The sequence below is a fragment of the Pinus tabuliformis genome, chromosome J (genome assembly GCF_031772625.1).
Source record: "Pinus tabuliformis cultivar Carrire ecotype Pingquan chromosome J, CPIR1, whole genome shotgun sequence".
In the NCBI taxonomy this organism is placed as follows: Eukaryota; Viridiplantae; Streptophyta; class Pinopsida; order Pinales; family Pinaceae; genus Pinus; species Pinus tabuliformis.
The window spans coordinates 616,955,208-617,027,296 of NC_142295.1; the positions used below are offsets into that span (position 1 = coordinate 616,955,208).

Sequence of the window (72,089 nt, forward strand, 5' to 3'; positions counted from 1 at the left end):
TGGGGTATTATTAACCTGACATCCCCTATCACCTAGTTCTAGCCCAAAATTTACCGGTGATTACCCAGGGGTACACATGCCTTACCCGGTCTTACAGTAGTATGCCCATTTACATGCAATAATTTTGATTTCATTAAATTTTATTTTGGTTTATTTCTGCTACTATTCTGACTCATCCTCTCTCAGTCGTCGACGCCTCAGGCATGGATTTCCTTACATGGTACATAAAAAATTAAAACAATTCATTGACTCACTTTCACAGGTTGGAAACAACATCTGGTCTTATATGCCCTTCACCACGTGGTCGTTTCTGTGCTTACGCGGAAGGTTAGACAGGGTTGTTTCCCAAAAGTGAGTGGATCTCCGACATCATATTTGTCTGCCTTTGGGCTTCAGTCAGATCTGACTGGAACAATCCACGTGGCTGAACCTGCGCAGGCTGGACGTTCGGCAGCTCCTGGTGGATATCGGCGGCTGTGCCCGCCATGACAAAGACGCGTCCGAACGCTAGCAGGCTCCCCATCACGCTCCCTGCCACTATGGCACCAGATTGCACGTCTGTCAGACTGACCGTGATTCCTGTAGCTTCCTGGTTCTCGCTGGCGCGGGGAAAAGCTCCGGTGATCGATACAATATGAAACGGTCCTCCATACGTCACCACTCCCGTTGGAGCCGCCGGATTGCGCAGGGTGACATTCCTTACCATTCCGTTGCCGCTGAGAATGAAGAGTCCCAGCTGCCGTCTGCGTGCGAATGTCTCCAAAGTCGTCCTCATGTCTTCCCCACTTGGGATCTTGAATCTATGCAGCTCAGGCCTGCCACATGATGGATCTGCTCTCCAGCCACTTGCACCTATATTTGAACTATACCTAGATCAACATCAATCTCTCATACTTGAGCATTGCGTCGCAACTCAACCACTAGTAATATAGCAATCTCATAACCATGCTACCTCAAATGAGTGCAGCGAATCAAATTTATTTCATTCACTAGGTCAATAAAACCCTTGGAATTTGGCAACAAAAGCGTCCCTTTGAATCCAACATTTGGCTCTGATACCAATTGTTAAGAAATTTACCAGAGAACATAAATTAATATCGAGATTTACCAAGATGAAAAATATAAAAATAACCAGCAACAACCATAAACACACATGTTTATCCGGGAAAAACCCAACCTAATGATATCTCATTAGCATTGGCCAAAAAGACCTTGGACAATTTGACCAAGTGAGCCTTCACCGCTCGCCTCCAGGCCTACATTACAATGAAATCCTTCCAGCCTTTTATAAGCTCCATTACATATAATACCACGAGTAGAATACTATGGGTGCACAATACCATGTGACCAAAAACCATCACTATTTAACTTGGTCAACTTTGACTCTATCCTAAGTCAAGTTTACCTAACATATAGGACATCAGTAAGAAATGCGACCTGATTCACACCCTTTCAGTTGGTGTATGGCCTAGAAGATGTCTTACCGATTCAATGTGAAATTTCATCTCTCAAACTTTCAATTGATCTACTTCCTAAAAATTCGGAAGAAGAGGCTCGTTTCTTGGAACTAATCCACTTGGATGAAACCCATCATGATGCCACACTGGCTAATGAAGCACATAATAAATGTGTCAAAGCATAATTTGACAAGAATATCAAGCCTTAAGTCTTCTCAGAAGGTGACCTGGTCTTGCTTTACGATTAGGACTTCGACAAATTGCAAGCAGGTAAGTTCAAACCCTTATGGATGGGCCTCTACATTGTTAAATGAGTATTAGCAAAAGGAGCCTATGAGCTAGTAGATTACGATGGAATTCCATTGTCGCAACCCTGAAATAGGTTGTATCTTAGGCAGTACTATGATTGATCAAGTGTAGTAATCTCTTTATAGATATGTTTTTGTTACATTTTTGTTTTCATCAAGAGTTGTCATTTTGGTTAGGTAAACCAATTTGCATTTGCTGCAGATGTCGGACTTTTTGGAAACATTCGTTGGGTACGCCGATAGAGCTAGTCGTAGAATTCAGAAGCTATCTTCTGCATCCCAGGCCATTTTTGCTCAAAGCGGCAAGTTAGTGAGTTTTAGGGGGATATGTATTGGTCAATCAACAAACAACATCGCTGAGTATAGTGCGTTGATGGAGCTTCTCTCTGATGCCATTTCACATGGCATACATCAACTTGTTATCAGGCTAGATTCGCAACTCGTCATTCTACAACTTACTGGCATCTATTCAGTTCAGAACCCAGCTATCTATCGTATGTTCCTAAGAGTCAGGATTTTGGAAAGGCAGTTTGATTCCATTCAATATCAACACATTTCCAGAAACTTAAACACATTAACTGATTCATTAGCAAATTATGTGTTATATAGACATTTGCAGCATTCGTAAAGAAAAGTATTTCATCTCAACACTTGCATCTGGATCACATAACTTAACCGAAATAAACTCTAAAAATAAAAAATATATAACTGCTTATAGTTTCACATAATGTTTTGTGTACAAGGAAAAATTGGTCATGCAACCAAGAAACTCAAAAATGAATGCAGAAAATCATCCTAGACTAATGGTGTTGGTAATAACAGGTCACAACGTGTGCAATCATACGCAAGAACCTAGTCCATCGAATCGGCACACCAGTAGTGTGGCACTGTAGCCTCAGAGGTCACTCGTCGGTCCTCACATCCTGAATACCAAGAGTGAGACCCTTGATCTGATCCTGCAGCACTACCAAGGTCTTCGCTATGTCCAGATCATGAAGGATAGCCCTCCCTACAACCTCTCCTGCTGGAACGTTAGCTGCCGCCCCTGGGCGTGCCACTAGTCGCATTGGCCTAATATCTGCACACACATATGGGTTCAATTAGTCTTGATAACATTTAAAAAACACAAAAACATTATAAACTAGATAAACAAAGATATGGTCAAATCATTTTACCGATAACACTCCACTGCTCGCCAGTCGGTAACACTAAATCTGGGTCACCTCGAAAATCCATCCCGACGTATGGATAATATGTGAAGACCATCTCCTGACAGTCGAACCACTCAAAGAAGGCATCAAATAAAGAAATCTGTGACTGACCAGCATGTCTGGCCATGAGATCAACCCATCTCTGCATCCGAGGTTCCCTCGGTGCTGGCAATCCTAGTGAAATGTATTGTGGTTGCATAAATGGAATCCTCTCCAAGGTGAAAGAAGTTAAAATGGAATTGTAGCCAAAGTTCTTGGATCTTCAATTCTTTATCTTGGAAAGTTTTTCTTTTATCACCGGAAGTACCGCCTCACACCAGTTGAATACCTTTGGTTCCAGGCATTCCAAAGCATACTACACATAAGATCTGTTTGCCAAATGAAGAACCGAATTACTAGCCAATCTAGCAAAGGTGAATAAAATGGTCCTCAGAGACCGATCAATGACATCCCAGATATTGATATTTCCATCTCTACAGAACTGATGGATATAATCTCTCACTGATTCACCCCCACGGGTGGATCCTGATAGTGAAAGAGGGGCACCACACCTCGATAACCCCATTAAAAAGTAGATATCCTCGACTGTCAGTGGAATAGATTTACCTCTAATCTAGAATACCTGGTTGATCGGATCCCAAGCATCAAGAAAATACTACAACAAATTGATTTGTTGCCTCATACTAGATATAAGGAAGAATTTGAGCAAATCACAGTTTCGCAATGCAGTAACAATACCCTAATCATTTAAGGAAATCATGTCCTCTTCTTCATGTTCGTTTTCACACCATTTAATGACCATATTGATCCAATAAATATCTAAGTCACAGAAAAAAGATGAATTAGGATCCTGATTTGAGCAAAAACAGGAAAAAAATTTCATGAAAAAACATTGTGCAAACTTTCCTTTCTGCGCCCATCACACCCTGCCTATTAGCAAGTTGAGATGCATACTGACTGGCCAGTGTCTAGCTCAGTATGCATCACACTTTTCGATGCAAGCCATGTGCGATGGATGGAGAATGAGTTCTTCAAACCCCAAGGGCCCAGAAGCAAATAAAAAATTGTTCAAAATCAGAAAAGAATGGGATGAAGATGAAGAGCTTAAGGTTAGCTCCTACCTGGTCTTGACGGTGCGAAGAATAGTCCACCAGATCTCCTGAAATAAACAGATGAAATTTGAGGGAGAAAACCACTACAGAGCTCTAGAATCCCAAATTTGAAATGAAATGGTAAAAATGAGAGGTAAAACTACTTTTTATGTTACTATTCACGTACTTCAAGTAAAATGTTAATTTTTAATTCATTTTTTAGGCATATATATGTGTGTATTTCTAATCAATTTGATGAAGCAATTGAGCAGGTTGAACGACTGATGAAAGAATCTAACGTGTTAAATGGTGAACTGAATGTCTTTGAACAATATCATGAGTAATGTTTCCGCAAGGTTCAAGCTCATTAAAAAATAAACCCGCCATTGAGTATAGTTTCTTCCAATTCAAGCTCATTAAAAAATGAGTCCACCCTCAGTAAATAACCTTTGTGATTGTCTTGCTATTAGCCTTTTGAGCCTTGGTTGTGTTCTTACCATCACCTCCATTATTTTGGCCGATCACACGCTTCCACTTGATTGTTTACTCTTTTGAGGAATAGCTACAACGAGTAGTTCTGTCGGCCACCCTCTTTACACTGCCATGCTTTGAGAAGTTCCAAACTTACCTGGAACCAGTTGCTACCCAAAAACACCACTCATTCCTAAAAACGAGTCTCTTTTAAACTCTTTTTAGACTCGTTAAATATAAAAAGATTGTCTAGCTATTGGCCTTTCCAGCGCGTTAAAGTAAGGAGAAGCGCCATCCCTCCTATATATTTTAATCTTTTTAGACCTAAGGGATCATCAGACAAAAAGATCAAGTGCTTGTCTTTTTCGGCTCGCTAAAGAAATCAAAAAGTCATCCCTTTCATATTATTTTATACTTTTTCAGACTTAAGGGATTATGCTACGAAAAAGGACTCTGGGAGTTTCCTTTTCGTCCCTTTTCAAACTCTCTAAACATGAAAAGGACTGAGTTATCTTTGTCGTTAAACTCGTTAAAACAATAGTGACAAATTTGTCCGCCCAGACAAGAATGAGTTTCACCATCGCTAGGCTCGTTGAAACATAGCGACAGGTTTTCCCAAAGGGAAAGTTATAGAACAAGCATATGTTATCCTCCTCAAGCTTAACAAAAATAAAGAGGTACTAGTCAGCAATGACTGGGGAAAAGGGAATAAAACTTGAAGAATTTTATTGGTAGTAGGTTGCTCTTGAACATGACACTTTCACTCCATGATTGAGTCGGGTTGGGTTATTCCGTTCACCGGTCATATCGCCATTGGTCCTCCGTACCATCCATCTTTTGGGGTTAACGCTACCAATCCATATCAGTGTCACGGACATGTTGAAGAGAAGTCATTCAAAGAATTCACCATCTAGCAAACGCCTCATCCACTGCAATACCTTCACCCTTCATTTTTCATGACTGCCATTCCTGAACCTTATATCACCAGATCATTTTCACCTCCAGAAGATATTTTTGTTCCATTTCATGTCGTAGATGTGGGATACATTAAGGCCCTCCTACGGTGAGTCACTTCTTATCGACATCAACTCATTATCTGAGAAGTTGACTTAGAAACAACCCCTTTAGTACTTTGAAGCTTGCATGCCTCAATGACAAGTTTCTCACTTCCGGCAATAGGTTTACATCAATGGCCTTCAACCAAAAGATTTTGCGTGGTGTTTGACATCAGATTATATATTCAAACCACGTGAATTGTACTGTAGTACCTTGAGGGTGATTATCATTATTGGTGATTCCTCTCGCGCCTGTTAACAACTTACATTATCGGTTGATAATCAAGCGATGTCTTTCCATGATCGACTTCAAAACATCTTTTCACATGGATCGACTTGTACATTGGGTGAAGATTGAATGAGCTTGAAGACCCCGGATCTAGTTTCATCCATTTGGATTGCGATATATTCAGGAAAATAAAAACATCAATTGTACACCAAAGCTACACAGATAGTCATCTAAGCCAGGGAAGATGACTCTTCATGCGAAGAATCACCAATCTGCAATAGCAAACAATTGTCTATCCTATGTACATGAAAATGAATTTATAAAGCTGAGCATGGAAATGCCAGCCTCAGCTAGATCATGAAAATAATATGATGATGATGTATTATATTATATCTTATATAGGTCACCTTCTAGTTCGAATACCTTAGATCCTCATGATAAAGAATTTCACCCGAAATCAAAAGATTTACGACCTCATGCTTTAGGGGGCAACTGTTATAGACATATTTGGGCATTGCAACCCCAAACTCATATGTCCATAAACCAAGGGCTCTTTAACCCCTAAAAGTTTTGTTTCATACCCTAAAGGATCATGGTCAACTGATTACATCATTTCCCAGAAGTTCCACCTGAAAAACCACTCAGAACTGGCCAAAATTGGACCATACTGATTGCTCCATGGTTAAGGTGCAGTGCATACTGAAAGAGCTTTTTGTGGGGTACGATGAGTGAGAATAGACAAATGGCAGAGACAGCTTGCTAAGTGGATGATCATGGAATATTCTAGAAACTTCTCATATGACACTTGCCTCTCTGAATTCGCCCAGAGATGAGTAAGAGATCAATGAAATCTCCAGGTGGAACCAAGAACTATCAGTGGAATGACACTAATAAGAAACCCAGAGCTGACTCACACCCTTGCAAGACATCTATAAATAGATCCCTCATATGAGAGATCTAGAGGCTGGAATTTTGTAATTTGTAAGGAAGTGCTGTTGGTTTATCTGTGAGAAGAGACATTTTATTGTTGGGTGATCTTGCTTTTCATGAGGTGAAGAGGGCTTTGATGCTGGGAGGATGATGCTGGATCAGAAATCTGGGTTGTAATCCTCTCTTCTATTATTAATAAAGTTCTTTTAGTTTTCCTCCATATAGTCGTGTATTTGTGTGTTATTTGTGAATGTAATTGTATGGTCAATGTATTTCTGATTCTGCATTGTTTATGATATTATAGATCGAGATGCTTTGATGGTGTTTTATTACTTTGACTCTATAGGTATTCTCTGAAGCGGGACAAGTAGGAGAGGAGTTGCAAATTCTATCAAGGGAGAGAGAAATCAAGCAAGGAGCCAAGTGGAAGATCTAGGTTGGTCCCCTTTTCTTCTCTCTTATCTATCATACATAAAGGAAATCAAAAATTTCTTTGATTGTTTGTTTCTAAGATAGCTACCCATCTTAGTGGGACTAGCAGATCGAATAGACACTAGTTTTCCAAGAAACATTAGGTAGAGAATAAAAATGAGCTCATCAGTTTAATCTAAACCATTGGAAGTTCTAAGGTTAGAATTAGATAGTTTTCTTATCAAAATAAAAGGAAATAAAGGTTCAACAAGCTCAAATGCACCCATTGAAATGAAGAAAAAATGTTAGGATAAATAAAGGGCAGTTAGAAGAAGTTTTGCAAATGCACAAGGTTGCTAAGTCAAAAGCAAATTTATCATGCTTAATCCTATGTTTCATGTGTAGGAGGAATTGTGAAAAAGAAAGGATATTCACCAAGTTTGTTTACTAATTTTCCCTCATTTCACTAAACCCCCACATACTTATTTGCTAATTTCCCCCTTCCCCCTCATTTTGACCTTTTACCCCTTGGTTTCACACATTTCCATAGAAATTACTCTTCAAACATCATCCTCTCTTCCCAAAACCCCTTTTCCTAGTGTGAAAACCATTCCCCATTACAAATATCACTTTCCCCCTTGTTAATTTCCCTTTCTCCCTCTTAAAAACCCAAAAAAACCCCTTATCCTAAGCTTTTATTTACTATGCCCTCCCATTATGTAATTAATGCCCCTACTTTATATTTCCCAACAAAACCTTTTAACCCACCAACCCTTGGTGCAGTTAAAGAAAACCCCGCCATATAACCCATGGTCCCACCTTAATTAACCATTTGTTTATATTGAAAATCTCGACATTATTGGTTAATTAATTACAATTATCTGTAATTAAATCTCGGGCCCTACCAAATCACTGTCCCAATTCCATCTGTGCAACTTAACTGTGTGATATCCCTCTGATTTTCTACCCCCATATCTGATGGTGTACAACCATATCATGCGGATTCATTTTCTGACTGTTAATAGCCTGAGAGCATGCGAGATTCGCAATTTTGGCCAAGCGCTCTTTAGCTACATGGCAGCACTAGGTTACATCGCGTGCTCGCGAAAAATATCACTCGTCATCCAAAAGTGGTACGATGGTGCACAAAACCACCTCCCTGCCCAAACCAAAAATTTCCCACTATTCATTTAAGAATTTCCACGCCAAAATGTGACCATTATCGGTTAAAAGGCTAAAAAAGCCCCAATTCACTCTTTTCTTGCATTTTCACTGTAAACCTCTGCTAAGCTATTTGCGACACCCTGAACCTCTGTGCGACCAAATTGACCACCTTTTGCCACCTGAAGATGCTGTGAATACCCAATTGAAGTAGCCAATTGATAGTTGAAGCCTCAGTACCTTCTGCAGTTACCACAAAACCCCTCTGCACGCCAAATCGCCAATTTCCAGGTATTCTTGGAAAAAACCAGAACGACCCTTGAATTTGAAAACGCACAGTTGTAATTAAGTGGTTAATTAATTGAATTAATTAAGAAACCTTCCAGAAATTGAAGAGAAACTTATTTTTACATCCCAAACCCTTTTACAGACTGTAATTACCCTCCCACTATCCCAAAGCCTCTAAAACTCACTGCTGAAACCATTGAAATCCTAATTCAATTAAGTAATCCCAATTATGCCTTCCTAAACTTATCTGGATGTAATACCTCTGCAAACCCCTCACCTGGATATTGACCACCTTGCCTTAGCAGACCAAGACTTTCAAATTAATGACACTTCTTCCTCTGCCTACCTACTAAAGCTCCACTGCTAGAGTAAAGACAAATTTTTGAACCAGAATGATTACATTCACCTTTGGGAGTCTAATTTTTCCAAGTATTTGTTCCCATAAGTACACCCATTCCCAGAAATCATTCACTTCTACCAAGCTTGCTACATTCCCAGCCAAAGAGCCATTGTGACCCCTGACTAGCAAGTTTTGTTCACCACCACAGCAAAATCCATTAATCAAATGCTGCAAATCCAGCTAAGCCAAAATGAGACCCCACTTTCAATTGAGGGCTTACTTGACCTCTATACCAAGTTATACATACCTAAGAAGGCTCATATTATCCAAACTTTCATCATTAAAGAGTCTCACACTCCAACAGATAGTCCCCCTTATGCTGCCACCATTTTTTCTGAGAGAGGCAGACAAATTATTACCATGCTCTCTTGCATTTTAGGATACACCACAGATGAGAATGTGGATGAGGTTGTCCTAGCTTTCTTTTCTATCTTTTTCCCAGGAAAACCTCCTGCTATAATGTATAACTATGCTCAATTCATAGCAGACAAAATGCATGAACAATTCATTAGACTACCAAATGAGAGAGTTTTCAAGTACTCTTTTGTTTTGTTTCATATGTTCCTCTACTATTAGTCAAACAAGTTTCCAATTAACATTCAGAAGTTGGACACCAAAGCCAATCCAAGATCAGTCATCTATTGGACATCGGTGATCCAAGAATACTCCATTGTGTTTTCCTACAAATACTTCATTGATTCATTTGTCCATCCAGTTATGAATATGCTAACAAGCTGCTACAGCATCTACATCAACAATAGGTTTGACAACAGAAGCAGCTTAGCCAGGTGATGAAGCAAGTAAATTGGTTAAGGAAATGGAAGACATGTCCATCTAGACCATGGAAATAAACAAGATTAAGGAAAAGATAACAAGTCTAGAGAATGATAATAAGATTGCCCAGATTATGCACAAGAAAGAAGTTCAGAATTCAACCAGGATGAATGAGAGAATGAAGATCTTGGAGAAGAAATTACATTAAAGGAGCCCCTTGGCCAAGCTAAGTAACAGTTATGGGCCAATATCATTAAGTCTGTCAATGATATTTGCTCATCCATTCAAGTAATTTTTGAACAAAGTGACTGAGTGAAAGTGGCTGCAGAAGCCATTCAGAGAGTTAAGGCTGAACTGGGAGACATGCTAGAGGAAGCCACTAGAATAATTCATTTCCTCAACTCCAAAAACAAATATGAATTGTAGGAGCTAGATATAATTGACATGACAGGCAGAATACTAGAAGTGAAAAAGTTCCTCACCAAGAGGAATTTGATGTTAAACCTTGAGGACAAATGCCAAACCATGCCTCTGGCTATAGATAGGTTCATGGTAAAGTTTGATATTTTTAGGCAGAAAGGTCTGCCAAATCCCTTGGTGATAAATGATAAATTAATTCCACAAGAGGACTACAACAGGAGAATAAGAGAGGTGGCAAGGGAATGCCTATTGGAAAGGTTCTATATCAGACATTTGAGAACATGTTTTACCTCCAGCATGAGGTAAAACAAGTTTTTGTGAACCAACTCAGTTTTGCCAAGTACACAAAAGTAGATGAAATCTACAGGAAGATGGTAAATATTCCATTACCAAATGTAGAGACATGGGAGAAGTTGAATGAATTACTGTGAAAATGCACCATCAAAGTAAAAAAGCATAGTAAAAGAAAATGACATATCAAGCCAGGTGAAAGAGTATCACGTAAAGTGTATTAGTTGAGAAAGGGCAAAGTAAAAGGAACAGTTAGCATGAAGACCAACAGCAAGGTAGAGAATAAACAACAAAATATCAGAGCAAAGACAACACAACCAAATAAACAGGGTCAACATATAGTAGTTGAACATCTATCTCTATCTTCTTGCATGAATATATTTCTTTCTCCTAGACTAATTCCCAAGACAGTTTGGGATATTTTGTAATTTTATTTGTATAAATACTTCATAATTCAAAGTATTGAGTGTGGATTGCTAGACATTTGTAGAGTTGTATTAATCAAAAACTTGAGGGTTATTATACCAATTTTTCAAGTCAATAGACTGGACTAAGTAATAAAGAGATTGCATTATAGGATTCATGTGTTGAGCTATTACGGTGAAATATTTCCTTTGTCAAATTTGTTATTTTCTTATGTATCTCACAAACTTACATGTTATATAAAGTGAATGAATTAACTTGAAATTTATTTCGGAATTTGTTTAAGTACACTCTTTCTTGAACAGTTAATCATTTATGTGTTTTCTTCTGATATCTGGATCTGAGAATCCTTAATTTCTCTTCCATCCTGGTTGACCTCTTTGATTTCTTTCATAATCCAGTCTAAGGAACCCTTAATTGCTCCTCTGATCCGATTGAAAATCCACTTCACCATCGAGCCTTAAGATTTGAAATAACTCAGCTACCTTGCCCTGTAGACACCATTTTTAGAACTTGATCCAATCCTATTTGCTTGACATTTGATCCCATATCCCAATGGCAAAAGACATCCCTCTGTCCATCTAAGTAAGTGATCCCACCACCAAATGAAAACAAAAACCCAAGTGCAATCATAACTAACCTAAAATCAATTAATTAAACAAAGTTAAATCATAAAGAGAGAGCCCTCTCAGAGCCTTAGGAAGGCTAGATCCTAATCTCCAAAGTAGGTTTGTGGTTACCTCTATCATTTCTTTCTTAAAAACTCAAGAGAGATTTTGGAGTGATAACATATTGGTGACCATACTGGGGACTCGATCCTTAGTGTAATAAAACTTTAAGGAAATCTTAAATCTCATCTTTTGCCCCTTAAGGTGATTTTTTTAGTTGTTTAAAAATTTCACAAAAAACAATTAAAAAATTAAAATTTTGGCTCCCAAAAAGACTCACTATACCAGGGAAAATCTAGATCCAAACCCTGCTACAATAGTTAATGACCCTGACAGAATTTTAAGAAAATAAAAAAAGGTAGAAACTCAAGCAAGTAGTATTCAGTTAGTTAAAGAAAATTCACTCCCTAAGGAATTATCAAGTCTAGAGGACATTTAGTTTAATATGTTATTTGAGCTTTCATTGTTTAGAACCAAATCAGAAAATTCAATTCATGAAACTGTATTAGACCCTAGTTTTATTCAATTCATTGAGTCAAAAAAGGTGCCTATACATCTAGATTTAGATCAACTTGTTTTAAATACTTTTGATAAACTAGAAGCTTTAACCTCAACCTTGATAAACCATATAGACGATGCTTGTCTTCAACAATCAGTTGAATTAGCTACCCTCACTGCTACTGCCTCTGAACTTTCTGCAGAATCTTCAAAAACTGTAAATATACCTTCATTTACTACCACCTCACCTATAATATCCACCACAATTCATTCCCCTAAACCATTGATACCTCAGCTTCCTCTCCAACCGAACACCTCAAGTTCATCTAGTTCATCTACACCCATTTCAAGTCCTTCTAGCACCACTACTTTTCCCCATGGTCAAACCAAAACCTCAACCATGGCAGATAGATATGCACCTTTGGTTTTACTAGCCCAATTACATCCCATGCCCCAAGATTACCAAAACAAAATCTTTTGGTTTGATGCTACTGGTCAATATACTACCCAACAACATGTGAACAAAATGACTCACTATTTTGAGTTGCATGAGATTGATGAGTCTAATGTCCAAATGAGGTTATTTTCCAAAGCATTGACTAGAGATATTAAAAAATGGTTCAAAGGTTTACCTGCTAATCATATTGTAGATTTAGCTGCTTTTCATAGATTTTTTATTAATAGATGGGAAAGAAATAAAATTCCTTTGCAAATATTATCTGAATATGTTAACATTAGAAGAGATCCTAATGAATCAGTTCAAGATTATTGTACTAGGTTCAAAAGTATCTACAACACAATCCCTGCTAATATTAAACCTCCACCAAACCTGGCATTAATCAAATTCCTTGATGGTTTTGACACTGATATGTCATACCAATTAAGGGAAAGAAACCCTAAAGCATTGGAACAAATGCAGAGTAATGTTGTTAGTGTAGAAGCCAATCTATTAGCTAAGAAAGCTAGGATAAGAATTGAGAAAAGAGTTGTCATTAAAGAGGAAACCTCCACTTCTGATGGTAAAATAGATATTTTAGAAAAGAGTGTAGAAAGAATAATGGATAGATTAGAAAACATGGAAAGAAAAACTCAGTGGGAGAATCAACAAACACCCCCAATAAGAAACCCCGACTTTAGGAAGAACCCTAACACTGGAAAAAATGCAATACTAGATCAGAAAATTAGACCACCCTTCAAAGAAAATTATGCTGAGGGTTCACAAAACCATGAAGGAGAGGATGACAGCCAAATAAATCTATTAGGGATTAAAAATGAAGATGTTGTTTTTCTTACTAAGGAAGAACAATAATTGTACATACTACAACAATTACAATTAGAATATGGAGAATCCTTTGACTTCAAACAAGGCTATGAATCTACTATATATGAGGTTCACAAACAATGCAACCTAAGAAGCAAAAATAATATTGAAATTCCCACTAAGAGATCAATCCAAACCCAAACTAAAAAGATAACAAAAGCTCCTGTGACCAAAGTTCTACAAATTCTCCCTAGGGGAACTCAGGAGACTTCCAGCCCAAAAATTGTAGATATAACTTCATCTGAAACTCAAACTGAAACTGTTACTCAAATCATTCCAAATAAGAGAATTCAAAACAAAACTGTTGATACACAAACTGAATTGCCAAGTACTGAAAAAGAAGATAAAAATACACAGACCACATTTGCTAAGGAAGATCTCATCCAATCAAGCAAAACTCAAATGCCATTTAACATTAAGACTGAGATAGCCAAGTTGAAAATATCAGTTCCTTTGACCGAGCTAGTGAAAAATGAATCATATAGAGCACAAATCACTGAAACATTAAATATAGGTGAAGGAGAGGATGTTGTGAATTTGAATGATGATCAACCTGAGTTATTGTTTGGTCCTGAAGTAAATGGCACACATCAACAAGGGGGTATTCCTCCTTTCTACATTAGCTTGAATGTTCATGATAAAATCTTACATAATGCTATGCTAGACTCAGGGGCAACCCATAACTTGATGCCAAAATAAATCATGGAGAGGCTAAAATTAGATATGACCAGACCATACAAAGACTTGTTTTCCTTTTATTCTAGCCAAATCAAATGCCTTGGCCTGATTAAAGATTTTTGTGTGACTTTACTCCAGTGCCCAACAAAGAGTATTGTCATGGACATAGTAGTTGTTGATATCCCACCCAAGTATGGAATGTTGTTATCTCGCTCATGGGGAGAAAAATTGCAGGGATCTTTACAGTTAGATATGTCATATGCCACCATCTCTTTTTTTGGTCAACAAAGGAAACTTTACAGAGAGACCTTAATGAAACACATGGTGAGTAGTGCGGAAAAGCCACAGAATTTCCCTATATGCTCCATGCATTCTAATATGGACTCTCTTATCTTGTACAATTCAGACAATGACAAAAATGAAATCACAGCTATAGAAGAAAAATACAAAACACCTGATAGTGAAAACATTTTTCATGAGTCTCTATGGAATTTAGATTTTGATGGCTCTGTGAATAGATTAGGAGTAGGTGCAGAAGTTTGGATTCACAACATGGAAAATAATCATTTTGAAGGTCATGCACTTATATTAAACTTTAAATGCACAAACAACATGGCAGAATATAAAGCTCTAATCTTAGGACTACAAATGGTTAGAAAACTTGGAGACAAGAGAGTTTCTATCATGGGAGACTCAGAATTGATTATAAAACAAATCAAAGGTGAATACTCTGTGAATAATCCCAGACTTAGCCAATATAGAGAGACTATCCTAGATTTGATTAAGGACCTTTTGGAAATTGATTTTGTTGCCATTCCTAGGAAATAGAATATGCAAGCTCATAGTCTGGCCACTTTTACTAGTACTTGCAAATTGCCTTTTCAGCCCAACCACCAGTACACTGTAGAAGTGAGACATAGGCCTGTTATACCTGACAATTTGAAATATTGGAAGATTTTCTCACAAGATTCTCAAATTTATGATTGCATGAATGCTGAAGGAGAGTTTCAAAACTATAATATAGATACTGATTGTACAATAGATAATAACATAGATAATGAGATGGATAAAAATGTTTTAGATATAGGTAAACCCACTAATTTCACTAAAGTAGAAATAGATAACTTAGAAAATGTATAAATAGAAGAAATAATGAATGATGATCCTCAAATTTTAAACCTGAAAGATAACTTTTTGCCCAAGGGATTAGTCCCATTAGAAGATTTGTTTGATTCAAATGATGTAGCTAGGAAACCAAAAATTGAGCCTTTAAGAGCAGATATAGAAGAATGTAACAGAGGAACCGAAGAAAAACCCAAGCTTATCAAAATATCCAAAGCATTACCTTCACATGAAAAGATTAAATACATAAGTCTATTCAAAGAGTTTCAAGATGTCTCTGCCTAGAGTTATGAAGACCTTAAGTCTTATGATACCAGCATAATTCAACATAAGATACCTATCAAAGAAGATCATAAACCTTTTAAGAAAAAGCTTAGGAGAATTAATCCAGTTCTTATGCCACTCATTGGAAAGGAAGTAAAAAGGATGTATGATGCCCAAATCATGGCACCCATGAGATATTCAGATTGGGTCTCTAATTTGGTCATTACTAGGAAGAAAACAGGAGAAATCAGACTCTGTGTCAATTTCAGAAACTTGAACAAAGTCTAATTAAAAGACAACTATCCTCACCCAAAAATGGATCACATTCTTCAGAGGGCTATGGGATAATCCAGAATTTCATTGCTTGATGGATTTTATGGATACAACCAAATCTTAGTTCAACCAGAGGATCAAGCAAACACTGCATTTACTACTCCATGGGGTACTTTGATGTATTTGAAGATGCCTTTTGGATTAATGAATGCAGAAGCAACATTCCAAAGAGCTATGGATATAGCTTTTGCCAAAGAAATCCATGACTTTCTAGTTTTTTACCAAGATGATATCACAGTCTTTTCCAAATTAGATAACGGACATCTCGATCACCTAAGAATAATTTTCATTAAATGTAGAGAAAATGGTATTTCCTTAAATCCCAAAAAGACACTCTTTGGTCTAGAAGAAGGTAAAATCTTGGGACACATAATATCCAAATAGGGAATTAGAATAGATCCAGCTAGAATAGAGGCAATGGTGACCATCAATCATCCTAGAAACATCAAAGAATTACAGTCATTTTTAGGAAAAATAAATTTTCTCAGGAGATTCATTTCAAACTTAGAAAAATTAACTAGAGAACTAAATAACATGTTAAGGAAAGATTTAGCACTTAAGTGGAAAGTAGAGGCTAAACAATATTTTTAGGCAATCAAAGAAGCCCTCACTAAAACACCAGTCCTCATAAGTGTTGATTTCCAAAAAGATTTTATAATTTTTTCCTTTGCTTCTAAACATACTCTTGCAGCAGTCTTGTTGCAATAGAATGATCAAGGATATGAGCAACCTATTTCATTTTTCAGTAAATTTTTGAGAGATTCTACACTAAAGTACAACATAATGGAAAAACAAGCACTTTATTTAGTAAAAGCTATTAAATATTTCATAGTATACATCATGGATTCACACATTATTGCTTATGTTCCAAATTCAGTAGTAAAGGACATTCTGACATAGAATGGGCCTGAAGGAAAGAGAGGCAAATGGATTGCCACTATTTTGGAATATGACAGAAATAAAGCCTACAAAACTTATTAAAGGCCAAGGTTTAGCTAAACTTACGGCTGAATCGAAATTTTAGGCCTTGGATATAAATTTCATTGGTGCCCTAGATGATCAGGAAGAGATGGTGACTCCAAATATCAGTGAACCTTTTACATATTCACCTTGGTATGCAGATATCATATTTGTTTACTAAAATTGCAAGCTCCTCCTAGTTTATCTAGAACTAAAGCTAGATTTTTGAGAATGAAATCAATGAAATATTGTATTATAGATAATTCTTTATTTTCGAAAGATAATGGTGGAATTCTATTAAATTTCTTATTGAAAGATGAAGCTGACAAAGTTATGAAATAATTTCATGCAGCAGATTATGGAGGACACCTATGTTGGAAAACAACTGCTGAAAAAATTCTAAGGGCATGTTTTTATTGGCCCACCCTTTTTGCAGATGTAAAAAAACATGTGACCTCAAGTCATAAGTGCCAAATATTTTAGGGTAAAAGAAAACTCTTACCACTACCTCTCAAACCAATCTCCACAGAAATTCCATTTCAATAATGGGGTTTAGACTTCATTGGGTAAATTCACCCATCCCCCTCAGCCCAGCATAAGTGAATTTTGACAGCCACTGATTAGTTTACTAAATGGATAGAAGCCATCCCTTCTAGACAAGCCACAGACTCTGTCATTGTCTCATTCCTTGAAAACAATATTCTTTCAAGATTTGGATGCCCACAAAAGCTCATTATAGATAATGCAGCTTCTTTTAAATCCAAGAAAATGGTATACGTTTGTAACAAATATGACATTACCCTTGGCCATTCCACTGCCTATTACCCTCAAGGCAATGGACTTGAAAAATCCTCAAACAAAAGCCTTGTTAATATCATTAAGAAACTACTAGAAGGCAACAAGAAGACATGGAACAAAATGTTTGTAAATGCCTTATGGGCAGACATACTAACTACCAGAATGTCCATTGGTACATCCCCTTATCAGCTAGTATATGGAATGGATGTTGTTTTTCCTTCCTCCTTAGGAGTGCCAGTGATGAAGATCATTCAAGAGTTGCAGGTAGAACCAAATGATATCCAAATAAGGATAAATCATACAATACACTTGCAACAAACTAGAGAAGAAGTCTATGTCAAATCACAAGTAATCCAGGATAAAATAAAAAAGATTTTTGACAAGAAGACTAAAGCTGATGATTTCTACATAGGTGATAAGGTACTTAAGTGGGATTCTAGAAGAGAAGAGAAAAGTAAACATGACAAATTTTATTTCCTATGGCAAGGCCCTTATATCATTTATGGTTACAGAGGTAACAATGTATTTTCTTGAGAGAGTTAAATGGAGAAGATCTACTAGGAGGACCTGTCAATGGCAGAATGCTGAAGCACTACTTATCCACAGATTAACAGTAGTTCATTTTACTTTTCTCATTGTATATAACATTGCAAAGTTTAGATTGGATTGGATGGTAATCTTTTGAAAGTTGAAGTCCAGAGAGAAGGCCCCAAGCTTTGAAAGGTTTACCATCATAAGTAGAATAAAGAAGAATCACAGAGGAGAAAGTTACAAGGTAACCAAAGTTAGGATTTCAAAGGCTACTGATTTTAAAGTTCTTGACATTTTACTAGGAAATTCCATCCCCATGTGGAGCCACTGTTAGGGTCCTATAACAATAGGATTCATAATTTTGAATTGGGTCTTATTCCTGTAGATCCCATGAATCGTCTCTTCACTTTTTTGAAGATGGGTTTTAAAAATTTGGAAAAAATTCCTAGCTTTGAGTTTGGTGGTTAGTATTGTAATATTGTACATACTTTTGTTTTCTACAAATTTTTTTCCTTATTAAAAATTTAAAAATGTAAAGAGGGTATGTCCTAAAAGAATAATCAAAGGACAAAAGAAAGAAAAAAGATTAAAAAAAGGGTGAAAAATATGAACACCAAAATGAAATAAAAATAGATCATGAAAGTGTGCAAATTCAAATGCCACTACTTTTTACTTTACTATGCAAAATAAGATTGTGTGTAGCTTGTCAGAAATGCCACAATCCATGATGATCAAATAGCTTAATCTTGACTCATTCATGCTTTAAATTTCATGTTGATAGATATTGAATAAAGATCTAGCCAAACTATTTAACCTTGGCAGATCTCTAAGTTAGGTAGAGAATAAAAATGAGCTCATCAATTTAATCTGAGCCATTGGAAGTTATAAGGTTAGAATTAGATAGTTTTCTTATCAAAAGAAAAGGAAATAAAGGGTCAACAAGCTCAAATGCACCCATTGAAATGAAGAAAAAATGTTAGGGTAAATAAAGGGTAGGTAGAAGAAGTTTTGCAAATGCACAAGGTTGCTAAGTCAAAAGCACATTTATCATGCTTAATCTTATGTTTCATGTGCAAGAGGAATTGTGAGAAAGAAAGGATATTCATCCAGTTTTTTTTACTAATTTCCCCTCATTTCAGTACACCCCCACATACGTATTTGCTAATTTCCCCCGTTATCCATTCATTACTTATAAATACCCTTCCCCCTCATTTTGACCTTTTACCCCTTGGTTTCACACATTTCCCTAGAAATTACCCTTCAAAAATCATCCTATCTTCCCAAAACCCCTTTCCCTAGTGTGAAACCCATTCCCCATTACAAATATCACTTCCCCCCTTGTTAATTTCCCTTCCCCCCCTTAAAAACCCACAAAAACCCCTCATCCTAAGTTTTTATTTACTATGTCCCACCATTATGTAATTAATGCACCCACTTTATATTTCTCAAAAAAACCTTTTAACCCACCGACCCTTCATGAAGTTAAAGAAAACCCCGCCATATAACCCATGGTCCCACCTTAATTAACCATTTGTTTATATTGAAAATCCCAATATTATTGGTTAATTAATTACAATTATCTATAATTAAATATTGGGCCCCACCAATTCACTTTCCCGATTCTAGTCGTGCAACTTAATTGTGCAATATCCCTCCAATCTCCTACCCCCATATCCGACAGTGTATAGCCATATCACGCGGATTCATTGCCCGACCATTAATAGCCCAAGAGCACGTGAGATTTGCAGTTTTTTCCAAGTGCTCTTTGGCTACGTGGCGGCACCAGGTTACATCACGTGGTCACGAAAAATACCGCCCACCATCCAAAAGCGGTGCAATGGTGCACAAAACCACCTCCCCACCCAAACTGAAAACTTCCCACTATTCAGTTAAGAATTTCCGCACCAAAATGTGACCGTTATCAGTTAAAAGGATGAAAAAGCCCCAATTTTCTCTTTTCTTGCATTTTCACTTTAAACCTCTACTAAGCCGTTTGCGACACCCTGAACCTCTGTGCGACCAAATTGACCACCTTTTTCTGCCTGAAGACATTGCGGATACCCAATTGAAGTAGCCAATTGACAGTTGAAGCCTCAGTACCTTCTGCAGTTACCACAAAACCCCTCTGCACGCCAAATCGCCAATTTCTAGGTATTCTTGGAAAAAGCTAGAACGACCCTTGAATTTGAAAACGCACAGTTGTAATTAAGTGGTTAATTAATTGAATTAATTAAGAAACCTTCCAGAAATTGAAGAGAAACTTATTTGTACATCCCAAACCCTTTTACATACTGTAATTACCCTCCCACTGTTCCAGATCTTCTAAAAATCACTTCTGAAACCACTGAAAGCCTAATTCAATTTAGTGATCCCAATTATGGTTTCCCAAACTTCTCTGGATGTAAGACCTCTGCAAACCCCTCACCTAGATATTGACCACCTTGCCTTAGCAGGCCGAGACTTTCAAATTAAGGACACTCCTTCCCCTGCTACCTACTAAAGCTCCACTCCTGGAGTAAAGACAAATTTTTGAACCAGAATGATGACATTCACCTTTGGGAGTCTAATTTTCCCAAGTATTTGTTCCCAGAAGTACATCCATTCTGAGAAATCATTCACTTCTGCCAAGCTAGCTACATTCCCAGCCAAAGAGCCATTGTCACCCCTGACTAGTAATTTTTTCACCATCATAGTAGAATCCATTAATCAAATGCTACAAATCCAGCCAAGCCAAAATGAGACTCCACTTTCTATTGATGGCTTACTTGACCTCTATACCAAATTAGACATACCCAAGAAGGCTCATATTATACAAACTTTAATCATTAAAGAGTCTCACACTCCAACAGATAGTCCCCCATATGCTGCGACCATTTTTTTCTGAGAGAGGTAGACAGATTATTACCATGCTCTCTTGCATTTTAGGATACACCACAGATGAGGATGTGGATGAGGTTGTCCTAGATTTCCTTTCTATATTTTTCCCAGGAAAGGCTCCTACTATAATGTATAACTATGCTCAGTTCATGGCAGACAGAATGCATGAACAATTCATTAGACTACCAAATGAGAGAGTTTTCAAGTACTCTTTAGTTTTGTTTCATATTTTCCTCTACTATCAGTCAGAAAAGTTTCCAATTAACATTCAGAAGTTGGACACCAAAGGTAATCGAAGATCAGTCATCTATTGGACACCAGTGATCCAATAATACTCCACTATTTTTTCCTACAAAGACTTCATTGATTCAATCTATATCAGCAACAGGTTTGATAATAGCAGCAACTTAGCCAGGTGATGAAGCAAGTAAATTGGTCAAGGAAATGGAAGACATGTCCATCTAGACCACAAAAATAAACAAGCTTAAGGAAAAGATAACAAGTCTGGAGAATGATAATAAGCTTGCCCAGATTATGCACAAGGAAGAAGTTCAGAAGTCAACCAGGATGAATGAGAGGATGAAGAGCTTGGAGAAGGAATTAACATTAAAGGAGCCACCTGCCCAAGGTAAGTAACATTGTTGGCTTGTTGGGACCTGACCCAGGCTCGAAGGTGATTTAGCCAAACAAATCCCGGTACTACTGACCTTTTCAGAAACATTCCACGGAGCGCAGACTGAGGTCTCACCCGAAGTAGTATGGGAGGGTGCTAGAACCTGGTTTCCACACCCTGGAGATGTCTGATGGTTTCAAGTGGTCTGCGGTTCGATCCTACACGCATGTCGCTAAGCGCACTAACCTGTACCTCTCAGCCTGGGATACTGCCTTCGCGCATCCCTACTCAGGGGCCGAACAATGTTATTACCTAAGTCCTTACTAGTAACCCGATAATAGTTGATTCACTTAGCTTATTTGTATGCTTTCAGTTATACTTAACAATATTCACCATTCATACAAATGTGTGCAATAAATAAACAATATAATTGCAATTGATATTAAACAAGTAATAACACAAGAACATATACACAAAATTTAGATAAAACTTCTCTTTATTATTGTTCTTTCTCGGTTACAGGCTCAACTCTACCCTGTGCACTCAGCTGCAAGGGTCCGTGTACTCAACTGCAGACTCTACTGGACCTCTAGGAACTCATCTATAGAGCCTCTTCCTACTACTATGAGCCAAGATACTTAGACTCTTACTCTATGCTCGCTTTCTTATTCTATCCATCAATTTAATTCATTCCATCTGTTTCTTTACAACTTAGAGCCTCGCTCTATTTATACAATCCCATGGTTTGCGGACCATGGGTAAGCCGACACTACATTCAAAAATTAGGGTGGACAGCCCTATGACTCTAACATACAATTCGCGCTCCACGCCCGCAATTCGTGGAGTCTTTACAAGAATATTACTCAAAACTTGGGCTTTGAGCCCCAAAACATGTCGTGGGGGAATTCTATGCCCAATAGGCCCCGAACACAAACATCGTGACCACCCTTGAGTCACTATGTCGGTGCGGCGAACTTGGCGCGGAGTCTCTCCAGCTGGTCCCGAACGGTCTTCATGTCCGCAGTGGACTGAGATGCTGCTTACTGAACCTGCTGCATTCTCTCTTCTAAGACCTCTGTTACCGACGTGTTTCCCTGTATCTATTCATGCATCCCCTGAATCTGTGCGAGCTTTCATCAATATCTGTGTGAGCTTTCATCAATATCAATCCATGGCTATACGCACGCTTTGAGAACTGCTTCCTTATGGTGCGCCGTGTCCACGTGCTCCTTTAATGCCTTGGCTTGCTGCATCCTCGCAAGATGCTGAGTGAGGACTACTATCTACGCAGTCCCTCTAATGATGTCATACTACTACTGGAGTTTGCGTGCCTCTGTCTCCAGCTGCTGGATATTGGGATCCTCCTACAAAGTCGTGAGGACCTCTAGTGCCAGTTCCAACTTATTCGTACATTCGCGCACTGCACCTCCAATATATTCCAACCTTGTTGCAATAGCGCTAGCGCATTGTTCTCTGATTTCCAGGGGAGTGAAAGGCTACACCTTCAACCACAGCTCGACAATCTGAAGGTTCAGCTCTAGCTGAACCTTTTTTGTCGCTTCTCTCACGTCTCGGACTCCACTTGCCAAACTATGAATCCACACTTCTATCGGTAGACCTGTTGTGATAGCTAGCTCTGGGATGTGTCAGCAAGCATCATCTACCATCTGCACCAACCATTGATTCTGTGACACCAACTCATCGCATTGCAAGCTGAGATGTTCTATGTTAATTTTCTGCTCACTGAGAACCTAGATCGTGCAGCTCTCCCTCGCCCATAGCTCTGCCATTATCCCATCCTGTAACTGATATAGTGTTTCCCGGGGAAGGGCAGCCATGTTAAGGCCAAGGTCTTTCATCATGCTAAGTGACATCTAATCCATCATATTTGATGATAATAATGCTCCCTCTGGCAAAACTATTGTGTTGGCTATCCTTGGGGCAACATCTGCTCTATTGCTGAAGTGCCTGCTGCGACATGGGTAGACAGGGTAGCTTCCTGAGGGGGTGCACCTGTAAATCTTGTAGCTACACCCTGAGAGCCCCCAACACACTCTGGTGCTCTGTCATAAACTCTTGAAGCACTTCACTTGTGACATCGTGAGCTGTCTTGCTGATGTCATGGAGATCACCTTTTGTTAAGGTGATCTGGTCAATGGCCAGCTTCGAGGTCTTGACATTCTTACTTGGGCCCGATCTCTATGCGATGCACGATCATTTTAGCTGTGTAGACACGGCTCTTGGGTTTGCGTTCCCTTCTGCTATTTCCATTTCCTCTACCTCCTATCCAGAGGATGTTGCTTGGCCCTCCTCTACCTGTGCCGTTGGTACCTCTACTGTCTGCACTGTTATTGTTGCTTCTATGGCCTTCTTCGGTTCTGCGGCTTTCTATGCCACTTCATGCACTGCCCTTATCTCAGCTGCCTCTTTTTCATTCCACCTTCTCTCGGCCAATTGGGTGATGTGTAGCTTGGCATCATCCTTCTTCAATGTTGTCGCTTTATCTAGTTCCACTAAATATGGGGCACGCCACTCGAGAGGCCATGTCTCCAATACAGTAAAGATCATGTCCTCAGTGGCTACAAATGGTAGCTTCATCCACTACTTCACTGGATCCTTTTGCACCCTGATGTAGATGTTGTGCATATCGGATTTGAAGTCTACAGAACTCTGCAGACTATTGTGCACCGTAGGTGACAGGTGTGTCCTCCTGTTGATCAACATCTGGATGCTCGCCTCCATGAGCACCTAGAAAATTTTTGTGTCGTGAATCCGTTCCATGTCCTTGTTGGCCCAAAGCGAAGCGTACTTCACGGCCTTTGGTAACTCTCTGTCAATATTGGGGAACTAACTATCCTCTGGCAGTTCTCCCACTACTAGCAATATGGATAAGAGAAACCACATGCAGTGGAAGGTCTTACCCTGATCATGGGCTTCTCGACAGTTTATCAAAAAGTCCTCACAGAGGAATTCAGCCCAGTTGAACTGGACGCCCTTCGTGCACTGCTCAGCTAGTGTGACCACTGACGTCAGTACCTCATCGACGCAACACTTCCTCATTACTTTGCCAGCCAGGAGTTGGGTTGCTATGCGCACCGCTTTTTCCTTGATGCTAGAGATGACGTAGCCCCTCTTCTTCTACTCCATCTTATATTTCGCCTTCATGGCTTCCGCAAGAGCCAAATCACTGCCTTTTCTAGCTATAGTCGTGGGGTCCTTTCCTTTACGAGGGAGCCGAGAAATCCTGTGAATAAGGTCTGCCGTGACGGGAATAGGCTCCTCTAGCCATAGATACCCATCATGCACCAAGTAGAGTAGCTGCCTGATGACGAAAATGGTGATGGGCGCACGGTGGAAATGTGGTATCCATAAGAAGTGCAGCAATCCAGCCTTTTCCACATCACGCAACCATTTCCATGGTTCCAACATGATCATCGCCCCCTAAGTGTTATGCTTCATTAAGTTCCCAGTCTCCAGGTGTGGGAACTTCTTACTGTCAATGAGGTCCCAGTCTTCAAATTTCATGGTTGGTATGCAGCCTAGCTGCGTGCCCTTAAATACAATGTTGTCGGGGAGGAGCGGGGTCTCGAGTGAGCTTTTTGTTTCATCCAAGTTCTTTGGCACTTTGCTTTTCCCTTTCCGCGGAGGGACATATGATGGCAGTTTTTTTGCAGAGTTCAATGGTTGAATATCCTCCTCCACTTCTTCTTCTTCTTTCACTGCGACAATCAGGGCCTGTAAGTCTTCTTCTTCCTCATTTGTTTCAATTGTGACTGCCTTCCCCTTTTCTTCCATTGATAATTTGTTGTGTCGCGAATTCTTTGGGGACATGCGTACTGAACCCATTGCCTGTTTATCCTTCTTCGGTCATGGCATCCGTAGTGATTTGGGGATTTTTGTGACCACCCCAGCACCCTCGGGAAATCCTATACCATGGGGGTTTGTGCGGCTTTGCTGGTGGTTCCCTCTTCAATTCCCAACCCATCCATAGTGGCCGTCATCATCTCTACATGGTATTCTGTCTCCTTTGAACTTAGGGGCTTAATTATCTCTCAGCTCTCAACACTTTGTGCTCTGCTCAAATGCTCAATTCTTAAATGACCAAGTGTTGTTCGCTGGCTAGCCCTATGAGTTTTATAGTGCCTTTTGAATTCAAATTTGACCATTCCCCCCAATTCCAGGCCATTAATGCTTTCTTGGTGACGTATTTTCCCAAATCATCCCCAACTTGTGTCTTAAATGCTCGTCGCCAACTCCATTTGGCTTCAAATCGAACATCCCTTCATGAATAGTGACACCAACGGTCACTTCCCAGCCAACCTGCGTGGCAGTGCAACCCTCCATGTGTGGTCGTGAACCCCGTGGAATTCTTCTCCTGTGAGCAACCCCTAGGTAGAATATTTTATAGTCCCGTGCTCCCTTTCAATTGCCTAGAGCTCTAAGACTATCCTTCCTACGGCAAGTTAGGTGGGCGCACCACCTGTGTGGGGCTTCATCTCATCCTCCATGATGGTTCGTAGAGAATCCCCATCTTCTATTGTGGTGATTGGTATCACACACTATACTATTTGCATTGCGCTACCCTGGTCACTACGCTTGGGGAGATGTGGTCTCAGCCACGGCAGTAGACTAACTAGTTCACATCGATAGTTTTCCAATTTGTCAGTATGATCATACGCATCTTGCCTTGCCATCCTTGGTTTTTCGATGAGAAATGCTTCCATTATTTCGTTTTCCAGCTTCTTGACCTCTACATCCATTAAAGCTCTTTTCTCCTTAGTCATACGCAGTCTTTTTCAAGTTCATGAAGTCTAAAGTTTCCCCGTCGGATTTCTTCCTCAAGTCTTATATGTCCTGTTTCACGCAATTGTGTGATTTCTTTGTTCCAGTCTATGCAAACCATCATATCTATGGGTTCTATTATGTGCAGACTTGTCTTTGCATGCCCCACAGGGACTATAGCCCCTCCTTCATACTTGAGCTTCGGAAGTGCTTGTGCAGTCAGAGTTTTGCACATGGTCCTATAAATCCACACAACCATTGGTATGCATATGTCCCAGTCGGTGCGTCTCACATGGTGGACCTTGTTCAGCACTTTGCACACCTTGTCGAAGGCTTCCCTGTGTATGATTTTTGGTGCACTAGGTTTTATCAACTTTGTCATTCGCGCACTTGTCTTGCCTACTTCTGCTTGTTGTTCCTATTTCCTATTGTGAGAGTGGTGTGCATTCATGCGGGCTGTGTACCATATGCCTATACCCATCTGGAAAGGTGAGCACAAAGGCTGTTTCATCCATCATACCTGGTTTCCACCCACATCTGAGGCTTCCCAAATCGTAAGTTCATCATTTTTCCACTTTTGCGCCAGCTCTCAATACTCCTTTGATGCGTACCCCACCACCTTGTAGGCATAGCGCGTAGTGCCCATTTCAGAGCATTGAACCGCTGTTGTTTTGGTACTTCTCTTTCAAATTTGTTCAGGAATTCATCTATCACTGTCAACCCATCATACGTTGGCAGATCCCTTACCTCTGTTGTCACGCAGCGTAGTGATCTTACCATCATGTTGCAATTGAGCATGGTTACCTCATGTAACCAGTTCTACCATCGTTCTATTTCCTCATCTGAATCTGATGTGCAGGAGCTTTCGCGCTCCCACGAAATCCAGACATCCACTATAGGATTCACCTAATCCTATTCCCAAGTGGTTATCTTGTAGATACAGTCTAGCTCATTGTCGCTCTCATTGTCGCGCACTGGCTCTGTGTAGCGCGCTCCTTCCATAGGGTCTAAAGGCACCACTACGCGTAGTGACTTTTTCTCAAAAATCATTTTGTGCTTCTTTAGATTTATCACTCCATTCATATCAGTGGCCCAATCTATTCCCAGTAGCATGGGATAGGGATTGTTGTCATCGATAATCTCTATCACCTCGAAATATAAAAGTGCGCTCGCACCTTCGATGTCTACCATTATTCCCTGCAATCTTCCCATCAGTAGGATCTTCTGTTGGTTTTCCATCTGCAATTGAATAGGGGACCATTGCAATGCAGGCCTACCAATGTGCTCCCATGTTTGCTTTGGCAGCACATTCATGTTCGATCCTAGATCCAGAATTACTTGATCCATTTCGTACTCCCCGATTTGCGCAGTCAATCTCATTTCCCTTTTTGTTCGCGATGTATGTTTCCCAAGCTTCTGGACTACGCGAGGTTCTCCTGACCTAGTGCACCTAGTGATAAGTTCCTGCAATCCTTTCACAGCCTTGTTGTCATGCAACAGTTTCATACATGTCTCCAGAAAGGTAGTGATCATTGAAGGATCCATCTCCGGCTCTAGTTGATCCTTACTACCTAAAGTGGAGGCCTCTGTGAAGCTCTTCTTAGCTTCCATGAATGTCTCCTTCGTGCGCTCCAAATAAAATTCAGGTTCCTTTGTAGGATCCTTGCGAACCCACACACTTTCTTCAGGTTGCTTACTTTTATCATCTCCTATTGTGATACCGCGTCGGAGCACTATGTTTACATTCGGGTCCTCTTTGCGCGGCTCAAACCTCATCATTTACAAATTCTGAGTCGAGGGAGGTTGGAGTATCCCTTTATCGTGCAGCCTCGCTATCAATGTAGGGCAGTCCTCTCTCTCATGATCAAACTGAGTACAATATAAACATGATTCTCTTACTAGATTTGTACAATTGCAGGCATAATGCCCTGGCCCATCGCAATTGTAACAAATCAGCTATCCGCGACCCCTTCCTGGTCCCATTCCACCTCAACCTCGTCTGCGCCCCTGAAATCCAACATGTATCATTCCCACATTTGGGTCGAGGGCTCGCGTTTCGGTCTGCACTCTGTAGGTAGGGGTCTGATCTATCATTAGTTCATAGCTCTTGTAGGTGCACTCATCATGGCTTACCGACCTCCAGAAAATTACAAAACAATTGCTGGGACATCTACATATACTTCTGCAATAGATGACAATTATCAGTAGCATGTTTCCCTCGTATCTAACAAATTATGCACCATAATTCAGGTTCCACGCTTGGTCCTTCCTGTGCCTCTGGTATTAAAGGCATTGGCCCACCTCCCGCCAAGTAGTTCGTGAAGACTAGACAATGGTCCTTGTCATGCCCCTGGCCTTTGCATTTTATGAACCATACCTCCTCGCATGCCTCTGGCCGAGTTGTCCTGTCCTATTTCAAACTCTGCATTTACAGACACAAAATTTTCAGTTGCCCATGGATTTGTTGGACTCCCAGGCCAAGATCTTGTATTGGGGTCTCGTGCGTGTCTTATTGCAATCTCTAAAGCTTCGGTCTGGATGGATAACTTCTGCTGCGAAAGTGTCGTCCTTAGATGCGGTGTCAATGATGCTACAAACCATGTGCGGCACTGCCCATCTATCAAGGTCATGTTGGACTCACGAATCATACTCTTCAGTCTTTGATCTAGATCCCATTGGGTCTCACCTGGAAGCATCGCGATCTCCTTAAAATTGATAATCGATTGTGCTATCTCTGGCCTGCTAAATTCCCTGTTCAGCGAATGCTTAATGTACCATGTTAGTGTGCGATCCTGCAACACGCTTACTAGCATTTCCTTCTTTATATTGTCATCCACAACTCCTTGTGCTTCCCATACGAACCTTACCATGAACCAAAATTGGTCCGAATCTTCATTTCCTACTCCTTTGAATATTGACAATTTTATCGCGCTCACCATTTTGAACTGTGGCAGTGGTGGAGGTGGTGTGGGCGGAGATGGAGGTGAAGTTGGTGAAGTTGGTGGTGGTGTAGTTGGAGGTGGTATGCACAGAATTCGCTGCCTTATCAGACTGATCATGCTTCTAAGAGAAAATTTTGCGAGCTCTTCCTCACTTTCCCATTGTGGTGAAATCAAGGGATTATTTTCTATCTTTGCGCTACCTTCGTTTCTATAGATCTTCCCACTTCACGTAGCCCCAAACATCAATTTATTCACATAACCCACTTTTCACACAATAGCATCTTCATCCAAGTGTTCAAAGATTTAATGTACTTACCTTGTAGTCCTTTAAGGAAGCATCATTCCGCCTCACTGTAGGTAACTGTCTTGTCTACTGCAAATGCAATGATAAATCATCCTATAATTCAATCGAGCCAATGGTCCATAGCGCACGCTATCTTATCTTCCGATGCTTCTAGTCTGTGCACTAATTCTGGAATCCACACAATTTTTTTGTCGAGCCTACACCTTCCGTGATTGTTTGCTAGCTTCATAATTCACTCATACAACTCAGAGGGGAAGGATGCAAAGAAAATTTTGTGGATTTCTATATATAAGTAGCACTCCAACCACTGTTCCTTTGATACTCATGGATTCCTATTTTCTTGTGCCGCGAACTTGTGAATCTTTTTGTCCAACCACCCTTCAATTTATTTCTTCGTTGGATTCCAGTGACACGACATCAGACATCCCCTATGTAGATCCTGGTCCCAGCAATGGAACCGTTTGTTGGCTTGTTGGGGTCTGACCCAAGTTCAGAGGTGATTTAGCCAAACAAATCCCGGTACTACTGGTCCTTTCGGCAACAGTCCGCGGAGTGCGGACTGAGGTCTCACCCGAAGTAGTATGGGAGGGTGCTAGAACTAGGTTTCCACAACCTGGAGATGTCTGATGGTTTCAAATGGTATGCGGTTTGATCCTGCACACACGTAGCTACGCGTGCTTACCCGTACCTCGTAGCCTGGGATGTTGCCTTCATGTAGCCCTACTCGGGGGCCAAACAACAATATTACCCAAGTCCTTACTTGTAACCCAATATTAGTTGATTAACTTAGCTTATCTGTATGCTTTCAGTTATGCTCAACAATATTCACCATTCATACAAATGTGTGCAGTAAATAAACATTATAATTGCAATTGATATCAAACATGTAATAACACAAGAATAGATACACGAAATTCAAATAAAACTTCTCTTTATTATTCTTCTTTCTCAGTTACAGACTCAACTCTACCCTGTGCACTCAGCTGTAGGGGTCCGTGCACTCAGCTGCGGACTCTACTAGGCCTTTGCACACTCAGCCACAGAGCCTCTTCCTACTACTATGACCCAAGATACTTAGACTCTTGCTTTATGCTCGCTTTCTTATTCTATCCATCTGATTTCATTCATTCCATCCATTTCTTTACAACTTAGAGCCTCGTTACATTCAAAACTTAGGGCAGACAGTCCTATGACTCTAACATACAACTCGTGCTCCGCGCCCTCAATCCGTGAAGTCTTTACAACAATATTACTCAAAACTTGGGCTTTGATCCCCAAAACATGTCGTGGGGGGATTCCATGCCCAACAAAAAGTTATGGGCCAATATCATTTACTTTGTCAATGATATTTGGCCATCCATTCAGGTAATTTTTGAACAAAGTGACTTATTGAAAGAGGCTACAGAAACCATTCAGAGAGTTAAGGCTGAACTGGGAGACATGCCAGAGGAAGCCACTAGAATAATTGATTTCCTCATCTCCAAAAACAAATATGAATTGCAGGAGTTGGATATACTTGCAGGACAGGCACAATACTAGAATTAAAAAAGGTCCTCACCAAGAGGAATTTGATGTTAAACCTTGAGGACAAATGCCAAACCATGCATCTAGCTATAGACAGGTTCATGGTAAAGTTTGATATTTTGAGGCAGAAAGGTATGCCAAATCCCTTGGTGATAAATGATAAATTAATGCCACAAGAGGACTAGAACAAGAGAATAAGAGAGGTGGCAAGGGATCAGGAAATTAATTCTTCCATGAAGGGAATGCCTACGATAAAGGTTCTATATCAGACATTTGAGAACCTTTTTTACCTCCAGCATGAGGTAAAACATGTTTTTGTGAACAAACCCACTTTTTCCAAGTACATAGAAGTAGATGAAATCTACAGGAAGATGGTAAATATTCAATTACCAGATGAAGACACATGGGAGAAGTTGAATGACTTACTATGAAAATGCACCGTCAAAGTAAAAAAGCACAGTAAAAGAAAATGACAGATCAAACTAGGTGAAAAAGTATCAGGTAAAGTGTATCAGTTGAGAAAGGTCAAAGTAAAAGGAACATTCAGCATGAAGACCAACAACAAGGTAGAGAATAAACATTAAAATATCAAAGCATAAAGACAACACAACCAAATAAATAGGGATAGCATACAACAATTGAACATCTGTCTCTATCTTCTTGCATGAAGATATTTCTTTCTCCTAGATTAATTGCCAAGATAGTTTGGGATATTTTGTAATTTTTTTTTGTATAATTACTTCATAATTTGAAGTATTGAGTGTGGATTGCTAGAAATTTGTAAAGTTGTATTGATTAGAAACCTGAGGGTTATTGTACTAATTTTTCAAGTCAACATACTAAACTAAGTAATAAAGGGATTGCATTACAGGATTCATGTCTTGAGATATTACAGTGAAGTGTTTTCTTTATCAAATTTCTTATTTTCTTATGTATCTCACAAAATTACATGTTATCTAAAGTGAATGAATTAACTGGAAATTTATTTCAGAATTTGTTTAAGTACATTCTGTCTTGAATAGTTAATCATTTCTATGTTTTCTTCTGATATCCAGATCTGAGAATCCTTAATTGCTCTCCCATCCTGGTTGACCTCTTTCATTTATTTCATAATTCGGTCTAAGGAAACCTTAATTTATCCTCTGATCCGATTGAAAAACCACTTCACCATCTAGCCTTAAGATCTCAATAAATCATCTACCTTTCCCTATAGACACTAATTTTAGAACTTGATCTAGTCCTATTTGCTTGACATTTGATCCCATATAACAATGGTAAAAGACATCCCTTTTTCCATCTAAGTAAGTGATCGCACCACCAAATCAAAACCAAAACCCAAGTATAATCATAAGTAGCCTAAAATCAATTAATTAAGAAAAGTTAAATCATAAAGAGAGGGCCCACTCTGAGCATTAGGAAGTTTAGATCCTAATCTCCAAAGTAGGTTTGTGGTTACCTCTATCATTTCTTTCCTAACAACTCAAGAGAAATTTTGGAGTGATAACAGGGCCAGAGTCCCCCTATTCTGGTGTATTAGTGGTACCAGAATCCTGGTAGAGGAGTAGATCTTTCACTACGAGTGGCCCTCAGGGAAACAATGGGAATACTGACCATAATGATCACATAAGGCACAAGGGTAATTTTTTCATAACGTTTTAAGTCTTTTGACTGAATCTAGTAAGGTAACTTGGACCTCAGGGACTCACGAAACGTTTCATGAACCAAAGGTTTGAGACGATGAAGTTCAGGACAATTATTGGTGGCATGTCCAACAACCTCACACAAAGCGCATGAAGGTGTCGGCTTTGGAGCTTTCGGGGATGGAGGAGCTTGGGGAGCCTTGTCCTTAGGTTCTTTCCTCTTGGATTTGCTCCCCTGTCTAGATGCTTTTGCAACAATAGTGGGTTCCTATTGTGGTTGCAGTGGAATTGATGCAGCAAAAAGAGTTGTAGGTACTGGTTGAACTAAGGTCAAAGCATGATATGGTCTGAGCTAACCAAGCAGAGTGTTTGTTGGGGGATCAATGTACCATACTAGGATCCCCAAATTCATATTAGGGAGACTCAATGAAGCCATGATAGGGACAAAAAATATTCCAGGAGGAGGAAACAAGAAAGGTATATATCCTGCAGGGTAATGTCCCAGTGGAACAACTCCTGGATGGTTAAGACCTAGAGGAATAGTTCCTGGTGGGAACAAAGGAGAGGCTCCCAAAAACAGAGGAGGTCTTGGGGGGGTGGATCCATATGGCTCAGCTAAGATGGTAACAACAAGGTGCTCAGGAGATGGTTGTTGACCAGAGGTTCCAGACTACTTTTTAGAAAACAATGATGCTAGTAACATGAAAACACTCAAAGATCTAGTCTCAAAGATGGGAGGGGGAGGACTAGGGAAAGAACCCGACAAGGTGGAATCTTTGTAGAATCCAAGTGAAACACTGGTGAGAGGTTTGGTATACTACTTTCCAAACATCGATGAGATAATGGACTCAGGGGAGGTTAAGGATGATGGCTCATAATATGTCAACTGATCGATAGTTATGATTTCCCCTTCATGGGGGAAGCACATATTGTGGAAAATTGTAGAAAAAATGGCTGACATGGTGCATGTGTAGCTATGACTCAATAGAATGTTTTAATCTGGAGGAGAATCAATAACCTCAATGTCTACATGAACAGTCTTTCCCGTAGATTCACTGGACTGCGATACATGCCAAGAGGCTGGGAGGGGTGACCATCCCAAGAACGCAAAGTGATGGTGGATGGGGATAGTTTAGGTGACTTGAGTTGTTTGCAAATGGTAGTGGACATCACTCAGGTTGATGCACCTTCATCAATAATACATCGGGAGATGATGGCATTACAGACTCAAATTGGTATCTAGAAAGAAATGGATGGAGGTAATGGAGGATGTTCTGACGTATCAATAGGAAAGACAATCAAACAATCGTCTGAAGGATCTACTGCGCCCAAAGAAGTTAGTAGATAGTTATTTTGAGATGGGCATGACTGGAGAACCTCCAACGTCGACATGGCAATAGGTGATTTCACCAAGTCATCTACTATACTGTATATATGGGAAGCTCAAGTAGAAGCTGTGTCACGACATAATGGTCCCTTTAGGATCTTAGCAATTGACTCGAATTTAGGTTGAGGGATCTATAACGGACCATTTGGTGTCGTAAGAGGGTCAGTATATGCTCTGGTTTTGGTCTCAGTTATGGACGAAGACGATGGCTTGTCATATTGACGCGACCGAGTTTGCAAGTTGATATCAGAGGTATTGACCTCATCGGAATTCATCATGAGGATATGGTAGTCACCAGGACCAAAAGGTTGGGGAGGGTGGGCTACTTGACCTTGCTAAGGCTTAGCATCAAAAAATCCTTGTTGAGGGAAATTATTCTTAAGCACGACCAATTGAGATGGTACAAGATTTTGAGGTAATTTCTGCATCGGCGGTTGACCTCTAGAAGCTCCTTGGGCTTCCCACATTTGGCGCATCTAGGGTAAGAGGGGACACTCATGAGTATAATGGACATGCACACCAAAACATGCATAAGGCTTGTTCACATGAATACCCTTTTTCTTCTTGGACTGGTCGCCCTGTTGCCAGTTTTGGTGTTACTCTGGTTCCCTTGAGGTTCATTACCTTGGTTACCCTTGTTACCCTTCCCCTTATTATTTTTCTTCGAATTTTAGGGATTGGTCGCACTCTGCTATGCATATGCTTGACCCAGAGGGGGCAGTGGCTGCTAGGGCTAAGGATGCATGGGAGGTTGTGGCACTAATGCCTGAAGGGTTGGAGCGCTTAGTGGTGCATAGGTGTAAGATAGTGAGGGGGCAACGGTTTGGTAGATAGGTTAAGTACTAGCTGGCCTTGACATCTGTTGATGTGGTTGGGTAAATGCATAAGATGTGATTTTTCCTGAATACACGTTGTTTTGGAATTATTATACATGTGTTTTCCTTGATGGAAACTCATTCACAGGTCTCTTCAGATTTGATAAAGGGCAACTCACATTGTAACAGGGAAATTTAGAGGTAACAAGGCATTGGTATAGAAGAATAGGAAGTTGGAACAAAGTTATATTGATCAGAATAAGAAGTTGAAGGAAAAGGATGTTTTAAGATATTTTAAGTTGTATACACAGGTTCACCTTGTCAAAGCAACACATACACACAGGTTCACATAACAAAAAGAGCGTATACATATGCACACACTTTCATAAGAAGAAAAGCACGTATGGGTTGAAAAATCAAGGAAATTCAAGATTAAAGAATACCAAGGGTCAATGCCATGGTATTAGCCCAAAATATTGAGTGGAGTAACAACTATTTGATCCCACCCAAGAATACCACAGGTTCTAAATGTTGTTTTGGTCTGAGGTATTGAGAAAGGTCAAAAACTATATAAGGAGGAGAAGATCAAAGGGCCAGGTGTGAAAGTGAAAGGGTTTCTCAGGAATACTTCTATTTGAAGTACATTTTATTTTGCAGGGGCTATGATTATGATATAATCTAAAATATTGTGTGCACCTTGAATTCAACGTTGGATCAGGATCATGAGACCTGAAATGACTTGTCATTGAATGATCTGATATTGGTTGGGCTAGATCTGATTGCTTACACATGTTTTATTCTTTAAATGTCATGATCTGGGTATGTATGAAATTTGGAATAGCAGCAAAGTTGTAAGTTAGTATTTGTAGATATATACGCTAGTTCGCCTTGGTAAAGGCGCTTATACAAATTAGTTCGAAGCTTCAAAGTAGCGCACACAAAAGAAAAGCCCATAATTCAAAAATGACTGATCTATCTGATTAGTGCTATTGGTTTGCTATTTTCTGTCAATGATGTCTTCTTAGATATAAAAGTAGAACTGAATGCCTAAGGAGATTGAGTCTTATTGATTGATTGATTAAGTGAGAAGGGTGTCTTTGTTGTTGACTGTCTATATCTCTATAATGTGATAGTATATGTTTAGAATATTACTGGTTGGTACATATTTGATTCAGAAGTCTTATGTTTCAGTAATTGTGGAGGTATACACAGGTTTGGTTAAAGGAAGTAGCATATACATGCATGTTGGGTTCATTAAAGTAGCATATGCATTCCGAAGTATGATTCTTGAGGTTGCAGCTGGTTCTGAATGATGATGCATGTTTCTGGGTTCAGTACAATGTTCTGGTGATAGTGATCTGCCTATTCAGATTGACTGATTGTTGGTTGATGCATTTATTATTATAGAATTTGAGCTTCAAAGTTTTTGATGGGTCTAGTGTGAAAATTTGATGAAACAAGGCCTTCATATTGTCTTATTATGTACCAGGAGCATCTAGTCTGAAAAATTATGAAACGTGGTCCCTGGAGGAAGAGAGAAGGTTGTAGGCTTCTATAGGTCGGTGCCTATGTACTATTAAACATATAGGTTAGTACAAGAGCTAGGGGGTCGTAGCTCCCTTACAGTAGAATTTGGTGAACAAGAGAACGTTATAGCCTTCTGCAGGTGGGTGCCTACATACTAATATGAGTCTACACCAGTACAAGATTGTAAAAGTATTTTCTTTATATTAAAAAGTAGACAGAGATGACAACAGTAGGTGGTTTTTCTCCTACATTGGGTTTCCACCATAAATCTTTGTGTTCATGTGTGTTGCTTATGTGTGATGGTTTATTATGTTATTACTGCACATAGTTACTATATAATAAAACACTGATGCACTAATTAAAGATCAACACATGATGAATTAACTAAATCATAAGTTCGTTGGGTATATGTTGGTTTTTTTAATCACAGTTGTGTGCACATGAAAGTTCACTTCACTGAAGTAGCATATATAAATATGATTGGGAAATGAAAAATTATTGAATCGTAAATATTGATTCACGCCCCCCTCTCAGTATCATTTCCAACAATTGGTATCAGAGAAGGTCCTTTAGAATAAGCTTGATCGCTTGAAGGGAGGTATCTCAAGATGAAGAATCATGAAGGCATGGGATCTATTAGACCATCAATATTCAATGAGAACAACTTGGTATATTGGAAAATAAGAACTAGAGCCTATCTTCAGTTTCTTGTAGCTAATGTTTCAGATTCAACAGGTAAGTTATACGAAACCAATGCCAAAGAAGTCAATACTTTATTGGGAAGTCTATCAGAATTAGAATTCGTCAATGTTATGCAGCTCAAGATAACCAAATATATATGGGAAAAAATCATTCAGAGCTATGAAGGAGACTCCCAGGTAAAATGTGCTAAGCTCCAAACTCTCAGAATTGAGTATGAAACTCTTAAGATGCATAGTGATGAAAGTATTGCTAGTTACTTTTTACGTGTAGATGAGATTGTTAATTGTATGAAGAATCTGGCTAAAGAGATAAAGGAGTCTATCTTAGTAGAGAAAATTTTGAGATCTTTGCCTTCTAAATTTGAGTCAAAAGTATTTTCTGTAGTTTTTAACCCTGTATAGAAATTACCTGCATACGAATTCTAAAACAAAGAAAATAAACAATAGTGAAAGCATAACACATAAAACACATATACACAGAGATTTTCCCCTGGATCCCAAAACCAGGACTACCAGCTTTATTTTTCATTATGTTCCTTTCAATGTTCAATACATATTTATACATGCCGAAGCATCCAATACCATGGACCGAAAACCATTGCATCCAAAACCATGGACTGAAAATCATGCGCAAAACCATAGGTAGGTCCGCCCAACCTAACATAGGGTCCAAAATCAAAATTTTCTGGGGCGCTACCCAGACCCCATAGAGTGGGGTTACCTGCACCCCTCAAACCCCTTGTGACCCCCCCCCCCACCCCTGCTACACAATCAGCACAACAAAGGGAGGGCTCTGCCCCCTTCTAACCCCTGGTTAACTACATGGGCTAGTCGTGGAAAGAATATAACACAACCCAACATTTTCCATAGAGGAAAACAAGAATCTTCTATCTACTACTATTGTTCAACTTAATGGAATTCTAACTGCCTTTGAAATGAGGAAAGGAGGTCCATCAGATATGAGAGAAGCTGCTTTCAAAGCTTCAACAAAGGGAAAAGAAAAGGAAGAGCACAATGAATTAGGATATATTCTAGGAAAAGAAGATGAGGTAAACTTTGTCAAGAAGCTTCAATGGGGTTCTGGAAGATTCAAAGGTAAGTTACCATTCAAATGCTTTTCTTGTGCTAGAGTTGGCCATAATGCTGCAAAATGTCCTCATAAAGATAATCATGAAAAAGGAAAGGAATCTATAAAATGCAATACAAAACAGGTTGTTAATATAAGAAGTTACTATACTCATGAATATAGTGATGGATTATCTAATAGTGATTAAGATGAAACTGAACAAGATTATAAACTTCTCATGGCTTATGACAATGATGATTTTTTGGATGCCTTAGAAGAGGAAGACTTTCTTGAAGAAATCACTAAACTCAAAATATGTCTGGAAGAAAATAATATTATCATAGACACGTTGACACATCAACTCACTGAAAGAGAAAAGCATAATGAAAAACTAGAATGTGAAGTTGTGGGTCTAAGAAAATAACTTGAGAAGACAAAATCTCTTAATCTTAGATTTGCTAAGGGATCAAAAACTTTAAATAAAATCATCAAAGTTTAGTATTCTCCTCTTATAAAGATCAGTCTTGGATATACTGAAGAATCATCCCAATCACAAAAGTCCACAGCCTCCACTAGAAGCTATCTTGATGCAACAAAGACCAGTGAACAATATGTCAATCATCAGAAAAACCCTAAAATTACTCAGCAGGTAAATCATGATCAATTTAATCCAAGGATGAACATCAATAGAAGCATCAACCAAAAGGTAAAAAATACCAAAAGATTCTATGATCACAGAAACTCCTTTAATGGACAATGATTTTCATGCCATAACTTTGGGCATAAGGATTCTCAATGTGTTACTTACAAAACTATCATGACTAGAGAATCACAAAATCAAAGGAGTGTAACAGGAATCCAGAAAAGTTCTTATAATAACTTTTCTCCTTTTGAAGATGAAATAACTTTGGTCATGAATAATCTGAATGCAGGAGAAAATTTCAGCCAACACTTCAAAAGGAGCAAGCATCACCAAATTCCAAGGTATCTATGTAAACTTTGAAATGGGAACTGATACTATTACCCGTTTCATAGAGATAGCAAAAAAGTGACATGATTTTGAAAAGGGGTGATGCAGAACACACATGTTTTTTTAGAGCATAGTTTTTGGCACTTTAATTTTTTTTATGTACATTACGTTTTAGAATGGTAGTGATTTTCATGCTGATTTAAAAAAGTGAGTATTTTGCATCAGACCCTTTTTTTAAAAGACCTATTTTTTGACTTTAAATTTTCTAATGTATGAAATGTAAATAATTATTTTGTAAATTTAATAATTTTTGAAGTGGTCATTTTCTTCATATTTTCTTGTTTTTTATTTTAATTTTAATTTTTTTGTAGTGAGATTTTTATTGTTTTGCATTTTTAAATTAGAAGGTCGATATTTTGAATTTTCGATATTCTACATATTTATACATCCTTAATTAATTTTTCAATCCACATGAAATAATCGTTTCTAAAAAACAATATTTTTTAACAATGGACATAAAAATAACCATTTTTAACATAAATATAACTAAAAAACTACACATTTTGATAATTTTTTGCTAGAATTGACATGTTTAAATCACAATTTTTATACGAAAATTTTAACTAAAAATGGTCAAATAATAGTTTTTTTATGAATTTCATGTCAAAAAATAATAATAACCACTTTTTTTCAAAAAAGAATGATTAACTTAAAAATTAATGCAAAAATCACATCTTAGAAATATTGAACGCATAACAACCTTAATTGAGTGTTTATTCTTCTCATAAAATGTCAAAGTCAAAACATTGCAAAGCTTTATTTCCAAGCATAACTTAAATTTAATCAACAATGTCACGTAATCCAAATTCTTCGTCCTCTAGGGTTTCATCATTGTCTTCTTCCACAATATTTTCTCCTTCCTTTTGCTCATTTTCCTCTTCTAATGGATCTTTGATGTCTGCGAATCTCCCAATGTATGTCTTTCCAAACATTCCATGTAATGTTGGTTGGGGTTCCTTTGCCTTTTTTTCCACATGTGATTCACTAAAGTCCCCTTTCTTCAACCCAATTTCTTGCATTGCATCTGGAAGAAATTAAAGAGTATTAATTCATTGCTGAATGAAATTGCACTGTATTGGATCTTTTTCAATTGCAATGCAATTTCTTCCTTTTTGAAGGCAACATGCTAATGTTGTACCTAATTATCAAGCACAAAATAAATAACGAAATAAATTAGTACAATGACATATAAATTAATAAACAACATATTGAAATTCAATTCCATATAATAAAACTTACCTGAGTCAGAAAATAAATCCAAAACCCAATCTCCTTCATTTGACTGCTGCAAAGACATGGCTAAATCGAGCTCCTAAATAACATTGGGTTACATTGTTTAAGTGCTCAAACGGCTTGATCGAGCGCTTAAAAAGGGCTCAATTGAGCAATCATTTTTTCCACCCAAACGGGCCATCTCTTGCCAAAAAGTGTAACCCAGCTCCATGCTTTCACCCTTATAGATCATGAATTTCTAACAATCTATATCCTAATTATTATTACTATCCAATTTTAAGGTCATAGCCAAGCCAGACACCAAATTGGTGTATGAAACCCCCTTGTTTGTGGGAAAAGAGAGCCACCTCCATGCAACGATTTGATTATTGTCTATGAAGGCATGCCTACTCTAACCCCTTCTAGTTTTTGAACCTATGACCTCTTAGGAGGAAACACATGCTCTTAACCATTAGGCACTTGACCTGAGATGCCTCATGTTTAACTCTAATGTTATAGGAGAATTTTCTCAAGAACTCTATCCAATAATTGGACCTCACACACTCTATTGGCCTCTAATTTCAGTTCTGTGGCATTTCAAAGTTTACCCTCCAAAACTCATTTAAGGCCATAAATAACACTTAATATTGGTTTACTATATTTGTGAAATTTCTAATTCTTTATAAGTAATCATTTAGTTTGGGTTGTTTTTTCTAAAAGGGTATGTCCCAAAGCTTAATTATGTCCAATGTCACTTCATAATCTAATGATATGTAAGAAAGATCTCTTCCACTTGAATTAATAAGACAATAGAAACCTCACATACTCAAAACAAACCTATTGAAAACCAATTTGATTCAATAGACATAATCAAAACAAGCATACAAGAGAATGTAAAAATGAACATTTTATCATGAAAGGCTGAAATGTTTAGAAAAATTCTCAAATAACTATTTCAAATTACCATTTAATAAAATATGGTAATGCAAGCACATGGAACCAATAAATCAGATTTCAAAGATGCAAGAGAATTTTATTGCCTAGGGGACAAATATCTAGTCTCTCTACAAACAAGCTACACCAAAACCATAAAAAATCTAAGAAAGTTATTAAACCTTCCTAATTTTAGTTTATTAAGCATAGGTAACTATGTGTTAAATATCATAGTCTAAAAATAAAATAAGTAACTTGCACCTCAAACTTACATTGAAAAGAAACATTAATACAAATGATCCAATTTCAATTGAGAACAATAGTTTATTATAAGGAAAACAAAAAGAACAAACCCTTCTAATTCTAATTGAAACAAAGAGAAAATTTCAATATAAAAAACTCAACACCCATATCTAGATACATTATCACCGCATCTCTTTGACTACAAATCAAGCATTGGAGAAAATTTTTAATATAAAAATCTGAGCATCCATAAATAGATACATCAACACCCCATCTTTTTGAGTAAAAATCAAGCACTCCTCTTTGTACACTAAAAAGGAGGGATGAATCAATCTATCTTGGTTTATGAGGAGAAATGAAAGGAATTTTTTTTATAATCTTCTAGTTTAGATCGACTAAATAAAAAGGTCTAATAACTAATCATTTAGTTTGGGTTGTTGTTTCTAAAAGGGTATGGCCCAAAGCTTAATTATGTCCAATGTCACTTCATAATCTAATGATATGTACGAAAAATCTCTTCCACTTGAATTAATAAGACACTAGAAACCTCACATACTCAAAACAAACCTATTGAAAACCAATTTGATTCTGTTGGACACCTAATCCTCAATGGGTTAGTGTGGAAGTCGAATGGACAAAAGCAGTCCAAGAGACCTTGGGATCTGAAACCCAAGAGTGACATAATGTACTATAAATGTATATCTCCTGTTAATAAAAAAATGAACTCACTGATTTATCTTTCCTATTCTATGTTTTCCATGTGTGTTTAACATGGTATCAGAGCCGCTTGTTTTTCTGTGGCCTGTTATGTGCATGTCAGTCCTGGCCCTATGCCATATTCTTTTCCAGCGCTCCTGACACGCTGCCTCTTCCATATAACGTGTCTGTCCACTACCCCTCCATAGTCGCTACCCATTAAACACTGCGCACTTATTGGAATTGGTGTTACTGCAGAGTGCATTGGAAAAGGGGATGCCTTCAGCGGTCTGAGAGCTTTTGTGTGACTGTCGGTTAAAAAAAATAAAAAAAATCATCACCGTTCAGAGACTCAGCCAATCAGTCTTCATCTGTGAATGAACCAACGCCTTCTAGTTCTGTACCAAACCAGAAATCCGACGTGCAAAGCTCCAATAGTTGTGTAGCCTCCGTCTCACTCGAGAAATCCCTTCTCTACCCCTCCTACTGATAATCCATGAGCTGTGTGTTGAGACAGACATGTGAGACCTTCCATGAGCCAAGCTGTCGAAATGCTTTCGCAACGGGATTTCTTTACACCAACAGAATCCATATTGCCTAACTACTCAGCCCATTCAGTTCAAATCTTCACTTCCTTTCTTTCCACAGTCAGGCCGCAAATTTGCAAACACACCAAGTCCAACATGAAGTCCAAACAATCCACTTTCTGGCCTCAAATGACGCTCATTATTGTCCCATTTATAGCCGCCAATAGCTGCAAGAAGCACTGCATCTAATTGCTTGCAAGCAGCCAAAGTTCCATCTGGTAAAGGCACTCCTGTTGCATCTATTGCAGCTCCACCCACAAGCATTTCATTGAACTTAAAGTTTACATCTTGTTGGGAGCCCACGAGACGCAGCACCTTTTTTCGCGACAGACATAATCTCTGGGCCAATGCCATCACCTGGAAGAATGGTTATTTTATATGATTTTGAGGCTGCTGCTGCGCATCGAACCCTGGCCATCGTTGATACAGTATTGTTCTTGGCGTGACAGACCCCCGCAGGGAGTTTATCTCTTTCACTCGAAATTGTAGTCTTGTTGGTTCTATTACGAGGTGCATTGGAGTCATGTGCTTTCATTCTTTAGGTATGGTTTGCATGGAGCGGTGTTACATGTTTTGGCTATGGTGCTAAGTGGCACGAGTTTGCTCCATTTTCTGGTGTGGCCATCTTCGAATGTCTCCATCATTATGTTGTTAGTTTGTAAGGCGTCTAGTTCTTGCGAAGTGTGTTGCACATAGAATAACACCCCGTGCGATACTCATTTAGCACCTTTTTTATTCCACTGCATCAAAGACAGTCCATTGCGCTCCCTCCGAGCTCCAAACGACAGCACCTCCTAAAGGTGAAATTGTGCAGAAGATTGGATGATTTTGTGGAAGAAGTCCAGCGATAGTTACAACTATTCGAAGGCCTGAAAGCTCCTGTCAGAGAACTATTAGCACCGTCCGAGTGGTATACATTTCCATAAAGTTTGGTATTAAACCGATTGTATATGCCTTGTTGATGATTGACCATCTGTTTGAATATATTTTGAATGCGTTGTGGACACTGTTTCAATAAGCTGTTTGAATAAGCTTTGAATGCGTTTTGGACGCTGTTTCAATAAGCTATTTGAATGCGTTGAATGTGTTGAAATGATAGTATTTAACGCTGTTGAATGCACACTGTTTTATAGAATGATCCAGCGTTTATATTGAATAGTATTGAACACGGTATATGTTGAATGCGAATCAACATTTATTTGAATGGTATTAAATGGTAACGCTGTCCAATTTTAGCGCAGAGTTTGAATTGTTGAGTAGTAAATGAATATGTGTGATTTGCTGTAGAGAAATGTTCATCTGCTTTGAAAGAGTATCTTTCTGCAATAGAGACCATTGCAGACATTCTACTTGAAAGGGATGAGATTACCGGTGATGAAATATGGCCGATATTCAGGAAGGCTCCAAGAATCCCTCGAGTCAGACCTGTTGATGAATATGGAGCTCTTGTTTACGAGGGGCGATGGGGTATCTATGGCATGTCATTGCCTGATAGAGTGACCTTTAGTCCAGGAAACGTGGGGTATGCTACACGTCCACAACAGACAAAGATCATTAGCGATAACACATGGAGGATTATTGATGCCATTCAAGAGAGAAATGTGAGAGAAATGGGAAGAAAGTTTGAACAGAAGGAACCATCACCGAAAGTTGTGATGAGTGAACATTTTCTATAAGTTACTCTTAACATTTTGGAATTTCTGCAGAGTCCAACGGAGGAACCATCACCTGAGTGAATTTTTTCTATAAGTTAGTCTAACATTCTGGAATTTGTTGCTGCAAATATATAATGTCAAAAGTCTGCTCCATATAACGCATCTTTAGCTTCCTTGTCATAGCATCCGTTTAAAAACTCTTGGATTTCCGTGACCTGGTTCTTATACTACAGTTTTAGCCGGAAAGGATATTTGCTATCCTCTCGACATAACAAGAGGCTGTTTATGACATTCAATAGATGAATATTTTTTTGTATGATTGCTGTTGTGTACTTACAATTGTTCAGAAGACTCTGTGCTGATTGGTCTGTTGGCATTTTGGGTCAGTTTCTACCATACCAGAATAAGTTTGTCACAATTTGAATGCCATTTAGAGGCTGTTTGTGTGGCTGTATATTCTTCTCACTAGCTGATACTGAAGTGTTGATATACGTTGAAGAGTGAACGAGTACTTGAAGGATCCAAACAAGTTTGCAGTTGCTGCTGCCCCAGTGTGGCTTTGTATTTAGATTTCATTATAGTGCATTGATTCCTTGATTCCACTGCTGCATAAAGATTCCGGTGAACTGATTGTAATCTTTTATATTGCACACTGATCATTTGCTGACATTTATAAAGGGTATTGCTGTGTACTGTGAGTAGATATTACTTTTCTGCATTGAGTAGTAGTTGTGATCAGTTTGTTAAGGTGTAAATCAGACATTGAAGAAAAAAAAAAAATGGCCAGAACCAGTGAAGTATTACAGTTCCTTAAAACTCTAATATTATCTACTGTTGATGACACATTACAAATCAGCAAAGGATCTCTCTCAGAAATTCAGACATGTTTACAAAATGCACAGGAAAAGATCGATTTTTTGCAGCTTGAATCACAGCTACAACAAGAAGAACTACATCAAAATAGACACCACTCTGAACCTGTTTCTGTTCAAAACATTGAGACAACCACCCATCAGCAGCATGTTAATAATGGTACAGTTCATTCATATCCAGCAGCAGTTGTATATGCAGATGCAGAAACTGAGTCTGCACTTCCCAAGCCCATCATCAGACCTTGGGAACATCTTGTCCACAACAAGCACAGAACTGGTCTTGGATATGACAAGGACTTGTCCTTTCATATTCCAGACTATGCCAAGCCCATTCAGTTTCAGAGTGCTGGATTCATTGATGACAGTTCACCTGCTTCTCATGACAGTTCAGCTTCAGCTGTTCCAGAATCTGCCCCTCTTCCACAACAAAAACAACAACAGATCGTGAAATGCCAACACTGTGACCGAGTTGGCCATCTGAAAGATCACTGTTTTGATCTTCATCCATGTAAGCATTGTCATAAAACCAGCCATTCTTCACACAGATGCTTCAAAAACAAACGTCTTGCAAGAACAAAGATTCATCTTGGATGGATCGCTTCTTGGCAATGGGCATCAACAGCCAAGAAGATATTCCAAACACATGTCAGAACTTTTTCCAGAATATTGAACAGTCTTGCAGTTGAGTTTTCTCCATCTTCTCACCTTGTACCTGACAGGGGGGGAAATGATGGTCATCTACAAGCTTCAAAGCCACATCAAGCAAGCCTGAGCCACAACCTGCCACACCAGTTTCAGAGGTGTAGCTAGAGACAAAGATGCCCGTGAACATGCCTTCAGTTGGCAATCTGGGACACTTCCTCTAGCAGAAGACTTCAACTTCTTGCCAGTTTCGGAAGCATTCCAGGAACACAATTGAGAACACTTCCTCTAGCAGAAGACTCCAGCTTCTTGCCAGTTTTGGAAGAGTTCTAGGAATTGCATTAAGCATTCCAGAGTTGTTGGTTATCCTTAAACCATCACAGGTTGAGACTTCCCTTTTCAGGTTGAAGTTTTACCTTTTATGCGGGGTGAGACCTCCCTTTTATGGTTGAAGGTTTCCCTCTTTAAAACAATAGGATCACTTCCTCTAGCAGAAAACTTCAGTTTCTTGCCAGTTTTGGAAGAGTTCCGGGAACTGCACTAAGCGTTCCAGTGTTGGTGGTCATCCTTAAACCACCGCCCTTTTTACCAACATTTCATAGAGCACATTCAGCCTAGTGCTGCCATGCATTTTTTGCACATTTTGTATTACAGCTCTCTTCTTGGACTCATACATAACCCTTCGGATTAAGGGGGGGAATGTTGGACACCTAATCCTCAATGGGTTAGTGTGGAAGTCGAATGGACAAAAGCAGTCCAAGAGACCTTGGGATCTGAAACCCAAGAGTCACATAATGTACTATAAATGTATATCTCCTGTTAATAAAAAAATGAACTCACTGATTTATCTTTCCTATTCTATGTTTTCCATGTGTGTTTAATAGATTCAATAGACCTAATCAAAACAAACATACAAGAGAATGTAAAAATGAACATTTGAGTATACTCAAATCTTGAAATTTGTGATCTCAATTCATAATTCTTTATTTATTTCTATCTCATCATGCGTTAATTATTTTAGCAAAAGAAAAAGACACCTACATTTCTATCTTATTCAGAGTTCATTATTTTGGAAAAAAGAAAGAAACCTATGTGTTCATCTAGAACATGGAGAAGAGGTAAACCGTGTTAGATTGTCTCTTTTTCTTTCACAATACACACCAATAACCACTCTTTTTCGCTTGCCAAGATTATTTAGCATCAAAAAATATCTGACAATGGAAGATTGGAAAATATTGTGTCATACCCAATGAAAAACAGGATGGGAAGAAAACAAATAGATGTGGCAGATCCATGGGTGAAAAAGAAAAGTCATAAATACTAAACATATTGCAGAGTTTTATAATTGCTTGCAAACCTGGCATAGATGCCTAATCTATGCATCATGAATAAGAGATTTGGATAGGTTTTAATTCTGAGGAGAGGAGATAGATCTCATATCAAACCAAATTTGATATGAAACCTTATTGGTTAACCTTAGTCTGGTTTTTGTTGAGAAGGAATACCATGAAGATTGTTAGAAATAATAAAACAATGTAATCTAATCAACGTTTATGGATTGATTATTCATTTATATCTTAGTCAGAGTTAATTATTCAAAAAAACAAAAGAAATAAAGAAAGACATTTATGGATTGATTATTCATTTATATCTTAGTCAGAGTTAATTATTCCAAAAAAACAAAAGAAAAAAGGAAATAGGGACCTACATGTTCATTGAGAAGAAACGACTGAGTTGGATTCTTCACTTTTTCTTCTGCCATATTTGATACATGCACCCATGCACTAGTAACTATTTTGTTTGTTCCATGCATTTTAACATTGGCTGTGCCGGGGCGAGGTGGAGGAAGAGGAGCAGTAGCAACTGGAAGAAGAGTTTGCGCAGTCCATCCATTCACCTTATTACATAAAGATAGATGAATATTCACCATAAGTAATAAATTTTATTACATGAAACTCCTTTAACGTTTTATTTCTCAATAACTTCTTTACAAATATCTTTTAAACTTGTACATTAATTTCTCTTTAAACCATATTTTCATGTACAATTAGTCATATAACCCTATCAATTGGTTTAAAACTTATATCTCCATTGATTTACTCTTTTCAATTCCCTTTAGTAGATAACGAACACTTCATTCTTATCTTCACTATACGATGTTGGACTTGACTTACATTATTCAATTTTCAACCTTTATAATGGCTCAAAATTATCCTATTTAATTTGATAAAGAAAGATTTTGATATCCATCTACAAAACATTGTGTTGCATGCCTATAAAAAAGCTCAACGACATACATCAACCTCTATTATTTATTAAATCATAGTGTGCCTATCAAAATGTAATATTATTGCCTACCCCTTGTTCAAGGGAAAGCATTGATATTGATAAGTAAAACTCAATTCACATCACATTGCGAGATAGATGTTCCGAGCCATTTTGATCAACATGGTGAAGGGACGCCAAGGAGAGCGTATCAGGTTGTATGTTCGAGGGATCATCCTCGGCTACAAAAGGTCAAAATCAAACCAGTACCCAAACACTTCTCTAATTCAAATTGGAGTTAATACACCAAAGGAAGTGGATTAGTATCTGGGCAAAAGGATGGCCTATATTTACAAGGCGAAAACCAAGAAGGGGGGAACTAATTACAGGTGTATTTGGGGCAAAGTAATAAGGCCGCATGGTAACAATGGTGTTGTTAGGGAAAAATTTAGAAAAAATTTGCCACCAAAGTCCATGGGAGGGAGAGTGAGAGTATTTATGTACCCCAGCAGCGTATGAGGTTGTTGTCACTACTTGGCCTACAAACTCTCGGATGTTTAATATTTTAGTTTTGTTTCGATATGAGAGGCCTATTGTTGAAAAATCCGTTGATTTATGAGAACATTTTTCCTTCATAGGAAGATGTGATGCAAATTTACCTTTTTTTTCCTAGAATATTTATGTCTTTTGTTATTTTATTTTTAGCTACATTAGAAATATGAAATCATGATTTTGACAATATGAGTAATGATAGCTGTTTGGTGTAGACATTTTCACATTCTATGTACTACTCTAAAAAAATTTCAGTTCATTAAAATAGATCAAAACTGAAATTTTCAAAGAAGTCGTCAGCGGCAAACTAAAAATTAGGGCACTCTCACAGGAATATGGTGAAAACATCCCAGATCGAAGCAATCTATTTTAAATCAGACTGTGAATACGGATTAACATACGAATAGACAAGCCCACTGTAAACCCTTGACATATGCTAACTTCAAACCCTTTTAGTTAATAAAATATATTCTCTGAATTTCCTAGAGAAAAGGGCACAAGATTTCCAGAGGTTTCAAAAATCAAAAATTCTGAAAAAGACTGTGCATCACAACAATATAGAAAATTAAATATTACTTGGCCATCATTCTGGTGATAAAATATTCATAGCAGATGTTTCCGTCGGAATCAAACTTAATTTCTCGAATCCACTCATTGAATTCTGATGGCTCCAGCTTCTCCCTGACGTTGGTAAGAATATGACGGAGTTCCTTGGCAGAAATCTTACCCGTGCCCTCTTTATCGAGGGCTTTAAAGGCATCCCTAAGCTGAACATGGAAGCTCCCTCCCTTCAATTTCTGTTTCATCACATCTTGCATTGGAGCAATCTGCTCCTCACTCCAGATCAAAACTGAAATTTTATTGAAAAACTATTTTGTTTGTTCCTGCCAAAGTTAATTAACATCAAAATTCCCTCTGAAATCCGCTTAATATTGTATTGGATGCCCAGTAAGCATTGTTTGAGGCAATTCATAGCAGATGGGGTGATTATGAGAATCGTTGGGTGGTGGGGCGATTCTCAGAATTGCCCCACCACCAATGGTGGTGGCGGTGCAATTCTGAGAATTGCCCCACCACCTGGCGATTCTCAAATCGCCTCAGTTGATTAAAATAGATCAAAACTGAAATTTTCAAAGAAGCCATCATTGGAAAACTGAAAATTAGCGCACTCTCACAGGAATATGGCGAAAACATCCCAGATCGAAGCAATCTATTTTAAATCAGACTGCGAATACGGATGAACATATGAATAGACAAGCCCACTGTAAACCCTTGGCATATGCTAACTTCAAGCCCTTTTAGATAATAAAATATATTCTCTAAATTTCCTAGAGAAAAGGGTGCAAGATTTCCAGAGGTTTCAAAAATAAAAAAATTTGAAAAAGACTGTGCATCACAACCATACAGCAAATTAAATATTACTTGGCCATCATCCTGATGATAAAATTTTCATAGCAGATGTTTCCGTTTAACTTACCAATAACTCATTATATTTTAAACCCCTTAGGTTTATTTTCATTTACAAATATCGAACTATTCTTATGCTTCAATTTCAGAAAACTAAGATATTAATAACAAACCTCTTCTGATTATTTAAATTTCTCATTCAAACGTATTGAACTATATTTAATCCGCTTCTTATACTTCATTTTTAACCTAGGATTGAAAATTTTAAATATATTGTTATTTAAAGCAGGAATTTCTTTTACACTCATCCAAATGAAGCTGTCATTAAAATGACAGGCACAAAAAATAAATAACCGTCCCAAAGTTTTGACTCGACAAGCGGAACAAACTTGAAATTCCAGGACCGGGCCATGACATTGACGTTTTGGATTTTACAATATGCCTTCTCCACATGAAGTTCATTTTAGGTTTTGTAATGCGCACTCACCCCATAAAGTTTTAGTTTTATTGTTTTACGATGCGCGCTCGCGAGTCTCCGGATAAAGTTTTATGATTTTAGAATACCCAATTGCCACGTAACCATATGGTTTGCACGCGTCGTGAATACTGCAACCTCTTTCAAAGTTTTCTTTGCATGGCATAAATCATGACGTGGGAATTGTGCAATTTCCAAGGCCACCTTCTACAAAGTGTTACAATAAACAAACTGGTTGGAATCTTGAGGTAAGATGGAGCCTCTGATATTGTCACAACAAAACGACCTTAATTTCTCGAATCCACTCATCAAATTCCGACGACTCCAGCTTCTCCCCGACACTGGTAAGAATATAACGGAGTTCCCAGGCAGAAATCTTGCTGGTGCCCTCTTTATCGAGGGCTTTAAAGGCATCCCTAAGCTGAACATGGAAGCTCCCTCCCTTCAAGTCCCATTTCATCACGTCCCGCATTGGAGCGATCTGCTCACTCCAGATTAAAACTGAAATTTTACTGAAAAACTATTTTGTTTGTTCTTGCCAAAACTAATTAACATCAAAATTCCCTCTAAAATCCGCTTAGTATCTTATTGGACGCCCAATAAACATTGTTTGAGGTGATTCATAGTAGATGGAGCGATTCTGAGAATCGCTGGGTGGTGGTGGCGGGGCGGTGGCAGGGCGATTCTGAGAATCGCCCCACCACCCGGCGATTCTCAGAATTGCCTCAGTTCATTAAAATAGATCAAAACTGAAATTTTCAAAGAATCCATGAGCATCAAACTGAAAATTAGGGCACTCTCACAGGAATATGGCGAAAACATCCCAGATCAAAGCAATCTATTTTAAATCAGACTGTGAATACGGATTAACATATGAATATACAAGCCCACTGTAAACCCTTGGCATATGCTAAATTCAAGCCCTTTTAGATAATAAAATATATTCTCTGCATTTCCTAGAGAAAAGGGCACAAGATTTCCAGAGGTTTCAAAAAACAAAAATTTTGAAAAAGACTGTGCATCACAACAATACAGTGAATTAAATATTACTTGGCCATCATCCTGGTGATAAAATATTCATAGCAGATGTTTCCGTTTAACTTACCAATGACTCATTATATTTTAAATCTCTTAGGTTAATTTTCATTTTAAAATTTTCATTTAGAAATATCGAACTATTCTTATGCTTCATTTTCAACAAACTGAGATATTAATAACAAACCTCTTATGATTATTTAAATTTCTCATTCAAACGTATTGAACTATATTTAATTTGCTTCTTATACTTCATTTTTCACCTAGGATTGAAAATTTTAAATATAAATTATTGTTATTTAAAACATGAATTTCTTTTACACTCATCCAAATGAAGCTGTCATTAAAATGACAGGCACAAAAAATAAATAACTGTCCCAAAATTTTGACTCGACAAGCGGAACAAACTTGAAATTCTAGGACCGGGCCATGTGTTATAGACATATTTGGGAACTGCAACCCCAATCACATATGTCCATAAGCCAAGGGATTTTAAGTCCCTAAAAGTGTTGTTTCATACCATAAAGGAGCAAGGTCAGCGGGTTACATCATCTCCCAGAAGTTTTCCATGAAAAACCACTCAGAACTAGTCAAAGCAGGACCATACAGACTGGCCAGTGCAAAGGGTGATCTCACCTACCACATGCAAAAAGTGCGATGCATACTAGAAAGCCCTTCTGTAGGGTGCAATGAGCGAGTGCAAACAAATGGCAGAAGCAGTTTGCTAGGTGGAGACCCTTAGAATCTTCTAGAAGCTACTCATTTGACACTTGCCTCCCTGAATTCACCCAAGGATGAGTAGGAGATCATGAAATCTCCAAATCGAACTAAGAACTATTAGAGAGATGACACTAATCAAAATCCCAGAAGCTGACCTGCAAATATCTATAAATGGATCCCTCATCCCAGAGATCCAAAGGTTGGAATTTGGTAATTTTCAAAGAGGTATTGCTGGTTTCTCTTTGAAGGCATTGTTGGGTGATCTTGCTTTGTATGAGGTGAAGAGGGCTTTCAAGCTGGGAGGATGGCACTGGGTCAGACCAAGTGGTTGTAATCCTCTCTTCTACTACTTTTACTAATAAATCTATTTGAGTTTTCCTCCATATTCTTGTGTATCTCTGAATATTGTGTTGATATATGCATTTATATGGTCAATATATATCTGATCCTATATTGTTTACAGTGAAATATCTCTATGCTTTGATGGTATTATGCTGCTGTGAATCTACAGGTGCTCTTTGAAACGGGGCAAGTAAGGAAGCAGTGGCAAGATTCTCTCAAAGGGGAAAGGAAACAAGCAAGGATCCAAGTGGAAGACTGAAGTTGGTACTCTCTGCTTCTTTCTCATCTCTCTCTCGTAAAGGAAAAACAAGTGACTTTAATATGTTTGTTTCTAAGACAGCTACCCATCTTAGTGGGACTAGCAGCTCTGAATAGACACTAGATTTCCCAATAACAAAATGGCGACTCCGCTGGGGAGCGATTAGTTTGATTGCTTGTCTCTATTTGTTTGATTCATAAACCACAGACAGAGCTTGAAGTTAAGCTAGCTAGCCTTCAAACTGCATTTGCTATGCAAGTGCAAAGTAGATCAATGTTGCTTCAGTCAATCTCTGGGTTTGTTTATGAACTGAACAATTGACTTGCAAACATCCTAAGTGCCCTAGAGGTAGCTTGAGTAACCTCATTAGATCAGCCCTGTACTTTGTAGTTACTGACTATCATTTGCTCGACCTAAATGCCTGAACTAAGCTGCAAACTGTGACAAAAAACCAAGTTAAAGTCTCATCCCTAGACCATCGCACTTTCTCTTCTTGGTAATCTGGATGCATCACACCTCCCATGTGCAGTAGGTGGGATGCATCCCTGTTTCCCTGTGTTACAAGTGCGATGATCAGACAAGACTAGTTATGCCTCAAGATTTTGGCTTTTTCTTCATTCTCTTCAGCTTTATTCAGGAATTTTGCTGTCTATGATCAGTAGACCACTGTTGAAACCCCCTTTCTTTGCATCATCCAACCTCCATTGTGCAAATATTTGTGAATGTTTTTATGTATTTTTCACCATTCACAGTTCTCATTTACAAAATGGTAGCTTAATCGAACTGTCGTCTTTGGATTTGAAAGTGTCGCAAGTGTCGTTTTCAGTCAAGGAAAAGAATCCTTCTCTTTTTGATAGTCGATTACACTGTTACTCTTGTATTTGATCTGAATTAATAGTACTTCAAGTGTCGAAAGCAGTTTTCAATTCAAAATCGCAAAGAGTCATCTTGTCTCCCTTTTGTTTTTTTTGAAAAGAAAATCGTTAGTACTGTCGCTTTGAAAGAAGATATAATTCAGATTTGTGCTTAGCATTCTTTTTGTCATTCACACATTAAGAAAGCAGAAAACAAATACATGCATGTGCATTTGCATTTAGACTGCTTGTTGATTGTGATTTAGGACAGTGCATCTAGTGTGTGGTCTCTGCTCTATGTTGAAAGAATTTCATTTCTCTTTCCTTAGTAGCTAGGATTTTCATTGCAAAAAGAAGATTAAACGACTATTTATCATCTTAGATTGAATTTTAGGAATTGTATATCTACATCACGCGGTGAACCTGAAAGGAAAATTTCTTAATAAAGATCAATTATAAAATAAATTCAATGAACATAAAAACGCTTTGGAACCTAACGCACAACATCTAGAAGTCTAGGTTAGAGACGTATTCCGACGTCGTAAAGCCTGGTAACTGTCACTTTCATCGTAGGTTGGGTGATTCCTCCTCTTTGAGACGACAAGCGCCAGTATGGACTTGTGCTCCCACGTACCGTCGAGTATATATTGGGAGACCACAATAGGCTATATCCTTCATCCTTAGGAAGTCGTATATGCCGCCCTATTGATTGCAATGCACTGAACATATCATTCGGGAAGATTGACTGCCGTACCATAAAAAGTATTCTGCAGTTTTGCGATTGGTTTGGTAATCCCTCTATCTAGATTTCCAGAGTAGTCTCTTTCATTCCTTTTCAAACTCCTTAAAGGAAAAGGTCCATCTAAGCACTTGTCACTTCAGGCTCATTAAAAATCGAAGGCGACTAGAGTCATCTTTAGCTTTTTCTCGACTCTTTAAAATTGAAAAAGCAAGTTGTGTCAAAGCATCTAAAATTCATTTAATTCGGAATAACATTTTTCCCTCTTATTTTGAGTTGATCGAATAATCCACAATCGTGGAAGAAATTCAATCAAAACCTCGTCGTTTGCGGAGACTGACGAGTCAACCATCTTTGACTCTGGAAACGAAACCATTCCGGGCCAAGCAAACTCATTTAGCTGGGTCAAAATCTCCTCGTTTGTTTGAAACTTGTGTTTCAACATCCTCTGAGACTCCGGTTACTCCAACCATTTATGGTATCCCTGCCTTTACAGAAGAAGTTCCACAGTTACAAGAGGACATTGGGATTGATCCTAGTGTAACAGTAAACACTTCGATTCCTGAACCAGCTCCATCTAGAATTGATTCAGAAGGTGTTACCCCTCCGGCATCTGTCACTGCAGAATCTATACCCTCTTCATCACCAGAAATATTTTACGGACCTAATGGTCTACCTCTTCCACCCGGATTGATTGCTATAGAAGAGATTACAGAGGATCTCCCATCCAGTATTCCATCGCATTTTGGGACTGAGATCCACCCATATCCTTCTACTTTAGAAGTTAATACCCCTTCATCGCAAGTTCCTGTAGAATCGCTAGGAAGTATTTTGGATAGACTCGATATGTCTGGACAACCATCGACATCCAGGACTATGTCATGTGATACAGCGGTATCAAAACGTCCTGCCACCACTCCGACGATGTTCGCTGGTATACCATCTGTCCCAACTAGCTCTCAACCACTAGAAGGAGTCCACCCAGGGACTGTTTCGATAGCATGGTCTGTTCCCGTTTGTTCATCCAGAATAGTATCTGGAATCTCTTATGTTGAATCTCAACAAATTGATCCTTCACAACAATATCAATTTTGGCAGTCTGGTATCCAAAGGCCAATCATTACTTTGAGCACTGGATTGCCGCCATATGAGGGGCACTACACCCTTTCATTGTTCCCTCCAGGAGAACAACCATATGGGATTTCACAATCGAATTCAGTCAAATTGGAATCACATCCAGCAATTGGGTACCAATACTGCCTCAACAACCAAGAGTTGTATACTCAATGCAACCGAGTCTACCTGTGTCGAATATCCCCACTACACCAGCTATTGTGACAATGTCGCAAGTACTAGCATTGCTTGTTGTATGCCAACCTCAAGTTTCTCAGGTCGTTGTACAACATCCTCTTGTCTCCGCAACACAACCGCAACGCCAATTAGTGGCTTCTTAACTGGAGCGACTCAGGCTCGAACGGTACTATTACCCCTCTTCTTGGTCAAATGTCCAGTATTGGGAAACAGCAAATGGTTTCACAACCATGGCTGGTGCAACATCAACAACCGCAATTCCAACAAGCTTACCAAGGACCTGAGCAACAAAACTTTGCAGGTAATGGGCAGTGTATATTCAAAATGGTTATCACCAACCATCTCAAATTGGTTATGCCCAACCACCTTATCAAAGCTATCAGCATCAAATACATTATGCTGGTATGCAAAGACCCACTGCTCAGGCAATCCCATCTTATCCTGGGTACGCTTCGCCGAACCTGAATCAATAGTTGCCCTTTGTGGTGACTCTAGAGTTACAAAATCTAAATCGGCTAACGAACGATCCAATCGCTTATGCCCCTTGGTGGCCGGCGATTCCTCATAAACTTCCATCAGATATTCCTAAATTCAATGGAAATCCAGGTGAAGACCTGTCGAATCATGTGATGACCTTTCATCTGTGGTGTTTGTCCAACACTCTAAATGATGATTTGATTCAGCTTCGCCTTTTTCAGCGAATGTTAATTGGTCCAGTAGCAAAAATGGTACAATTACCTATAGCTTCATTCGATAACTTCAACGCCCTTTCCACAACCTTTTTAACCCATTTTCAATTACCAATAAGGTATGAAACAGGAATAGATCTTCTTACCAATTTCAAGCAAACTACGGCCACTCACATATCCGATCATATTCATGAATGGCGAAGTCGTCGTAGAATGGTAAAAACATATGTCCCTGATCAGCTACTAGCTGAATGGTTTATTAAGTCTTTGTTACCTTCTATAACAGAAGATGTGGCGAAGGGAGGGTTCATTGCTGAAGAGCAGGTCATTGCTCGTGCGCAATATCTAGATTTGATCTACACTCAGTCTGGCACACTCTATGACAAAATCCCTAATGCTCCGAGACCAGAATTTTCCATTCCTCCTCCTCCTAAATCAAACAAAGACTCTCATGCCAGCGATGGCGTGATAGGTACGATGAGCACGAAATTGACAAAGGCTACATCTAAGAAAGCCTGTAAGATTTCTGATCAAAATGCAAATGAAGAAATTCTAGCCTCAGATGTTAATTCCGTATCAACTGAGAAAGGCAAAGAACCGAAGCAACCATGAGGCAAGAAGAAAGGGAAGAGCAAAAAGAATAAACAGGATGATTTGTCTCCTAAAAAATCTTCTGCAAACCCTTCTGGGCAAAAGAAACCTACTCAGCCATGCCTCATATGCGATGAGGATCATTGGACGAGAGATTGTCCATATAAAGCTGAAGTTAAGAAATTCTTTAAGAATTAAAAAAACTTAGCAGTGTTGACTGATCCGTTTCCAAACCCAGGAACCAATCTAGTTGCTAGTGACAATGCTTCCCCATCCCCAATTCCTTATGTTGTCCATTTTGAAATAGAAAAATGATGCTTTGATATCGACAAGGAATAAATATTACAGGAATCCACAGCTGTCGAACAACAAGGCTACTGATCAACCTAGTAGTTCGACAACAACTTCGACCAAAGTTGTGCCACCCATCATTGCTGAGCTAACGACAAAGCCACCAAAGGGAGTTATACACAAATCGACATTTAATCCTCGTGCCAGAGCGGTGCAAAATTATAATATAGTAGAGGACCTGGCCCAATCACCGTCCGCTATGTCGACACTTGAGGTACTGCAAAATTGCCCCTCCCAAAAGCAAGCTTTATTATCAGCAATAGATGGGATTGACCCAGTGGATTCCAATCTTGTGGTAGATTCCAACCCAGCTCGATTTCCTCATTCAAGTGAAAGCCCTCAACAAAACTGTTCATCGAACAATTATTGATGAGGGGGCATCTACATGTATTATGTCAATGATTTGCTGGAAAAATTTAGGCTCACCACCCTTGTCGCGATCATCAAAAACGTTAAAAGCATTTGATGGATGAACATACACTCCATACGGGATTTTAAGTAACTTTCAAGTCGAACTGGGGGGCAAAACAGTAGAAATTGATGTGGAAGTTATCAATGGAAACCTCGATTACAACATCCTACTGGGAAGGCCCTGGATTTATGCTATGGCTGTCGTTGTGTCGACATACTTCACAAATATTTCATTTCCCTTCCAAGGGGGAATTACAATCATCGACCAATAGACATTCCTCCCCAATAGTTCGCAAGTTACGGGAAGCATTCCGATGATCCGCAAAAGCTTCAAAATATCGGAGTAGGCCTACTAAAAGACCCTACATTGATGGGTACTTTTGCCCTACCGCCTCCAAAGAACTTGGCGGAAGTGGCAATGGTGGGAACTTGCAATATGGTATCTTCCATTCAGAAGATGTCCGAACACAATATTAGCATGGACCGTCACCACGTGTTGCCTCCAAGCCCGATAGAAATAAAATCAATCTGTTCATAAATGGTCTGAATAGACCTCCATACATCACTAAGGGATTGAGTGATGTTGGTCCACAAAATTCCTCTGATTTTTGCCAAAGGCTTATGCAGAGAGAGATATTTTTCTAAGGCTCTTACCTTGTTTTCCAATGCTTTGACGTCCCTTATTTTCTCTGCCACATTCATCTTGGATTTATCATAGCTTTCCTCAACCTTTGACAATTTTTCTTTGACTTGCTTCAATTCAGATACTTGGAGTTTCAACTCCTCCATGGCTTTTATTAGTTGCTCTATGGCCATAGCAATGCTGTTGCTTGGTGTTGTTGTTGTTGCTGAGATACCTATGATGATTTCTGCAATTGATGTTGGGACAGTGGGAGGCACTGCTATTATAACTGTAGGAGGGGTAGTTGTGACCGTTGGAGCTACTTCAGGTGGCTGGGAGGTCGACACTCCCTGGTTTTCTTGTAGTGCTTTCTCCTATGCCTGCTCTGTCTCACTCAATCTCTCATTCAGCCTCATGAGCAGGTCCATCATGTCCTCTTCAGATTTCTACTGTACAACATCTGCTGTCTGTGGATGCATAGAAGGAGGCATTTTGAGCTGCTTTTTTAGGGCAGCATTGTCCTCTTCCTTTTTCCTCATTAATGCTTTTATGCCTTTGGCATCTTTGGGATCATGTCCCAGTTCAATGATAATATCCTCCAAGGATTTTATCCTGATGTCCTTTGCTAGGGAAGAAGCTTTCTCTAAATCTAGCTGAGCAGAGGTGTTCTCTAATGAGTTTTGCAATTTATGAGTCAACATTGCTTTGTCAGCTAGTGTGGAATACACCATCTCTCCAGTGTATTTGTGCAGCTCAATCTGGTCTATTGGATGAATGTCTTTGTTGAAGACCTCCAGATTTGTCCTGATATAATCAGTTGTTGATTGTGGTTGCTGCACCTTGGGCTTGAAATAGCTCATGATCATTTTCCCTTATTTAATGTCATATGCTGACATTAATCTTTGTTGTTTTGTGGGGGCCATTTTGAGATATTGGTTATAAATTTGCAGTCTCAATGGATCATTTCTAGTCTTTATCTCTATGAATGTCTTTTTGATATCAGAGGTCTGCTTACTTGGTGGCCTAATGGATGAAACTTCCACACTATGCTGCCACTCTAGCTCCCGCCTGTGTGAGCTGGTTGATGTGTCTATCATTGGGGAAGTGTGTGGGGTGGTTTCCCTCTCACCTCTTAGGATTTCTATTGTTTCTTCAATGATTTCCTCTTCAGATAGAGGATTCAGTCTTTTCCTTTTTGCACCTGGCTATTCTGCAGGTCCACTGATGGGTGTGGCTTCTTCTCTGTCCCTTTTCTTGCCTTTTTCCTCATTTAGAGGAGTCTATAGTGCAGGAACCTCTGCTGCTTTGTTCTGTGCTAGAGGTATTTGCTCCTGCTGGTTAGTCATTTCTTGCTGCTCTGTGCCTACTACTTCCTGAAACTGATGTACTAGCCTCTTGTATAGGTTGCTGTGAAGTCCCAGCAGAAGATACACCCACTCCGGTTTCCTGAGGCAACTTGAAAGATACCTGTCCAAAAGAGTCCAGGTCAAGGGTCTTTTCTAAATCTCTCATAGCTTGTTCCATTTTTTCTTTCCGAGTAAGTTCTTCTACTAATGCACCCTCTACCCACTCATCCTAATTAGCATACTGTTCTACTTCAGGGATCCTATGATATAGGTAAGTTGATAGTGAATTTTTTACTTTTATGTCACTTATAAAGCTATTTGGGTCATATGGCACCCACCAGAAGCTTTTCTTCAATTTAAGGTCTTCCCCTAATACCTTATCAGCATCTTCCCATGCCTCCCTCTTGTTAATGATAAAAAGGCCTAACTGGTTTCTTATTCTTAGCTGAGCCTTTTTCTTTACATTGCAAAAGTGAATTAAATCTACATTAATAAGTTTCTTGAAATATTCCAATGCAAATAGTCTCATGGGCACATATTTGGGCAGCTTATAAGGGCACAGCTCAACCATATATCCTGATTTCAGTTTGATCCTGGTAGAAGTACCAGTCACCTATACTGTAGTTTTTGGAGAGCTGTAAATCTTGTTTATGTCACCAGAGAGCCTAGGAGGAGGAGCTCCTATAAATAGAGTGGAGGCTGGATGTATAAACAAATCAATGAATTCATAGTAGGTATAAGGGGATTCACCAATTCTATGAAAGACAGAGGTCCAAAAGATCACAGACCTCCTCTCCCCTTTGGAATCCAATTTCCTGATGGGAAATATGAAAATGTCTGGGTGATAATACAACAACAGATGGTATATGAAAGTTGTGTATTTAAACACTCCTTCTCTTTCTAAATTCATAAATTGAGCATGGATTTTGTCAGCAGTGAAAGAGGCATAGTCATATTTAATAGCAAGGGGATGTCCTAGAGTAAAGGTGGATAACAGAACCAGGACCATCTCATCCACATATTCACTGGACCTGAATCCCAAGATCACTGATATCATGTCAAGAATAATTCTTCCAGTCTCATTGAACGAGACATATAAATAAGGAGGTGGGCCTTGGGGCTGGCAATCTGGTCTCATGAATATCTTAGCAATCCGAGTTATTTTTGCACTGGACAGTTGAGAGCCTTGCTCAAGTAAAAATCCCATGGAAAGAGGAGCAAGAGGCTAAACTAGATGGAAGTGTAGCATCTCATTGACAGATTCAACAGTTATGTAAAAGAGAACAGTTTGTGATGGAGTCATAACTGCTTTACTGACAGGGTCTTAATTTACACAGCAGTGGCGAATAATATTTGGAAACATAGTGATTGAGGGAAGGTAATACCTAGGGAGATTGGATTCCCATATTCCGTAGATATCAGAGTTGTTCAGATGACTGTTTCTGATTAGGCAGAAAGTATGCAGATGATTTTGGCAACCAATCGGGTCTTTTATTTGGAAATCTCTGTTGGCCAAGGGTAAATGATGCTGGTCTGTATGAGGTGCATTGAGGGGCGCCACATTGAGGGCCAGAGGGGCTTCCATTATTCAGTTCTCTGTGTTTTTAACTGGAGGTCAAGTTTCTGTGGGAAAAACTGGTAAAAGAGCAGTTCTGGATGGGTTGGTATGGCAATTATGGACTGTTTAAATTTGAATTTGGCTCCTGTAGGTATAATTTGCAGAGGAAAACCAAAAATACAGGTTCAGGAGGTGGGACAAGGTAAATACGGGTATTCTGGAGGCGAATGAGTGTAATTTTTCAGGTTGACTGACGAGTTGAGCAGCGGGATGCTAGTATTTGCTTGGTCGGGTGGCAGACTGGAGCCTCTGTAGTCGCTTGGACATAATTTACATGCAACAGTATCGTGAAAAAATGAGTAAAATGAGCAAAAATGATAGTTTTTAAGAGTTTTTTAACAAAAATGGCTTCTCGGGGCTTTTTGGCACTTTTCGGTCGGATGACGTCATCGGGACGTGACGTTTTGTCGTGACGTGGGGTACGGAATGTTGAGGTGGAAGTGACATGGTGATGATGTCAGCAGGCGGGGTCAGCAAGAGGGCGGTAAGTGGTATTGGCCCACACCACTTATGTGCTGAGGCGGTTTCAGGTGGAGGGGCTGCGAGCCTGCCGAGAGGGTGCCGCGTGTCCTAGGTATGGCGGAAATACCACCGGCTCTCTGGATGGTAAACTACAGATGGAGGGGAGTGCGCGATATAATCTAGAGCCGTCCGATGACGACGAAGGGTTATGGCACGGGGCCCATACAACGTATTTAGAGTTTTATATTGCATCGGGGTCATTTATCATTGGTTTGCAAGGTTGCGGGATTGTGATTAGGTTTGTTAATTAACGTGAGGTTAATTAACTCCTTATGAGCGCAGGGGAGGGTTCTTAATGTATTTCAGATAAATCATTAATTCCCGATGAGCAGCGTTATGATTTATAATAAAATTGGGGCGGGATATTAATGTTTGGGGGTTATTATCTATTTATATAATACGAGTAGGAAGAATTTGTAAGGGATTTATAAAATAGTGTCAGCAGTTAATATGGGTTTATATAAACAAAAACACTAAGTTATAAAATTTGATAACTTAGGTTGAGGGAACAAAAGGATTTTTACACAAGAAATGTGGCTTCTTTGCCTAAAGCAAGAATGTTATTTTACTCAGGCTTTTTTATGAAATGAGGTGGAGTGATTTGGGAGTATTTGAGCAGATCTCAATCTCCTTGGGGGAGGTTAGTAAGTGTTTTTAGGAAAAGTGTGAAGGGAACTTAGACATGCCTCACTTGATTTGTAGCCAAACAATTGCCATTGTACTTATGATATCAATAAGACGAGCCTCTTGAGAAACAAAAATTGATCTTAAGCATGCTTCTGCAACACCAAAACTCCCTACCTAGCCTATTACCTAACATTTTTCTTCTTCTTTAATGGGTGCACTTGGACTAGCAAACCCTTACAAATTTTCTTTTCTTTTCATGGCAATCCTATCAAAGTCTGCCCTTATTTCTTCCAAGGGCTCAGATTTAACTGTTGAGCTCCTTTGTTTCTCTACCTATCTATTTATCTGCCAAGATTGAACAGTTTGGATAGATTTTATTATGTATCTCTAAAACAAGAAATTCAAACATGAACTGGCCAAGATTAAGCTGTTTGGCCATCCATCAACTGTGGCAAGAGTCAACTACCTGCACACAATGAGATTCTTTGCAAAAATAGAATAGTAGTGGCATTTTGGACTAGCACACTTTCATTGGTCTTTTTATTTGGGGTTCATTTCTTTTCTTTTTTCTTTTGACCATTTCATTCCTTTTACCCTTTGATCTTTCTTTTAGGGCATACCCTCTTTTAATTTTTTAATTTTTTGATTTTTTCAAAATATGGAAACCTTTGCAGCATGGAAAGGATGAACATATTTGGGAATTTACCAGTTAATAATGAAATATGACACCTATTGGTATAGGAGCATAACACTGGCTCCACTTGGGGATGGCTTTTCCTGGTGAAAAGTCAAAAACAACAAGTCAGATGGCCTTATGTACGATTCTTGTTGTATTCTGAAATTTTCCTTTGTTGTAGGAAAACAAACTGTATAGAGGACCCTATAAAATATACACATCTCTCATGAGCTGATCCAAACAATTACACCTCTGTTTTGGATAGTTTGCCTAAAATGTTTGTTCTCATATTTTCAGCTCCCAAGTCTCCTATAATTCCTGGTAATTTTTTTGAAAAAAGGCTACACAAAAGGGTGGTACGGTTCCCTGACTGTTCCTCAAAATTTCCTACACATTCCTTCCCATTCTTATTGCTGTAATAAACTACAGAAAGTAAAGATTCTTATGTACAAGTTAGAGTCCTGACATATCAACAAACTGGATCAAAATAATGTTTCAGCATCCGACCATTAACTGGTCCATCTTCCACTTTTGTACCATTCAGGCTTTTCAAAAAGTAAGTATTGTTTCCCTATGAGGCCTGAATAATAAAAGGTCATTTCCACAGGAAGTCAAACTTCCCATGTGTTCCTTTATCTTCTCTTCTGGAATCCCATTTTAGAACTTTTTCTCCTAGGAAAAAATCCTCTGCCTTAGTCCTTTTATCAAATATCTTCTTGAGTTTTTCTTGTAGCACTTGAGATCTTTGATACACCTCTTCTCTAGTCTGCTGCAAATGTATAGTTTGATTTATCCTTCTTTGAATGTCATTGGGCTGTACTTGGACTTCTTGCAACAATTTCATTACACGTATTCCCAAGGAGGAGGGAAATATAACCTCCATACCATAGACAAGCTCATAGGGACTAGTTCCAATGGATCTCTTGGTAGTTAACCTGTCTGCCCATAATGCATTTATAAGCTTCTTATGCCAATTTTTCTTGTTTTCTTCCAATAATTTCTTAATGATATTCATCAGGCTCTTGTTGGATGACTCTGCTAGACCATTACCTTGGGGGTAATAGGCTGTGGAGTGGCCTAAGGTAATGTGGTATTTGTGACAGAAATTGATCATTCTCTTGGATTTAAAAGTAGCAGCATTGTCTATTATAATATTTTCAAGACAGCCAAATCTAGACAGGATGTTGGTTTCTAAAAATTGCATGATCACTGAATCATTGGATTGTCTACAAGGGATGGCCTCTATCCACTTGGTAAAATAATCTTTGGCAATCAAAATCCATTTATGCTGGCCAGAAAAGGGAGGGTGAATTCCCCCAATGAAATCTAAACCCCATTGTTGAAATGGTCTTTCGGTGGAAATTGGTCTAAGGGGTAAAGGCAGAAGTTTCCTCTTACCTTCAAAGATTTGACATTTATGGCAAGCGGTAACAATTTTTTTGACATCAACAAACAAAGTGGGCCAGTAAAATCTAGCCCTTATGATTTTATCAGCAGTTGATTTCCAATACAAATGTCCACCACAGTCCCCCGCATGAAATTATTTGAGCACCTTGTCAGTTTGATCCTTTATTAGACAATTTAATAGAACACCTTCATGATTTTTCCAAAAGAGAGCACCATCTAAAATACAAGACTTTAAAGATTTAATTTTTATAAACCTTTTCTTTGTTCTGGATAACCTTGGAGGAGCCTACAGGTTTAATAATACATAACATATATCAGCATACCAAGGTGATTCTAGGAAGTCCTGCCTGATTTGTGGAGTCACCATCTCCTGTTCATTATCTTGTTCACTAATATCTAGGGCTTGACAATTGGTTTCAGTCAAGAGTTTAGCCAATCCCTGTCCTTTTATAAGCTTTGTAGGTTTTATTTCAATATCATGCTCTAATATAGTAGCAATCCATTTACCTCTTTTGCCTTCAATCCCCCCTTGGGTTAGGATATCTTTGACAACAATGCTTGGCACATAAGCTATTATATGAGAGTATAGTACATAGACTCTGAAATCTTTGATGGCTTTCATGAGTGAATAAGATTTTTTTTCCATGATTGGGTATTTTAGAGGTGCATCCCCCAATGCTTTGCTAAATAAGGCTATGGGGTTTTCACATCCTTGATCATCTTTCTATAGCAAAACAGCAGCAATAGTGTGCTCTGATGCAAATGAAAGCATTATGAAGTTTCTGTCAAATTTTGGGCTTGTAAGGACTGGTGTTTTGGTTAAAGCTATCTTGATTTCTTCAAATGCTTGTTTGGATTCTAATATCCATTTGACCTTGGAATCCTTTTCAGCATATTATTCAACAATCTTATTAGCTCAGCCAAGTTGGGTATGAATCTTCTTAAAAAATTAATTTTCCCTAGGAAAGCTTGGATTTCTTTGACATTTCTGGGATGTGGTATTTGTGAAATGCCTTGTATTCTGTCAGGGTCAATTTTAATGCCATCTTTAGAGATTATGTGACCTAGCAGTTTGCCCTCTTCTAGGCCAAATAATGACTTCTTTGGATTTAGTGATATACCATATTTTCTACAGGTTAAAAATACTTGTCTCAGATGATATAGGTGTTGCTAATCTGATTTGGAAAACACAGTGAGATCATCTAAGTATATGACCAGGAAATTGTGAATTTCTTTAGCAAAAGCTATGTCCATTGCACGTTGGAAGGTTGCCCCTGCATTCTTGAGTCCAAATGGCATTTTCACATATTTGAAAGTTCCCCATGGTGTTGTAAAAGCAGTTTTTTCTTGATCATCAGGGTGAACTAAAATCTGGTTAAAGCTTGAAAATCCATCTAGCAGTGAAATTCTAGAGGCACCTACTACCCTTTGTAAAATGTGGTCCATTTTAGGTAAGGGGTAGTGGTCCTTTAAAGAGACTTTATTTAGATTCCTTAAATCAACACACAATCTGATTTCTCCTGTTTTCTTCCTAGTGGGCAATAAATTGGAGACCCATTCTGAAAATCTAATGGGTGCAATTATACCAGCTTCGTACATTTTTTTAACTTCTTTTTAAATTAGAGGGAGGAGGACCGTGTTGACCCTTTTGAGTTTTTTCTTAAAAGGTTTTTGATTTTCTTTGAGGGGTATTTTATGTTGAATGACATAAGTGTCATAGGATTTGAGATCTTCATAGCTCTATGCAAAAACATCCTGGAATTCCCTGAACAGTTCAACATATTTAAGCTTTTGGTCAGGAGGCAAAGTTTTGGACAATTTTATCATTTTAGGATTTTGTTCAGCTCCTATGTTACAGTCTTCAATTTCTGTGTTTAAAGGCTGCATTTTGGGCTTCCTTGGGATATCATTGGAATCAAAAATGTCTTCCAGAGGACTTAATCTTGTGGGTAAAAAAATTTCCTTTAAATCAATAACTTCATATTCTCCCCCAAAAGTTTCATCAATGTCTATTTCTTTGAGCTCTTACAACTCTTTGTTAGTAATTTTGTTGGATGTAGTATTTGAGTTTCTGTTTCAGCTAAAATGGGTGTTTCAATTTTTTCTATTTGATCAACTTCTCCCACGGTGCCTGTGTCTATATTAATGCTGGAAAATTCTTCTTTTAAGGTCAGGAAATTATTAATCTGAGTGTCATTGTCAAACACTTGCCAGTTTTTTACATTGTCAGGTACAGTTGGCCTGTGTTTAATCTTAGCTGTAAAATGATGATTAGGCTCAAATGGCAGTTTACAAGTGCTGGAAAATGTTTCCAAACTGTGAGCATGCAAATTGTGTTTCCTTGGAATTTTGGCGAGCTGTGTCTCTAGAAAGGTATTGAGTATTTCAATTGTTGCTCCTCTATAAGATCTTAATCTTAGATCATTTGTGAGGAAGTTTCCTTTCATTTGTTGAATAACTAAATCAGAGTCTCCTAAAATTGATACCCTAACTGCCCCTAGACTTTTGATCAATTTAAGTCCTAGCAAGAGGGCTTCATATTCAGCCATGTTATTAGTGCACCTAAAATTCAACCTGTATGCATGTCCTTCAGCATGATCATTTTCCATATTATGTATCCAAATTCCTATTCCTGCTCCTAACTTATTGACTAATCCATCAAACTCCAAGTACCATAGGATTTCATGATCATAGCCAGCATCAAGAGTCTTAGAAATTTTCTTACTAGGGAGATTTAGATCTTTAGTTTCATAAGGTTTCCCTTGTATGTCTGATATACCATTGTTCATAGAAATCTCTTGAATTTGAACACTAGTTTTCTCATTTATGAATTCTTTCTGCTCTAAAGCTAAACCCTTGACATCAGTTGGGGGATAAATTTCAGCATTGTATAAGATGAAGGAGTCCATATTAGAATGCATGGAATAGATGAGAAAATTCAGGAGTTTCTCCTGGCTGCTCACCACGTATTTCATCAAAGTTTCTCGGTACAATCTCTTTGGTTGGTTAAATACTGAAATGGTAGCATAGGACATGTCCAACTGCAAAGATCCCTAGAGCTTTGCACCCCAAGATATAGATAGCAACATGCCATATTTTGGTGGAATATCAGCAACCACTACATCCATTAAAATTGTCTTGGCAGGGTATTGAACTAATGATAGACATAAATCTTTGATCAATCCTAGACATCTGACCTGGCTTGAATCAAAAGAGAACAAGTCTTTGTATGACCTGGTGATATCTAGGTCCAACTTTTCCATTACAGATTTGGGCATTAAATTATGGGAAGCTCCAGAATCAAACATTGCATTATGCAATATTTTGTCATGAATATTGAGACTTATATAGAAAGGAGGGACCCCTCCGTCTACTGATTTGTCGTTTACTTCAAGGCCAAAAATTAATTCTAGTTGGTCATCAAGGACATTTACTGCATCTCTATTTTCTGAAATTTGAAGTGATATGTTGATTTGTTCTCTATAGACATCATGCTTAGCCAATTCTGACAATGGAATTGCTATTTTTAATTTGCCTATTTCGGTCTCAAGGTTGAAAGGTTTTTCTGTTTGAATTTTTTCATTTCGGGCAGTGAGATTTTCTTTTTCTGTTGTTTTTTCAATGCTTTTTCCTTTATCAGGAGTAGTGTTATGGGTTGAAGTTGCTTGTATGTCAATTTCTGTAGGTTCTCCTATAATTTCTTTGGAAGGAATGGAAGCAGAATACTGTTTATTAGGTTGTTGATTATCTTAAACATCTTCAACTATTGGACTGTTTGGGCTAGGAATTGCTTTAGGAGGAGTTTGCATAGGAGGGTTCTTGGTTTTATCTCTGCTAGATTGTTTAGTTTCTTTCTGTTTATTGTCATCAGGGACATCTATTCTCTTGCTTCTCAGATTATTTTGCTTTTGAACTTCATAAATGACTGTGTCATATCCCTCCCTAAAGTCAAACGACTCACCTGATTGGATTTGAAATTGATTAAGAGTATGAGCTTCTTGGTCTTCTTGGGTCAAGAAAATCTGTTGTTCGCTATTAAGCCCCATTAAGTTAATTTGAGTGTCTTCTGTTGGTTCACTAGAAGTTGAAGCTTTAGCATAGTTTTCTTGGAATGGAGGTCTAATGTTTTGGTCAGGGCCAGCCTTTCCAGTATTTGGGTTCTGATTTTTTCTGAAATTTGGGTTTCTTCCAATGTCATTCAGTTGACCATCCCAAGGGGACTTCCTCTCAATTATTTCTACTCTTTCACCAAGTTTGTCCATTCCTTTAATGATAGAATCTAATTTTTGCTCAAATGCAGAAGGCTCTTCTTTGATGGGTATCCTCCTTTCAGCTCGAGCCCGAGCTCGTTTGGAAATCAGGTTGGCTTCAACGCTGATAGCTATACTTTGCAAGTCTTCTAGGCTTTGAGGAGCTCTTTCCCTTAGCTGGTATGCCATGTCAGAGTCAAATGCATCAGGAAATTTGATCAAGGCCAAGTCTGGTGGAGGCCTAAGATTCTGAGGAATAGCATTGTATACATTGTTAAATCTGGTGCAGTAATCTTGAACAGTTTCTTGTGGACCTCTTTTTAAGTTTTCATATTCTGATAAAATGTGGAGATGATCTTTTTTCTTTTCCCATCTATTTAGGAAGGTCTAATAAAGAGCTTTAGGGTCATTTATAGTGTTTGCAGGGAGTGCTCTAAACCAGGTTCTGACATCCCCAGTTAAGCTTTGGACAAATACTTTCATTCTTACATCATCACCATCAATCTCATGGTTTTCAAAATAATCCATCATTTTCTTGGTATGTTGTTGAGTTGTGTAAGTGCTAGTAGCATCAAAATAGGTGATTTTGATTTGATAATGTTGAGGCATAGCCCCCGGATTTACAGGTAATTGTAGGGGAGCATATCAGTTTGCCATATTTGCAGAGATAAGTGTAACAGTTGGAAGAACATGGATGACAGTTGAAATATGTGTTGTGGATGGGGGAGTGGAAAAGATGGTTTGAAGTGCTGATGGTGAACTAGGAGAAGCAACAGTAATGGCAGAAAGGACTGGTGCTTTTCCAAGGGTAAACTCAGATTGGATAAGGTTTTGCTAGCTTCTAAGGTTCTTAGGAATCAAGTTAGCATTTTGAAACACAGGTGGGGGATTTGGATCTGGATTTGATCTAGTGTAACAGATCTTCTTCTTTGGAGCCAGCTTCCGAAGGTATTTTTTGGTTTTTATTGAAATATTTGAAGGATACAACTTTTGATAGTACCTTGTAGGAAGTTTTTAGAATATGGGAGTTTTGAATTTTCCTAAAGATCTATTGAAACAGGGAACTGATCAAGTATTTGAGAGAACTGTTCAAAGCCTAAAACTAGGCTAGAGATAGACATAAGCAACTTTTATTTACTCCTGCAATTGCATAGAAAAAGCAGTTTCAAAGGCTACCTGGCCATCTTCAGGCTCCATCTCTAGCTTTAAAAATTAAACAGCAGTAGCAAACAATTATTCTGGTCCCAGCGGAGTCGCCAATGATGTTATCACTCAGGTTTTTCCCAAAAGTTGTAAGAAAGGGAATACGGCCGAGGTAACCACAGAACAATCTTTTAGATATAGATTCTAGCCAATCTGCATCCAGAGAGGGCTCTCTCTTTATAATTTAGCTTTGTTTTGAGGTATATTAGGCTAGTTATGAAGTACAGGGTTTGTTTTGAGTTTTGGTTGGAAGGATAGGGACTCAATAGTACAGTGAGGTAAAGCTGAAACATTTCAGTCCATTGGGCATGATGGAATCAAAGAAGGATGGCTTCTTGGGTTAGGTTTCTTATCACAGGACTTATCATAGAGCAAGGTACTCAGATATGGAACAATTTATAGGCTGAAATTTGATGGGATGGAGTCACTGGGTGAAGGGAAATTAAGAATCCTTCATCATGTTGACAAAGGGAAAATGGATGATTACTACCAAGGAGCAATTAAGAATTCCTTAGCTAATATTCAGGATGAAAGAACCAGGGGAAATAGGAGCAATTAAGAATTCACTGTTTATGCTAATTCTGAATAAAACATTAATAATAATAAAGACTGAACACAGAGAGAAACCAAGCAAGTTCTGAGTTATTCTTTTTCCCTATTATTAAGATCATGAAACATAGATGATATAATAAACACAAAAACTATAAAACACGAATTAGAATAGACTTATTGATCCATAAAACGATTCAAGAATTTTGTAACATGGTCCTTAGCATCAATTCTTCATCCAGTAAGCTAGAAAAAATGGTTCCAACAACCTTTTATTCCAAAAATTTCTCAGTCTTGCAGTCAAAACTATGAACATCCACCACCAACCAACCCCAAATACTTCATCTGGGGGGTATTTATATAAAAATGTCAATATATTATGCAAAATATCTGATAGAAATAATATCTACTGACAAATAATGTTTCTTTTACATAGATAGAGACAGATAGTCTCGAAAATAGGGAGACAATAAATAGATGCAATAAATTCATGCTGCGCTAGTTGATCCGTCTTTATGAGAAGTACTGGAGGTAGGTGCTGCAAGTCGGTTCCCAACTATCTTCTATTGATCCTTTGCGCTGATTCTTCTGCTTTGGCTGGACTTCCTTTAATACCGATGTGATGCGCTTTGACCTGCAGGACCGTGATTCATTTCTGTTTTACGCATTATAGCAGGTGGTGCACAATTTTGATTTGACTAAAGATAAATTACAAGATTTCTAACATGCTTTGCCACCACTCTGGTCCTAGTATTTAATGTCTCTGCAGCTTCCTTAACGTCTCATCAGTCTCTGTGTACCTAAAGAAATTAGGTGGGATGGTGAACAGATGCTTCACCTCATGCTCTATGTAGAATAGATTTTCCAGGCTGTCATAAAGGGGCTGGCCAGATGGAAATGTTGTTTCTCCTGAAGTTCTTGAAGATGCATTAGCTTGATTAAAAACATATGTATTTAATTTATGTACATAGTCATTCTGCTTTATTAGACGATCATTATCTCCCAAAGGACTTGGCAAACCTTTTTGATGCAAGACTGTAAATTTGTCTGTGAAAGAATCAATTTCTACCTGCATGTCCTAGCATCTTCTATCCAAGTTTTGCATTAGAGTTCTCATGGTTAGAACT

The 72,089-nt window shown here is 38.6% G+C and overlaps 2 pseudogenes; one reads left to right on the forward strand and one right to left on the reverse strand.

The window, feature by feature from the left end:
• Positions 1-48,572: 48,572 nt before the first annotated feature.
• Positions 48,573-48,925, forward strand: LOC149228463 (large ribosomal subunit protein eL33y pseudogene; annotated as a pseudogene).
• A 605-nt stretch (positions 48,926-49,530) lies between these two features.
• On the reverse strand, positions 49,531-51,312 carry LOC149228464 (putative calcium-binding protein CML14 pseudogene; annotated as a pseudogene).
• Positions 51,313-72,089: the final 20,777 nt, after the last annotated feature.